This window comes from Miscanthus floridulus, chromosome 14 (genome assembly GCF_019320115.1).
Source record: "Miscanthus floridulus cultivar M001 chromosome 14, ASM1932011v1, whole genome shotgun sequence".
NCBI lineage: Eukaryota > Viridiplantae > Streptophyta > Magnoliopsida > Poales > Poaceae > Miscanthus > Miscanthus floridulus.
Window position 1 is genome coordinate 36342747 of NC_089593.1, and position 72089 is coordinate 36414835.

Sequence of the window (72089 nt, forward strand, 5' to 3'; positions counted from 1 at the left end):
GATTGTAAGCTCACCAATCATGGACATCTCGAACTCCTTCGGCATCAATTCACCAAATTCTTTGCAAGAGTCTTCATTTTATGATCCAAAGATGATATCATCAACATACACTTGACAAATGAAGATATGCCCATCAAGCTTCTTGGTGAATAATGTGGTGTCGACCTTCCCAATTATGAAGCCATTCTCAATGAGGAAGTCCCGAAGGCGCTCATACCAAGCTCTTGGGGCTTGCTTAAGCCCATATAGTGCCTTGGACAACCTATAAACATGATTAGGATATCTAGGGTCTTCAAACCTAGGAGGTTGATCAACATAGACTGGTTCATTAATAAAGCCATTTAAAAATACACTTTTCACATCCATTTGATATAATTTCATTTCATGATGTGATGCATATGCAAGGAGGATACGAATGGCTTCTAATATTGCAACCGGTGCAAAGGTCTCTCCAAAATCCAAACCTTCAACTTGAGAGAACCCCTTTGCAACTAGTCTTGCCTTGTTCCTCACAACAACACCTTGATCATCTTGCTTGTTTCAGAACACCCACTTTGTTCCAATGACTCTTGCTCCTTTTGGCCGCTCTTCAAGAGTCCACACTTCATTGCGAGTGAAGTTGTTCAACTCTTCATGCATGGCATTTATCCAATCAGGATCTTGAAGAGCTTCTTCAACCTTAGTAGGCTCAAAACAAGAGACAAAAGAGTGATGAGCAATAAATGAAGCAAGTTTTTGTGAGCGAGTCATTACACCCTTTGATGGACTCCCTATGATGAGATCTTGTGGATGATCTTATAGTAGAGGTGTATTTCTTCTATTGAACACTTGAGGAGGAGGTTGTGGAGCATCAACATCTTGTGCTTGTACCACCATTTGCTCATGGGAGACATGAGTATCTTCATTTTCTACTCTCCCATCTTTTTCATCATCTTGTGGCATATTTGATGAAGAATGTGGATCAATCACTTGTACATCATCTTCATCATCTTTAGGCTTGATGTCTCCAACCGGAATGTTCTTCATAGCCTCCCTCAATGATTCATCACCTACATCATCAAGATTCTCATGTGCTCCTTGGGAGCCGTTAGATTCATCAAATTCCACATCATATGTTTCTTCAACCAAGCCGGTGGCATGATTAAATACTCTATATGCTTTGGACTTTGATGAGTAACCAACAAGAAAACCAATATCACAACGTCTTTGAAACTTCCCTAGGTGTTGCCGCTTCTTGTAGATGTAGCATTTGCAACCAAACACCCTAAAGAAGGAGACGTACGGCTTCTTCCCATTGAGCAACTCATAAGGTGTCTTGCCAAGCAACTTTTGAAGGAATAGGCGGTTAGATGCATAGCATGCGGTGTTGATTACTTCCGCCCAAAGAGCTTCGGGGCTGTTGTACTCATCAAGCATTGTTCTTGCAAGAGTGATCATTGTCTGGTTCTTTCTCTCAACTACACCATTTTGTTGAGGAGTATAAGTTGCGGAGACTTCATGTTTGATTCCAACTTCATCACAATAAGCTTCTATGTTTGTGTTGTCAAATTCTTTCCCATTGTCACTTCTTATCTTCTTGAGCTTCACTTCAAATTCATTTTATGCTCTCTTGGCAAACTTCTTGAAGCAAGATGCAACTTTGGATCTGTCATGAAGGAAGAATACCCATGTATACCTTGAATACAAGACAATAAAGATTTCCTCCTAAGCTCTTGTATGTTGTTGATCCAAATAAATCCATGTGAAGGAGTTCTAGCACTCTTGCGGATGACATGAAAGCTTTTGTTGGATGGGTATTTGCAACTTGCTTGCCGGCTTGACATGCACTACAAAGCTTGTCCTTCTCAAACTTCACATCCTTCAACCCTCTTACCAAATCATTCTTCATTAGCTTCTTGAGTGAGCTCATCCCAACATGAGCAAGTCTTCTATGCCATAGCCATCCAAGTGTTGTTTTGGTGAATAGGCAAGTCTTCAAGTTTGCATCTTCAGAGGTGAAGTCCACTAGATATAGGTTCTTGTATCTAAACCCTTTGAATATCACTTGTTCATCATCCTTATTAGATACAACAACTTCCTTCTTGGTAAACAAGCTTTAGAAGCCAAGATCACACAATTGCCCAACGGATAGCAAGTTGAAGCTCAATGATGCAACATATAGCACATTGGAGATTGAATGATCATTTGATATTGCCACTTTGCCCAATCCTTTAACCTTGCCTTTTGAATTATCCCCAAATGTGATTCTTTCTTGTCCATCTACTTCTTCATCTAGTGAGGTGAACATACGAGGATCACTGGTCATATGTTGTGTGCAACCACTATCAATAACCCAATGACTTCCACCGGTCTTGTAGTTGACCTACACACAAGAGATCAAGCTTTAGGAACCCAAACTTGTTGAGGGCCCTTCACCTTCTCAACAAGTGACTTTGCAACCCAAATTTTCTTAGGCCTATTCTTATTTGGAGGTCCTAAGAACATCACTTTCATCTTTCCACTAGAATCCTTTCTAAGCATGTAGTGAGCATTGAAAGCAAAGGGTCTAGCATGCTTGGCCAAGGGTTGTGGTGGTGGAGTTTCGCACTCATGAGCAAAGTGACCTTCTTGTCCACACTCAAAGCATCTCTTTGGCTTTGGCTTGGCTTTGATTGTTGTTGTTGAACTTGAGCCTTCTTCTTCTCTATATTTGCCACATATCCAATGCCACTTCTATCCATCTTCATGATGGTGTTCATTAAGAGCTCACTTTGAAGGTGCTTGCCTCTTGTGAACTTGTTCAATCCAATCTTGAGATGCTCTTTTTCCAACTTGAGCTTTTTGTTCTCTTCCTTGAGTGCATCACTACTTTTATCTTCCTTGAGTGCAACCTTGTTCCTCTCTTCCTTGAGCTTCTTGTTTTCTTCTTTTAGCTTCTCATTCTCAAGGACCAAATCACCATCATGATCAAGGGTTTCTAGCACAATGGTGTTGTGGATTTTGAACTCTTCAAACTCTTTCTTGAGCTTTTCATTGTCATGCTTGAGCTTGACATACTCATCATAATCATTGCACTCAACCACTTGCTTGCCTTTTCCACTAGATCCTTGCTCAATGCTCTCATCAATTAAATCATCACATGATGTAGCTATATCAATCTTAACAACATTGTTAGTAGCATCATGTGGCTCATTGGGTAAAAATTCTTGAGCAATAACAAGATTGTCATGATTAATCTTGAGAGTAGTACATTCATCTTTTAGCTTGTTGTGGCTAGTGATGAGCTCTTTGTGAACCCACTCAAGTTTATCATATTTATCTTTAAGCTCTTTCTTAGAAGATTTGAGCTCCTTGAGTTTGGATGACATAGCATCATTTGCTTCTCTAAGCTCAACACTAGCCTTTTCGGCTATGTCACATTTATCTAAGAGAGAATCATTTTTAATCTCAAGCTTTTCATTTTTAGCTCTAGTCTTTATTATGATCTTAGTGTATTTCTTTAGCAATTTAGCAAGATCATCATAAGTAGGTGACTCATATTCATCATCATCGCTATCACTATCACTATCATCATTATGAGCATGATCATCACCACTACTATCATCATCATGTGATACCTTTTGTTCACCTTTGGCCATAAGGCATAGGTGTGTAGAGGATGATGGCGATGGTGGTGGTGAAGATGATGAAGAATCAATAGCAATAGCGGCCATCTTCTCGTTGTCACTATCATCATAAGATGATCCACTAGATGAATCAATGTCCGTGAGCCAATAACCGACAATGTAAGCCGTTCCACTCTTCTTCTTCTTGTGGAAGTCCTTCTTGCCATCTCTCTTCTTGTATGGCTTGTTCTTTTTCTTCTCATCTTCATCTTCATTGCTTGAGTCATCTTTCTTGCCCTTGTTCTTGTTCTTGAACTTGTCTTTCTTGGGCTTTGTACATTGGTGAGCTAGATGACCAAGTTCGCCACAATTGTAGCAATCCATCTCGGAGATTGGCTTTCTTCTTGAGCTTGTGAAGAACTTCTTCTTCTTGCCATCGAACTTGATGCTACTCTTGTTGAGCTTCTTTAGCATCTTGGTGGTTTTCTTCACCATGAGAGCAAGGCTTTCATCATCAACTTCATCATCACTTGAGCTCTCATACTCAAGCCTTGCTTTGCCCTTCTCTTGGCTAGCTTTGAATGCTAAGTCTTTTTCTTTCTTCTTTGTAGAGGATGAGCCATCTTGAGGTGTGATGTGCATATATATCTCATGAGCATTGATCTTTCCCAAGATTTGTGTTGGTGTAGTGGTGGAAAGATCACCTTGATGTAGCACAGTCATAATATGCCCATATTTGTCAATGGGGAGGACACTCAAGATCTTTCTTACAACATTGGATGGTTGCATTTGAGTGAGTCCAAGCCCATTAACTTCCTCTACAAGAACATTCAAACGTGAATACATCTCATTAGCACATTCTTTAGGAAGCATTTCAAAAGAGTTGAGCTTCTTCATGACCAGATGATAGCATTCCTCACGCTCACTCTTTGTTCCCTCATGGAGCGCACAAACATCCGACCATAGAGCATGGGCGTCTTTGTGGTTCCTCACTCGATTGAACACATCTTTGCAAAGGCCTCTAAAATGGTGTTTCGAGCCTTTGCATTCCACTTCTCATAATTCACCTCATCGCCTTGTAGGTGAGTAGCATCCTGAGGTTTTGGGAAGCTTTGTGAGGCGGCTCTAAGAATACCAACATCTAGAGCTTCCAAATACGCTTCCATGCGAATTTTCCAATAAGGAAAATCATCTCCCTCAAAGATAGGAGGAGGTCCATCCCCATGAGACATCTTGCTCTAGGCGATAAAGCCTAAAAATATGAGCACGAGGCTCCGATACCAATTGAAAGGCTCAAGATGCCCAAGAGGGGGGTGAATTGGGCTAATTCTAAATTTCTTTGCAACAATTAAATCCTACGGTTAGCCCAATTAACCCCTTGTGCCTAGAAAGTGTTTCTAAGTATTCTACCGCACAAAAGACTTGCAACCTAAATTCCAATCCTACTCTAGCATGGCAATTCTATGAATGTAAAGACAAGTATTGAATTGCTCAAAGTAAATGCTCAAAGTAAATGGAGAGGGAGTGGAACGCGGCGATGTTTTGCCAAGGTATCGGAGAGTCGCCACTCTCCACTAGTCCTCGTTGGAGCACCCACGCAAGGGTGTAGCTCCCCCTTGATCCACGCAAGGATCAAGTGCTCTCTACGGGTTGATTCTTCGACACTCCGTCGCGGTGAATTACCCACAACCGCTCACAATGTGAGTTGGGTCATGCACAAGCTCTCTTGATGATCACCAAGCTCTCAATCACCACCAAGCTGTCTAGGTGATGGTGATCACCAAGAGTAACAAGCACGAACTCTCACTTGACCACGACAAGCCTAATGAGAAAGTGGATGCATACTTTGCTACTCTTGATCTTCACTAATGAGGGCCCTCTTTGGGATTCTTGAATCTCAATCACCTCACTAGGACCTTGCTCTTCTTGGCACTCTCTAAGGTGTTTCTCAACTATTGGAATGAGCAAAAGTACCCCCACACACGAGTGGAGGTGGTATTTATAACACCGGCTGAAAAACGAACCGTTATGTGCCTCTACGCACTCCGGTCATGTTGACCGGACACTCCGGTCATGTTGACCGGACACTTCGGTCAGTATACCTTGAACTCTAGTGTTTACAGTGTGACCGGATGCTGGCCAGCGTCCGATCAGCACTGACTGGATGCGTCCGGTCATGATTTTCCCTCTCTAGAACCTTACTAGAGTCGACCGGACGCTGGCCCTCAGCGTCTGGTGATATGACCTCGCAGCGTCCGATCAAACCAGACGCAATCACCTTGGTCAAATGAGCTGATCGGACCCTGAGCTAGCGTCCAGTTAGTATTTGACCCTCCATTCACTTCCAACTCATGATCATATGTGAATGAAGTTTGCTCCATTGGATCATAGGGCTATTGAGGAGCTACCTAGTGCTAGTTTTAACAAGTGTGCACCACACCTAACTCACTAGACTCACCTAGGTCAAGCTACTTGTTCATGCCCCCCTTAATAGTATGGCCAAAGGAAAAACAAAGTCCTAAACTACTCTAAGTGTCTCTCCAACTCTAATCGACACTTAGAACTAGTCCATCCTTAACCTTGTCGTCCATCCTTTGAAAACCGAAACAATTTCCATCATAGGGGCATGACAACCATGATTGCCCAATCAATCTCCATTACCGTGACCTAACTCAATTGTTTCTGCAAAACACACGTTAGTCACAGTAATCATGTATTGTCATTAATCACCGAAACACAACTAGGTGCCTAGATGCTTTCAATTGTAACATTGACCTGTACGCAAATAGGTCTTTGTTATCGTATATGGAATTTTAGTGTAAGGTCTTTGTTATCGTATATGTAATTTATTTCTAATATTTTTTGTTATTTTTTGATGTATTTCATTACTATCTAAATAAATATATTATTGTTGTTAAAACTTTCCCACTGTACTATCTAAATAAATATATCCTTTACATATATGCACCTTCACTGTCGGTTCTACTTAAAAATCAGCAGTGATGTCTATGCCCCCCTATATAAAACAAACCACCGGCCACATACATCGATCTCACCCACCCACGAACTCTCACAGTCTCATTTCTCATGTTTCACTCTCATTTCTCAAGAAATCCACTCTCTCTACGTGATTTGGTCATGGCTCCTGCATTTTTCAATGGTATTGATATGTTGTCTTCTCCAATATTCTATCTATATTTATTTGATCTATATTTATATTTATGTTTCTTTGCATTCTACATTTATATATATTCTTATTCCTTGCATTCGATCTATATTTAATTATGTTGCCACATTTTACTTGGAAGAATTTTTTGTGCATATATTTTATGTTCATATTTTTTTGGCATTTTATCGATCAGGTGGTATGAACAAGGGACCTCCCCCACCACAAGAACCAGGTTTCCACCCTAGCGATGAGCCATTCGCTCCTAATGTGGCCATTCCACGGTTCCCTGTTCTAGCTATTGTATGAAATATTTTCCAACATCTTTTGTGTTTTGATGCTAAAAAATAAGTGTAATTAGTTTAATATCATTGTTGCATACATATATGTCGCAGACTATATCCCCAATAGATTGGCTGCGAACAGCACTTAGCTGGTTCTTTATCTCGGATATCGTCGAGAACATGACATCTAATGCAAGTGGTCGGCTATGGACGTGTGAACTCAGTTTTTCCATCCCTTTGAGGGGTGCAAATCATCGGAACCATATCCACGAGACGGGAAGACAGAGCCCGGACGTGATAAGCGCCCAATTCAGTGCCGTGCGCATCTGTTTAGAGGTACTTCGACGTGTTTGCTATGATGTGCCTGATTTCTCGCACTTCAAGGCACTTGCTTTGAATGCTGGTGATATCCCTGTCCCGCAAGCAAGCGAATGGTTTGCGAGCTACAACCGTGCGGATGTGGTAAAATGGTCACTTATACCTGAGTCGTGGTTATTTATTGTTTATTATTGTAATAACATTCTCTAATTTTTTTTGTTTTCTCCATATGCATATTGCGCTCCAGGACCTTACCTATGCTGCATGTGGCTTGTGGGCCGTTCTATACCAAGCTACGGAGCAACTCGGGTACGATTGGGACTTCTGCAATGGTAACCTCGGCCAGCTCACTATAGAAGGATGCTAGTACTGCATAAGGATTACTAACAGGGGCAGTGGTTATTCAGTAGGTTACATCTATGGCCGACCATTCTTTCGATATTGTGAGGCACGAGAGAGTGCACTCATATGGGCATTGGACTTCATCGATACAAGCGGATACATAATCCGTGACATCAATTACCATATATGGCTACAGAGGCATGTTAGTGTGCATGGCCCGATCGAACCCGGCGGTGATTCCGATAGTAATTAATGTTTATTAGGTTGTTTTCAAGGTCGTAGTTTAATTGGGTTCTAATTTTAATTTGTATGGCTTTGTGTGTTTAATTATTGTCATGCATGTAATTCGTGTAATATTTGTTGGGCAACTAGAAATATACATTCCAGTGTCGTATTCATCTCAAACTTTTTCTTAGGCTTCCATGTGCCACGTGTGAAGGAAACACCTAGTTTGGGATTTTCCAGAGATGGTTTGCTACTTTCTAAGGTTTAATTGAATTTTCGTGCGACGACATCGTTTAATTATAGGTTGAACTGAGTCTACCCACAAAAAGATCTTGAATGGTGCCAAACTTTTACATAGGCTCTAATGTGCCCTAGGAATAAGAATTTTGTGGAGGTGGATGACAAAATCTATTGGATCTAAGATGAAATTCACCCTCTTTTATCTCATTTGGCACAGAGAAAAATATAATAAATAAAAAAACTTATCAGAAAAACCTCAGATCCTGTGTGGGGTCTTAATTTAGGTGTACATGCTTGCCAAAAAAATTGCAAGCCATTTCGATATAGGCGGAGTATACATGCTTCACAGAGGTACATGTGCATTTTCATCGAACCATGACTATACACATAGGTTATCAAGGTTTCTATGGTTCATAGGCATTCCGGTGTCGTATTCATCTCAAACTTTTTCTTAGGCTTGCACATGCCACGTGTGAAGGAAACACCAAGTTTGGAATTTTTCGGAGATGGTTTGCTACTTTATGAGGTTTAATTGAATTTCCAAGCGACGACACCGATTAATTATAGATTGAACTGAGTCTACCCACGAAAAGATCTAGAATGGTGCCAAACTTTTACACAGGCTCTAATGTGCCCTAAGGATAAGAATTTTGTAGAGGTGGATGAAAAAATCTATTGGGTCCAAGATAAAATTCACCCTCTTTTGTCTCATTCAGCACACAGAAAAATATAATAAATAAAAAAACTGATCAGAAAAACCTAAGATCCTATGTGGGATCTTAATTTGGGTGTACAAGCTTGCCAAAAAAATTTCAAACCATTTCGACATAGGAATACATATGCTTCAATTTATTCAGCAGATAAAAGAAATTTTTTTAATATATATAAATATCATTGTCGGTTTAAAAAAAACCTACATTGATGAGAATAAACCGACAGTGATATTGTTTATCACTGTCGGTTTATTTTGAAAACAGGCAGTGATATATAAAAAATTAAAAAAATTGTGCCAGCCCTCGGGTTCGAGCGCAGGTCTCGGGCTATAGAGTTTAGAGACTTAACCGCTACGCTAGTATATGATGTGTGCCGAGGGTTATTTAATTTCTCTTTTTGACCTTTAGGTCGCCTAAAAATTTATAAAATAGAACAAAAAAATTTGGGCTGCCTGGGACTCGAACACGGGTCTTGGGGGCTAAGTTGAGGGGTCTTAACCGTTGCGCCAATAGAAGGAGTTCGGAAGAAAATGAAAAGTTATCCTACTTAACACCTAAGTTAACACCTAACGGCTACACCACATCACTGCCGGTTTGGGGAATGACCTAGCAGTGATATACCCTAGCACTGTCGGTTTACAATCAAAATCGGCAGTGATGAGCTATTTCTCATAATAAATTAATAATTTATAAAATAGAACAAAAAAATTTGGGCCGCCTGGGACTCGAACACGGGTCTCGAGGGCTAAGTTGAGGGGTCTTAACCATTGCGCCAGTAGAAGGAGTTCGAAAGAAAATGAAAAGTTATCCTACTTAACACCTAACTGTTATACCACATCACTGCCGGTTTGGGGAATGACCCGGCAGTGATGTACCCCATTACTGTCGGTTTACAAGCAGAACCGATAGTGATGAGCTACTAGTATAAAAATAGCGTGGGTTGAAATTATCTAAATTCATTTCAACCCCGCGATGCTGGAGCACCACCCCGTGCCGGAGCACCGCCCCACGCCGTCCACCGCCCCACGCCGGAGCACCGCCCCATGCCATCCACCGCCCCAAGCCAGAGCACCGCGCCATCCGTGCCAAGCTAGAGCACCGCGCCATCCGTCCCACCGCCGAGGCCTTCAGGAGCGCGTGGACAGCTGCTTTCCCACCCCACGGTGAGTGCGTGGCTCACTACACGCTACGTGTCTGATGAAATATCCCACAGCTACTTACGTGAATCAGTAGAGACTTTTTATTTATCAAGTACTACAACTTATTGTTTGATATAATAATTTACTTGCCATAATTTATGTTACTGCTACTTTATTGCAATGCTAGCATACAGTTTGATCATGAATGTCTAGTCTACAGTGCCACCGATGCTCAATGTTTTTGGATGTGAGGACGGAGTATATATATTTTAGACATATAGAACTAATATATGCACATCTTAGCATGGACCAGATAGGTACAAGTAGAACTACAACCAATTTCTAAAAGATTTGGGTCTTCTTACTTCTTAGCACTGTCCATTTAATCTGGAAATCGATGAGAATGAAATAAAGAAATCGAGTAGATCGGACTTCATAGTTCTCTAGCTGCTTGTGCAGTGAAAGCTCCGATCCATGGCATGCATCCGAGTGACAGTTCAATGCAAATCCTTTCACAATTCTCATTCCTAGAGCTGATTATGAGTCACTTCAAGTTTCAAGCTTGTGCAAAAGCCAAGATAAAGAAAAGTTAATTGGACTGAGGCTAACTACAAGCAAACGAGGGTTGTTCGATCAGTATTAGGTAGGAAGAAACAATCATTATCAAAAAAGATTGGAATTTGGAAAGATGCTTACTTGCACTGATACTTGTGAAAGAACCTCGCGCCGATGGTTGGGGGATTTATAGTGAGACTAAAGACTCTGAGACATCTCTAGAAGTATATCCAAAAGTCTTAAACTGGCTCTCTAAATCGTCATTTGGTTTTTAACAAATAAAAAAATATTATTTATATCTTTCCTACATCTAACAACTTTTCTTTATCTTGTATGCATTGTAGAGGGTTCAATGCACTTAGACTAAGGTTATGATGACTTAATATATTAATTGGACTAAGGTTATGGTCATGTGCAATGATGATATAATCATAAGTTGTAGTAACTATTACTGAGGCACGTGAATAGCTATTTTCCACACACTCCTATCTATGCAATGGTTGTGTGTTATTCATAAATATATTAAATTTTATAAGAATACATCATGTTTGAATGACAACCTAATTTACTTCAATGTATAGGCAACCATGGCATGGTATGTAGTGCATGTTGGTCATGTGCCTAGGATTTATCGAACCTGGGAAGATTGCTATGCTCAAGTCAATCGCTACCCTTGTAATTTGCACAAAAAATACAACACAGAAGCTGAAGCTTTGAGTGCCTACTATAGTCATCTGGCCTACCTTGCAAACCATGGGCAACCAGCCTACTATGGTCCAATGAATGCAAACCATGGCCATCCGCTGGCACTGGAGATTGAAGAGAAGCCACCCGCCGGAGATGTGAAGATTAGGAGAATTGCTCCTTGGTCTTGGAAAGATGTCATACTTTTATTTATGGCTATGGTCATTGCTTTTCTTATTTGGAAGTTGATGTAGGCTTAGTTTCATAGAACAGTAGGTGGACTTTGTTGTATGTGGTCAATCAAACAATGAATTTGTTCTAGGTGAACATATGCTATTATTTGACTTTGTTGTATGTAGACTTATTATTAGACTTTGCTTTAAACATATTAATATATATATATATGAACATATGCTATTAGTAGTTGTCCGCAGCCAAAACTAACCACGATCATGTCACAGCCATGACTCATCGTCGCCTATTACCCCATCGCCGAAGAATAGATCGGCAACAAGAAGCGGCTGATATCGCTGGGATGGGAGAGCCGCATAATCCAACAAACGGTGATGGTGTCAATCAGGATGGTGAGAACGAGCAGCCATGGACCCCGTCCGGCCTACTCAATCTAGGTCAAAATGACCAAGATGGCCAAGTAACTTCGGTATCATGTGACTATGTAGCCACACACGCTAATCAATTGAGGGGTCATAGCTTACTTGGTGTCTCTAGTAGGAGCCTCCGCCGGCTGAGGAGCCAGAGGGTTCAGGTAGCAGGAATGCCAGATCCAAGCGAGGCGTGTCAAAGATTCCTATTGGTAGGAATGCACACTGGCACATTACTGAGTTCGATGAATTCGGGGATCCACTCTCACCGCCTATAGCTTTAACCAAATACAAGACTATCCTCAGGTTACTTGTTAGGGACTTCATCCCAATTAGGTACAGGAAGTGGATTGGGAAAGATGATGACCTGTGGAGGGTTCCCAAAAGTGAGAAGGATTACATATGGGATGTCAAGATCCTAGAGTATTTCACTTTCCCAACCGAGTATGACAGGGAGTTAGTCAAGAAAAAAGCAAAAGAAATCATGGGGACATGCTTCAAGAATTTCAAGGGGACATTGTACAAGAATTTTGTCCTCCAAAATAAAGAGCCAGATTTCGATGATGGACAGTTTAGCAAGCAGAAGGACTTCTGGCAGGATTTTAAGGAAATAGGTTATCTGAGGAGTACTTAGCACTGAGCAGGAAGAATAAGGAGAACTCACAGAAAGCGACGAATCCTCATCATCTTGGCTCTCGTGGCTATGCCAAAAAGATGCTAGAATTTGAAGCAGAACTTCAAAAGATGGATCGCCTTGCTGAGGAAGGCATTCAGGTTGAGACCGCCGATTGGGAGGCTAGATCGGTATTATACTATATGGGGAGGAATGTACGGCATGCCGAGGATGGGAGCTTTAGCTCCACAAATCAACCCATGAGCGAACTCATCCAGAGGATCTCCTAGGTAACTGAGGAGGTGAGGCAAGGGACTCGCACTTCTAATAGGAAGAAAGACGTGCTCACCCAAGCACTCAGAACCAAGGAGCACCCTGGTCGCACTAGAGGAACCGGTGTTGTTCCTTGGAAACTAGCATTCCCCCAAGAATCTAACACTTACCGGAGCCGCTCGAGGGGTAGAGCGAAACATGAGGTAGAGTATTTGAGGCGACTAAAAGAGATGGAAGACAGAATGAAAGCATGGATTGAGGCAACAGTTAAAGCGCGAGTCGAGCAAATTTTGCTGTCCAAGGGGTCAGGAGTACCACAAAACCCTACTCCTACTGCCTTTAGCCCATAGTTTAGGAGTCGCAGCAGCTGTGGATCAACCCCGCTCGACGAAGAAGAGGTGAATGTGCCTCATTCGGTGGACGACATCACTAAACCTATCAATGTCAAGTTGTACATCCATCATGAATGGACAAAGGACAAGGTGGCACTCGGCCAGGCCTAGCCTACGGGAGACAGGACAATTAATGGCCACCCAATTCCATAGGGGTACGCTCGCGTCGCCATTGATAGAATACTTGATAAGAAGTATAACATGATACCCATTGAGTACCCCATAGCGGAAGACAGGCCGAAACTTGGTCAAAACAAGGGCTCTCAAGTGGCCTAGCGCAAGCGCTTCATTAAGCTTGACCATCAATTATCCTCTGATGATGAGGACGACTGCGAGTCTTCACCCACCCACGATGATCACTCACCATCTCCCAATAGAGATCACTCCCCTCCTCATCCGGAGCCATCACCCCCGAGAAGATAGAGGTCTCCTTCTATTCCTCCTCGTCCGACTCCATCTTCATCAGCCCCGAGAAAAGAGACTCCTCCTCCTCCTCCTCCTCCATCTTCATCAGCGCCAAGAAAACAGAATTCTTGTTGTCATCCTCCTCCTCCTCCTCCACCTCAGCCCAAAATAAGATCAAGGACATCCTCGCAGTCACAGAAAAGGTCTTTGGATTCGGTCGCTAATGCTCACAAAGTGGACCAATAGAAAAGAAAAAGGCCGTTCAGTGGCAGCGTTACCACCTTGATGAAAGAAAAATTTACAGCACACATCTCGAAGGAAGATTGTCTTAGTTTCTTCAATCTCTGTGCCTCACTACCTTCGTTTTTGTTGAAGTTCGAATTCGAAAGGCAAACACAGAATAAATACGCTACAACAAGAGACGAAGAAATATACAATAAAGATTTAAGAAACATACAGAAGTACGTCGAAGACAACCCAGGATTAACCATGAAAGAGGTCACGAACATCTATCATGATGTTCAAGGGATGGGAACACTGGCAATGAAGTATGAAACGGGCAATCTTTTGATTCCCGATCATGAGTATAAAAATCTGACAACATATATGCTCCAGTTACATGAATATTACATGGCTCAAGCAATAGAGACGGACGACTTTGGTTTTGAGGTTATTATCCATTCGCCACATGTTTTCCATAATCCTGAAGAAGAGAAGCTCGATGTCGAGTGAGAGTGCTTGTTCCAGCTATACTAGAAACGCTCTCACGATGTTCAAATGTTGATGTTGTGGACTATGTAAGTACCCTACACGCACGATATTACAATTAACTACTCTCTCGAGACACAAATTGTTAACTTTTGAGCACTTCCCATGTTTTTATGTAGGTGTATAGCAAAATTTTGCATTCTAAAAAGCAAATAGGATTACATATGCTTCTTGGACCCCTTGCGAGTCAATGAGAGGACATGTCTAGGCCTCCATGGATGTGACGTAGAAGACCTGAAATAGAGATTGATTGCTGTTTTCGATGAATTCACGATGAAGAAGAAAACCCACATACTTCTAGCCTACAACTGCGAGTATGTGTTCTCGGCTTTTAATTTTATGCTTCTTTTTCGTTAAGATTGTTCGATAATTAGGATTCTGTGATTGTAGCAACCATTTCGTCTTCATTTGTGTCAATCTTGCCAAAAATTTGATCGAGGTGTGGGACTCGAAGAAAAAATCATTTCATCATCTAGATGCACTGGTGGTAGTGCTGAATTAGTAAGCGATCCTAATAACATATTATTTTTTAATCACACATACCGCTTTCTAATGTTTCTCCCTTTAATGTTGCTCAGTGTCCGAAGAAGACATATCGGTGAGACGCCGGTCCCATTCAAGGTTATCGAAATAGAGGGGAAGTACCTATCACAGCCGGCGGGAAACAATGAATGCGGGTTTTATGTAATGTGGGCAATGCTTCGCTACATCGGCGGGAAATCGGAAGAAGCCGAAAAGTTGGTGTGTATAATCCCCATTTCATTTATGTCTGTTAATAATTCAACAAAATGATTTACTGTTCCTCTTTGGATATCATCTTTTTTGAACGACAGCGCAAGAAATATAACCACCAAAGGCTATTAGACATGGAGATCGTCGCACTGCAATCGGAGCTCACAAAATTCATCTTAGCCGAGGTATTGGAAAAAGATGGAGTATTTTCTATTGCACAATCCGTGAAGTACAAGGACCAATATGGCCTAGAGCGGCTCGCCAGATTATTGTAAGAAGTCCGAGAAGCATTGCACAATCTGTGAAGTCCGAGAACATTTCTTTTTTATTTTGAGGGATCGAGATCTAGATAATAACATTTGAACTGTAACCGTAACATTTGTAATGTTTAATATTGATGGACCTGTTGTCTACGTAGCGTATATAAAGCGAAACCCGATTCCACAAAAAAATATAAATTAAAATCAATTATAAAACAATAAAATGCGAATGGGCCATCACTGCCGGTTAGCAACGAACCGGCAGTGTTGTCGTAACCATCACTGCCGGTTATCAACAAACCGACAGTGTTGTCTTGCTCAACACTGCCGGCTTGAGCCATGAACCGACAGTGTTGGCTTGCTCAACACTGCTGGCTTGAGCCAAGAACCGACACTCTTGAAGCAACCATCACTGTCCGTTGGGACTACAAACCGGCAGTGTTGTTCAACTAGACACTGTCGGCTAGAGCTAGGAACCGACACTGTTGCCTGTAGATCGGTGTCGGTTTTTAAGAACCGACAGTGATGTTAACCCCCCGTCACTGCCGGTATGCCACTGTCGGTTCAAAATCCGGCAGTGAAGGGGGGTTTTGAACCGACAGTGATGTCCAGATCTGGGATAGTGATTATCGAGGTCCTTCGTGACACTCGACGGACTATCGGGTTTATATGGGTTGAAGTGTGAGCATGTTAACATTCTTAGTGATGGTCTTCGTACTTGAGTTCTTATAAATCGGACGGTTCTGCTACAATATCCCCCACCCACCAACAGAGCCGTTGGGCTCGGGGACAGTCCCGCGTCGAAAATTTGGTGAGGTGTCAGAATTTCGGGTTCCTTTGAAAAACAGTAGCCCAAACACATAGACTTCGGGTTAGTCCAGAATTATTAGTGGCACACCGGTATTCCCGGTTAAGAAGGTTTCCTCTAGACAAAGCAACCTGGTCCAAAATTTGGCCTCAGCTGAGCTCAAAATTTCCTGGTCTGCACACCAAAATTTTGTGTTAATTAGCACTTGCAGAACCAGAACCCCCTTGACCGGAAATAACGTGGCGAGAGGCCGCTAATTTTGAGGACCGAAATTTCCAGGCTCCTGACCACGATTTCCAGTAACAGTCAGTAAGCACTATATATGAATTATAATGCATGGGGTTTCTAAACTAAGGTGTTTTAGGGTATGTTCCTCTGCAAGTAATGAGATTTCGATCTCTCTTAATAGTATGACATTCTAAACTCAAATGGTTCAAATAAATTTGTAATAAAACCAAACATCTTTCACCCGAAGCAAGTTGTCGTAGCTTTCTTTCGAATAGAGATTGAGGGGTCCCATGTTTCCTTTTTTTCAATTCTCACATTAATATATAACTAAAGTGCTTGAAACATCTTTATCTTTTTATATACATTATCATTATATCATCAAAACCCACAAATAAGATTGATGCACCTACAAGATTTTTATCGTGCAGGTATGTATATGGTGAAATTTTGACCACAATAATTGTTTTTTGTTTTTTTTATCATAATTGTTTTTGTTTTTGTTTTGGAGTGGGTATGCTTGCACCCTCCGGTTTATCAAAGACTCCAACAAGGGTGGCATGCGGCACTCCAAAAAGCTACATGTACACCGACCATCCCTATTGTATAAACTGGGCGTGCCTTATGAATGATGTACGACGTCCGGGTCGTTTGACGGTCCGGGATGTGCCAACGATCCGTGTACCTTCCGGGGTGGGCGTAGAGAAAAACAGAAACGCCTTCGCGTTTAATCAGTTCATCCAACGCCGCCAATTACTCAGCCAACGTGCATCGGGCAGGCCTGCCTCCCGTACCACCGCGTGATCCTGCTTGTCCCACTAGCAGGTGGGTTCACTCCCTTGTAGGCTGCTACTTGTTGCGTCATTGGCCGCAGAGGTGGACGTGTGATTTGGCCCAGGTCCCCTCCCCTGCTATAGCTTCGTTCAATTTGCTGAATTTTGGTTAAAACTGACTAAAAATTACTGTTCTGGCTAATTTATTGTGAGAGAAAAATACTATTCTGGTTAAAAAAAGAAGCTGAACAAGTCGACTTCTGGGTAAGCCGAACGGGGCAATGCTCTGCCCTCATTTTTTTTTCTCCCTCCCCTCCTCTTCCTCACGAATATAACCAGCATACACTCATTAATAAATAATAACAATACTAATAGTAGTAGTGGTGGTGGTGATAATAGTAATAATAATAAAGGGTGGAAAAGTACGTGTGGGAAGGAATCATGTTCGGCTGCAGTTAACAGCGGTAGCAACAGCTGCAAATGGCTGCAGCAGCAGCTTTTTATAGCAGCCGAACAGGCCAAAGCTTCGTCATCACCCACACTTGCTCTCTTGCACATGTGTCGCTCATCGCTGCTCAGGTAGATCTTGGCCGTATTGCGCTTCTCCAGCAAATCAGCTACCGTTCTCGCTGTGGGTTCTCCTCCTCTTGGGCGAGAGGTTTGCCTGGGACCCTCGTCCCCTTGGGGATCGACCGAGTCATGCTGCTCGCTATGCGCTCTAGAGTGGTTCAGATGAGTGCAGGGTCCGGTGATAGCTCTTCTTGCCTATGCTTTAGTTTGATGTGTGCTCAGAGAGTGTGGTTCCCAAGCTTAGTCTTGTTCCAAGTGGTGGTATTCTTGAGGCATGACATACCTTGGGGAACATATTCCGTGAAAAAGGCCATCAGAATCTTGCACCAAAAAAGGGTACAACCACTAATTTTATGTCTTCCTTTTTACAGGGTTGATGCATTTTTTTTTGCCTGTTTGGTACAACTATGCCTCATTAGTGGATTACTTTTATTGGATTCAGCTCTTGGAACAACTCCAGAAAGCGGAATTGTCGTTGTTTTGGCTAAACGTTTGATAAGACAGCTTCTCCTAATATACATGGACAAGGAAGGTGAAAATACCCTTATTTCCCCCCTTTTTCTTTTCTATTTTCTTATTTTATTTATTTTTTCTCCCTCCCTTTGTCCTATCGCTCCCTCCCCACCTCAACAGCGACTCCAACCACACTTCTTTGCCGCCCCACCCCTCCCGCTTGACCTTCAACAACCACACTGCGCCTCCTCCTCTGCTGCCCCACCCCTCTGTCCACACCTCCTGCAACTATGCACATCCTCCTCCAATGCCCCACGCCTCCCGCTTCGCCCCACCCCACCTCTCATCGCTTGGGCCTCTTCTCTGCGGCTAGCTGCATGTGTGAGGAGGAGACGCAGCGGGACCAAGGCATCGGTGTCCACCCCGCGTGAAAAAGGGAGAAGGAGCCAATGAAAGCTACTTTTTCCAGCTCCTCCATCTCTTGTGGATCTCTCTCAGCACGTTTTGGGGAGTATCGGGTATCGATATTAGGGATACCCAAAGCAAGGAAGTTAGTGCCCACACTGACTTCCACGGATGGCTCGAGACGTATTAAAAGGTCTCGCCCGACCCCAATGTCGCGGGCTCCGTCTCGTTCGACCTCGAGGCCGCAGGCTCCGTCTCGCTCGACCCCTTGGGTGCGGGCTCCGTCTTGCCGGACCCCAAGGCCGCGGGTTCCGTCTCACCCAACCTCGAGGCCGCGGGCTCTGTCTTGCCCGACCTCGAGGCCATAGGCTCCATCTCGCCCAACCCCTTGGGTGCGGACTCCGTCTCGCCCGACCCCAAGGACGCAGTTTCCGTCTCGCCCAAGGTCGCGGACTCCATCTCGCCTGACCTCGAGGACGCGGGTTTCGTCTCGTTCGACGGGGACCCATACCACCGCCAACCACTCTAGGTCCAAGCATATGGGCTTGGGTCAAACCTCTAACGCCAGGGAAGACGCTGGCACGCCTTGATGTAACACGTGGCCATGATAGGCCATACATGGGGATTCACATCAAGAACAGTGTCGGGTGTGCCGGTGCTGTTCTACCTAATCCTCGTACGGACGCTGACAGGCGCGTTAGTTCACCACGACGTCCACCGGGATGGAGTGGAATGCCATACCGGTAGATGACGCCTACGCATGGCGCCAGTGACGATCAGGGTCGTGACATGGAGCCGTCCCTGTTGACATCTACAAGATCGGCGGGACCCGCATGAAGGAGAAAAAGGACCCGGCTACCCTGGAAGCCTTCTTCTCTCTCTCGTTCTTCTCATTTTCCTCCTCTATAACCCGCGCTTTTCTTTCGCCTATAAAAGGGGAAGCAGGGCACCTCATGAAAGGGGGGATTAAAAACACAATAGTACGACACGAGCACACGGCTGAGAGGCAAGCGAGCTCTTAGCACCCATTCACTCCTTCCATCAGAGACTTGGGATCATCTCCCTCTCTCGCCTGTTTGTAACCCCTATTGCAAACCAAGTGCCGATAACACGAGCAGCAATGAACTGGATGTAGGGACGTTCCACCGAACTAGTATAAACCCTTGTGTCCTTTGAGCACACCATCCGAGCCAGACGTGCAAATATAAATTTACTTGTTGGCGGTCCAAAAACACCGACAGTTGGCGCGTCAGGTAGGGGCTTTTTGCGTGTATCGACGTCCACATCAAGCCTCCGATGGCTAGTCACGGTGTTAGCTGGGTCCTAGGTGCGCACGTGTGGTTTGGGAACCTTGACTTCATCGTTATGACGGAGGGAGAGTTGGCGCAGGTTCCCGCCGCTGTCCAGCCTCTCCACTCCACTGGCCTTGATGCGATCGCCGAGACGCTTGAGGAGCTATAGTTGCACGCACTGGAGGCCCGCGCCCTCGAGAGCGACCAGCTCCTCGGCTTCGATTACGGGAGGCTAGAGCGCTAGCTCGGCGCCTTCCTAGGCCCTCGACTGTCCCGAGAGGACTTGCACCACCTCACCTTCTTGTTCGCCAACGCCATGACGCAGCTAGCTAGAGAAGAGCCGCTCTCCCTAGAATACATCATACGGAGCACCCCGACAGTGCTCCCATTCGGTCTGTGCAACGCCACAGAGACCGTTGGTCATCTTGTGGCGCTGCGCATGCCCCATCCCCTACGAACGATGACTTCGTGGGGATGATCGAATACATCATGGAATCTTTCCATGACCTTCTCATGGGAGAATCGGAGTCGCTCTCCGACTCTGACTCCAGCAGGGGGAGCCATCATCTCGTGCGAGAATGTTTTATGGTAGGTAACCCTGAGGGATACATCGAAAGCATCCACGAGGGAGGGGCTACCCCAATAGATGACCTCAATGATGAGGTCAAGGGGGATGCAGGGGCCCCACCTCGTCTGCGGGTAGAGCAGTTGAGGCTACGCACCAAGAGCTCGAAGAAGCACAACTCTAGCTTGAGCAGGAACACGTGGATCTCAAGCGAGAGATCGAGCACCATAGAGACGGAGGTCGTGCGTGTGTCATGGCCCACGACATGAACCGGAGGATCATCAAGGACGACGAAGCCCTCCCACACCTCACCCGGGCAAACCAAAACATCGCTACCGTGGTGGCATTACTCTAGGGGCTTCCGGGGCCTGCAGCACTCGAGGATCATTGGGCCCATTGCGAGATTCGCATGCTACTCGAGCGCACAGCGGCACAGCAGGCCAAGAGCTCACTGTTCCAATGATGCGAGCTCGACGCCAGCCAGCGCGCCCTCAGAGTGACCTGATAGGGATGTGTTAGTCCACCTGGCGCAGCGAGGTGGCAGATCGTGTGCCATGGCCCCGGTGCATGAGCATCTTAGCTTCCACCATGATGCGCGCAACACCCTAGATGCCTGTAGGCGTACCCGCGGTGATGAGAGGGAGGAGGCTAGCTACGGCTACCACACTTGTCGTGGCGAACGCTACGACAGTGGCGAGGACCGAAGCCCAAGCCCTGACTTGACGGGACCTCAGGCCTTTGGCCCACACATCCTCAACGCCATCTTCCCACCATGGTACCGACCGTTGACCAACATCCCAAAACACTCCAGGGAAACAAACCTTGGACTGTGGCTCGAGGATTATTGGCTTGGTTTCCAAGCCAGTGGAGCAGATAGTGACAATTTCATTATCCGCAACCTTCCATTGTTCCTGGCCGATTCGGTGTGAATGTGGTTGGAACACCCTCCGCCCAACCGAATCCAAAGTTGGGTGGACCTAAAAGAGATCTTCATGGGAAATGTCTAGGGCACATACGCGCATCTTAGGAACCCATGGGATCTCAAAAACTGCCGACAGAAGTATGGGGAAACTCTTTATGGGTACATCTAGCGCTTCTCCCTATAGTGCAATGAGCTGCCCAATGTCACCGATGTCGACGTCAAAGGAGCTTTCCTGTCCGGGACCTCCTATGAGTCTCTGGTTCACAAGCTAGGATGTAAGGGCCCGCGAACCACCAAGGAGCTCCTCAACATCGCCACCAGCCACACCTCAGGCAAGGAGGCAGTAGAGGCAATTTTCGATCGCCCTAAGGGCAAGGCAAAGCAGGACGAGGACGCCGGCGAAGGCGCCTCCAACCGCCCCAACAAGAAGAAGGACAAGAAGCGTCATGAGGGCTCACTCATGGCCACTGCCGACTGCAATGGGGGGCAGAAGCCCGCTGAGGGTACCCCGTACCACTTTGAGAAGCTGCTTGAAGGGCATGCCTGAACCATGCTTTCCCCATCAAGCACCTATACAAGGACTACGTCCTCATGAAGAGGTTCTTGTCTGGAGGCTACAACAAGGGGGGGCATAGGAAGGACCCAAGCCAGCCGCAGACGACGTCGAGGGGAAGGATGGTAGATTTTCAACGTTGGGTGGCTGCCTCATGATCTTTGAAGTGTTGATGGCCTATGACTCCATGCGCTGCCAGAAGCTTGCATGCCGCGATGGTCGGAGTCCGCCATAACCTTTGATCGAACCAACCACCCAGAAAGCGTCCCGTAGCCAGGAAGCTATCCGATCGTGGTTGACCTGATAATCGGCAGAAGCGGCTCACCAAGGTGCTGATGGATGGAGACAGTGGTCTCAACATCATGTACGCTAAAATGCTCGACGCCAAGGGCATCGACCGATCACGCATCTGGTCGACCGAGGCACCTTTCCATGACATCATGCCCGGAAAGCAGGCCATGCCACTTGGGCAGATCGACCTGCCCATCACCTTCAAGAATCCAACCAATTATAGGATGGAGACCCTTACCTTCGAGGTGGTCGGGTTCTATGGGACCTACCACGCCATCCTGGGACATCCATGCTACGCGAAGTTCATGGCCGTCCCCAACTACACTTATCTAAAGTTGAAGATGTCGAGTCCATATGGGGTCATCACCATTGGCACCTCCTTCCAGCATGCCTACGAGTGTGAGGTCGAGTGCTGTGAACATGTCGCGGCAATTATCGCCTCCAAAGAGCTTGCAGCCATCAGGGAGGAGGTCATCGAAGAAGCACCCGACCCTAAGCGGTCAGCCGGGTCTTTTGAGCCTATAGAGGGTGCCAAGGAGGTCCTCATAGACCCTAGTGGCTCCGAGGGCAAAGTGGTGCGCATCGGCACCATGCTTTCCTCCAAATTAGAAAGCGCACTCGCCGACTTCCTCCGTGCCAACAGAGACATCTTTGCGTGGAGACCCTCAAACATGCCAGGCATTTTGAGAGAAGTTACCGAGCACGCCTTGAAGATCAGGCCAGGCTCCAAGCCAGTGAAGCAGCGCCTGTGTTGCTTCAACGAGGAGAAACGTAGGGCCATCGACGAGGAGATTGCAAAGCTTTTGGCGGCCAGGTTCATCAAAGAGGTGTATCACAGTGGTTAGCCAATCCCATTCTTGTATGAAAAAAGAGTGGGAAATGGAGAATGTGTGTTGACTACACAGGTCTCAACAAAGCATGTCCAAAGGATCTATTTCCTTTGCCATGCATAGACCTGGTAGTCGACTCGACCTTAGGGTGTGAAACCATTTGCTTCCTTGATGCGTACTCCGGGTACCATCAAATCATGATGAAAGAGTCCAACCAGCTCATGACGTCTATCGTCACCTCGTTCGGATCGTTCTGCTACATCATAATGCCATTCATTCTGAAAAACACGGGGGCTACATATCAGCATTGTATGCTCAAGTGTTTTAGGGACCTCATCGGGAAAATCGTTGAGGCCTATGTGAACAACATTGTGGTCAAATCCAAATAGGCTGACTAGCTTGTAGCAGACCTAGAGCAGACCTTCACAAAACTTTGAGCCAACGACATCAAACTTAACCCCGAGAAATGTGTTTTTGGGGGTCCCGAGGGGTATGCTGCTAGGTTTTATTGTCTTCGAGCACGACATCGAAGCCAACCCAGAGAAGATCTCGGCCATCATGAGGATGGGCCCGATCCAGAACATAAAGGGGGTACAGTGAGTTATAGGGTGCCTTGCCATGCTTAGCCGCTTTATCTCACATCTCGATGAATGAGGTCTCCCCCTCTATCGGCTTCTGAAGAAGGCTGTCTGCTTTGAATGGACGCCTAAGGCCTAGGAGGCACTTGACAAGGTCAAGCAACTCCTAACGAAGGCCCCGATCCTGGTCCCCCCAACCAACGGGGAACCGCTTCTGCTCTACCCTATGGCCACCATGCAAGTGGTTAGTGTCGCCCTAGTGGTAGAGCAAGAAGAAGAGGGACACGCCCTCAAAGTGCAGCATCCCGTGTACTTCATTAGCGAGGTCTTGTCCGATTCTAAGACTCGCTACCCCCAAATCTAGAAACTCCTATATGCCATCCTTATCGCCAAGAAGAAGTTGGATCACTACTTAGATTCGCATCCGGTGATGGTCGTGACATCGTTCCCTCTTGGCGAGGTTGTCCAAAACCAGAATGCCACATGAAGAATCGCGAAGTGGGAACTTGAGCTAATGGGTCAAGGCATTTCATATGCCCCTTGAACGTCTATCAAATCCCAAGTGCTGGCTGATTTTATTGCAGAGTGGACCAAGATCCAAATGCCACCAGCAGTCGTCGACCAAAAGTTCTAGACGATGTAGTTTGATGGATCATTGATGAAGAAAGGCATCGGCGCAGGGCTAGACTTTGTTTTGCCCCTTGGGGTACGCATGAGGTACATGGTTCGCATCCATTTTCCCTCCTCCAATAATGTGGTCGAGTATGAGGCACTCATCAATAGCTTGTGCATCGCCATCAAGTTGGGTATCCGATGGCTTGACATCCGTGGTGACTCTCAGCTGGTCATCGACCAAGTCATGAAGGAATCAAGCTCCCACAACACCAAGATGGCTGCATATTGCAGAGAAGTCTGCCAGCTAGAGGACAAGTTTGATGGTCTCAAGCTCAATAACATCCTGAGACATCTCAACGAGGTGGCCGACACGCTAGTGAAAATGGCATCCGGCCGAGAGCCGGTGCCAATGGGCATCTTCACCAGCGATCAATACAATCCCTCAGTACACTACGAGGAGCCAGAATAGACTAGTGATGGGCCACCTACCCTAGGCTCAGGGGCTAACCAGCCGGTGACTCTATCTGACCCTGAAGTCATGGAGCTTCACAAGGATCCAGCAATAGAGCATGACACTCTGGCCAACTAGAGGACACCTTACCTCGACTACCTCCTCCATGAGGTGCTGTCGATGGACAAAATGGAGGCTCGGTGACTCATGCATCGTGCCAAGTCCTTTGTCATTATTGAGGGTGAGCTCTACAGGCGAAGCCACACCAGGATCCTACAGCGCTACATCCCCATTGAACAAAGGAAGTAGTTGCTGAGTGATATCCATGGTGGGGTCTGCGGGCACCATGCCGCACCTAGGACCCTGGTTGGAAACACATTCTGACAAGGCTTCTACTGGCCAACCGCATTAGCCAATGCTAACATATTGTATGCACCTGTGAAGGGTGTCAATACTATGCTCGGCAGACCCACCTGCCGGCCCAAACACTCCAAACGATCCCCATCATGTGGCCATTCATGGTCTAGGGGCTCGATCTGGTCGGACCTCTCAAGAGGGTGCCCGAGGGCAATACACACTTGCTTGCTGCCGTAGACAAGTTTACAAAGTGGATTGAGGCTCGACCAATCTCTACAATCAAGTAAGAGCATGCCGTGCTATTCTTCCTTGACATCGTCCATCGCTTAGGAGTCCCAAACTCCATTTTCACAGACAACGGCATGTAGTTCACTAGGAAAAATTTCCTTTGATTCTATGATGAATACTACATCTGCATCGATTGGGCCACCGTGGCACACCCCCACATGAATGGGCAGGTCGAGAGCGTGAATGGCATGGTCCTACAAGGCCTCAAGCCTAGGATATTCAACTGGTTGAATAAGTTTGGCAGACGATGGGTCATAGAGCTTCCCACGGTGCTCTAGAGCCTAAGGACGCCCCCTAGCCGGGCCACCGGCTACACGCCATTCTTCATGGTCTATGGTTTTGAGGCTATCTTCCCGACTAACCTCGATTATGGAGCATCGAGGGTTAGGGCATATGACAAATAGGAGCCAAGGTGTTCCTCAAGGATGCCATGGACCAGCTACATGAAGTGCGCGACGTTGCCCTTCTCCGCTCGGCCAAATACCAGCAAGCATTGCACCGGTACCATAGCTATCGAGTGTGGGGTCGGGCCTTCAACGTCGAGGACCTAGTGCTCCGCCTCATCCAGAGCAATAAGAACCGCCACAAGCTCTCTCTGCCGTGGGAGGGACCATACGTCATCACAAAGGTGCTCTGACCAGGCACCTATAAGCTTGAGACCATCGACGGCAAAGTCTTCATCAACGCATGGAGCATCGAACAGCTGTGTCGCTTTTACCCTTAATCTACGCACGCTTTCTCTTATCAGTTTCGCTATCAACTCCTCGATCTTTAGTGACACCCGACCTAGCAACGGCAAGGGGTCAGGCCTCACCCGGGGGCTGATAAGAGCATATCTATCTGGTAGACATTCTCTATGCTCGACCCTTTCTCACGTTAAGATCTAGACGCAAGGGTTGTGGAAACAAACATTGAGTAAAACTTGTCGGACCACAAGAAACCTACGCCCCAGCGGCTATGGCATTTTTGCTCACCAGCATGATCATAGTTTCTTGCCTACACCCTGAGCTTTTGAGCCTTAACTATGAAAAAAGTTGGAACACATTAAAGAGTATATCTACCCGGTAGACATTCTCTATGCCCAACCCTTTCTCACATTAAGATCTAGAAGCAAGGGTTGTGGAAACAAATGCTGAGTAAAACTTGTCAGACTGTAAGAAATTTACGCCCCAGCAGCTACGACATTTTTGCTCACCAGCGTGATCAGAGTTTTTTCACCCGCACCCTGAGCTTTATAGCCTTAACTAGAACACATTAACTTTTTTATGCAAAAAGGGGAGAAGAGCTAAAAATCTGTTTGGCCATAATGAAATTTAAGAGCTTGTCCACTTATTACAAGTTCACCGCCTGGCTTATCTATCTAACTAGTTTCTTGGGAGGATGATCTCATCTTCTATCTTGATAGGTAAGTCCTATGCTAGAGGGGCCACCTCCTTCTTGATGTCATCTAGCTCAAAGTTGGTGTAGACAGGCATGAGAACTATCACAGGTAAGGAGGGATACGAAGCTAAAAATACCCCTACGACCCATTTAGGCCTAGGAGTTTGAAGGCTGGCCCTTCGATGGGTTCACAGCCGCTCCGGGGAGCCCATAGAGTGAGTGGTGGAAAGGGATGTGCCACTAGCAGCCAATACTCGGGCGCACGAGCGCCGCGGGTATCTCGGCCCATGTTCGAGTCTTAGTTGGTTCCTAGGAAAGGCAACAAGCCCTTGGGACCGGTCGAACGGACCCGACAACTATATGGATTGGCCACTAAGAATCTAGAGTTGGTCACTAGCTGACCCATGTTGGACCCCCGCGAATGGGAAGCCAGGGTGAAAGGTCCTAATGGCTAGAGGGGGGGTGAATAGCCTAATAAAAATTTCTACAACAACACTTAACCAAATGGTTAGACAATTATGAGGCGAAGCGAGTGTTGCGCTAGCCTACTCAAAATGCAAGCCACCTACCACAATTCTAGTTTAGATAGTGTCAATTCACACAAGAGCAATGACACTACCCTATGTTAGTGTGCTCTCAAAGGCTAACTAAAGAGCCACACCAACCAAGCATGCAAGCTCTCACAACTAGCTACACTAAAGAGCTTGTCAACTAGTTTGCGGTAAAGTAAAGAGAGTGATCAAGAGGGTTATACCGCCATGTAGATGAATGAACCAATCAATCACAAAGATGAATAACAATGATGACCAATCACCTCGGAATCAATGATGAACACAATGATTTTTACCGAGGTTCACTTGCTTGCCGGCAAGCTAGTCCTCGTTGTGGCGATTCACTCACTTGGAGGTTCACGCGCTAATTGGCTTCACACGCCAAACCCTCAATAGGGTGCCGCACAACCAACACAAGATGAGGATCACACAAGCCACGAGCAATCCACTAGAGTACCTTTTGGTGCTCCACCGGGGAAAGGTCAAGAACCCCTCACAATTACCACGATCGAAGCCGGAGACAATCACCACCTCCGCTCGACAATCCTCGCTGCTCCAAGCCATCTAGGTGGCGGCAACCACCAAGAGTAACAAGCGAAATCCGCAGCGAACCACGATCACTAAGTGCCTCTAGATGCAATCACTCAAGCAATGCACTTGGATCACTCCCAATCTCACTATGATGATGAATCAATGATGTAGATGAGTGGGAGTCCTTTGGCTAGGCTCACAAGGTTGCTATGTCAATGAAAATGTGTAAAAGTTATCCCTTGAGCTGGCCATGGGGCTATAAATAGAGCCCCCAACAAATAGAGCTGTTGTACCCCTTCACTGGGCAAAACACGCTCTGATCGGACGCTCCGGTCATACTGACCGGACGCTGGCCCTCAGCGTCCGGTCGCCCGATGGACGCCACGTGTCATCCCCTTCAAATGCTGTTCGTCAGATTCCAACGGCTACGAAGCTGACCGGACGCTCCGGTCAAAACTGACCGGACGCTGAAGCCCCAGCGTCCGGTCGTTTCCAGTAAGCTCCCCGAGGCATGTTTTTTCGACCGGACGCGTCCGGTCCACCTTGACCGGACGCAGACCAGCGTCCGGTGCTCAACCCTACCCACTGTGCCGTTTGACAGCTCGACCGGACGCAGCCTTTCAGCGTCCGGTCACTGAGTGACCCAGCGTCCGATCAGTAGACCGACGCCAGCATCATTTCGACCAACTCCATTTCAACTCTAACTTCTTCACCCTTGCTCAAATGTGCCAACCACCAAGAATTTTGCATCCGGCGCAATAGAAAATAGACATTTCATTTTTCCAAAAGCGCCGAATCCCGCCGAGCAAGCTCGGCGGGAGGGAGAGAGAGGGACCCAAACCCATCTCAACCCTGCAAACACCTTGTGCACATGTGTTAGCATATTTTCACAAACGTTATCAAGGGTGTTAGCACTCCACTAGATCCTAAATGCATATGCAATGAGTTAGAGCATCTAGTGGCACTTTGATAACCGCATTCCGATACGAGTTTCACCCCTCTTAATAGTACAGCTATCAAACCTGAATGTGATCACACTCTCTAAGTGTCTTGATCACCAAAACAAAATAGCTCCTATGGTTTATATCTTTGCCTTGAGCTTTTTGTTTTTCTCTTTCTTCATTTCAAGTTCAAGCCCTTGATCATCGCCATGCCATCACCATTGTCATGCTATGATCTTCATTAGCTTCTTCTACTTGAAGTGTGCTACCTATGTCATGATCACTTGATAAACTAGGTTAGCACTTAGGGTTTCATCAATTCACCAAAACCAAACTAGAGCTTTCACGGGGCCCCACTCAAACTAGCCCATTAACAGCTCATCGAGCACCATATTTCGTGAATCAAGGAAAAACATGGCATGGCTCAGCCCCTCCATTTTATCAAAAAAAACATTTTAGGGATGACGATCACAAAGACAAGCTAACCCCTCGACTGGACCCCTGCAACGCATGGGGGCTCAAGGGAAGTTGGACTCGCAAGGAGACAAAATGCGCGATCATAGGATAATGGCTCAGATCCTAGGGAGGGGTACGTACAAAAACTAAGAATAATGTTTCTAAAATAAAAAATGCTTTCTCTTAACAGTTTCGCTATCGTCTCCTCGATCTTTAGTGAAACCTGACTCCAGCAATGGTAAGGGGTCTGGCCTCACTCTGGGGCTGATAAGGGTATATATATCCATTCTAAAACAATCACCGTGCTGAACCCTTTCTTACGTTAAAAACCTAGAGGCAAGGTTTATGGAAAGGAACGATGAGTAAAACTAGTCGGACTGCAAGAAACCTATGCCCCAGCGGCTATGGCACTCTTGCTTACCAGCATGATCAGAGTTTTTCACCCACACCTCGAGCTCTACAATCTTAACAACAAGAAGGGTCAGAACACATTAACCCTTTTTAAACATAAAAAGGGAGAAAGAACAAATTTGTTCAACCAAAACAAAAGAACAAGCTTGTTTAAACGAAACAAAAAGGTTGGAACTTGTCCGCATATTACAAATGCGCCGCCTGACCTATCTGACTAAACTAACCACTTGGGGGATGATTTCATCTTTTATCTTGGTAGAAAGGTCATGCGCTAGGGGGGCCACCTCCTTCTCGATGTCATCCATCTCAACGTTGGTATAGACAGGCATGAAGCCTTGGCTCATCATCACCAGATCGATGTTCTCATAATGGGAACAGGTGATCGTGAATGATCGGTGAACATCAAAGCAAAGTGCGCCCCTTGCCATATCATGCACCTGGTCCATGATTCGGGTGGTGCGAACCGCGAGTGAACTTGTCTCCTGCTCTAGGGCTAGCTCGAGCTTGTCGTAGACCAGCTGGACAGCGACGCATAGGTTGTCGCGTTCATTGCTCTCCTTCTAGAGGGTGTCCTTCACCTCACTGAGCTCCTTCTCTAGGCCATGGCTCTTCACCACCTCTGCCTCGAGCTTGTCGTCGACATCTACCCAAGTCACGTATCGACCATGTCAAAAGGCTTACCATGAATTCCAGGGAGAAAGACAACAAGGGAAGCCAGAGACTTACCATTCACGTCCGCTCAAAGCCTATGCACCTCATCGCACTGCTGGGTCACCTCGGCTCTAGGCGTCGGACCTCTTCTTGGTGCTGACCGACCTCCACAGTGAGCATAGTGGACATGCCCTTAGCTGCAACCTTTAGGTCCCTCTCCCCCTAAAGCTTATCCTCGAGGTGGTCGATCCACTGCTGAGCGTCGGCGCGCTCCTAGCAAGCTAGGTCAATACCTATGCAGAGCTCCTCTACAGCCCAGAGCAAATCATCTCGCTCCTTTCGTAGCCGCTTGGCCTCCACGACGTCTGTGCGCACCCTCTCGATCAAGACCGTGAGCTTCTCCTTGGCCTCACGGGCATCGCCGCGAGTGTCCTTCTCCTTGACTCAGAGGTCAGCCACCTCTCGGGTGGCAGGGGCAAGCTTAGCCACCTCCTGATGGGTGACAGCGAGCTATGCAGCTAGCCCCTCACTTCGCCGCATCTCCTCAGCAAGGAACTAGGACTTCTTCTTGCCATGGGCCATAAGGATCTACGAAGAAGACAAGACTTAGAGCGTGGAAAGAGAACATGAGGGTCAAAAGCACAGTCATATCATACATGGCCAACTAGGGTGACAATGTCGTGCATCGATCTTAGCATGGTGGTTAGGGCGCAAACCGCATCCCCGACCTTCGTGTGGACGCTCCCCCATTCCCTCTCATCTACTGCGTCATCGAGGGCAGCCATCCGGACTAGAGATCGGGACATCCCCACGCCAACCTCAAGTGGCGCCGACCTCTCTTGTGGCGGCAGCTCCTCTAGAGCAGCTCCTCTAGCCATAGAGGGGGTGGGTGATGTGGACACGGAGACCTGCCCTATCACCACATCCGTGAAGGATGCCTTGGGTGTGCCCCCTTCTATCCACCTAGCCACGGACATGGCCACCTACATGGACGATGGCTCTAGCCATGCCACCTCTGCCTGCAACATCGAGGACACGACCGGCTGTGCTACGCCCGCCACGGGTGCCCTAGACATGCCATCCTCTGACTGCTCTCCCATGGACGCAGCCATCAGTTGCGCCTCCTAGGTCAACACCGTGGCCACCCCAATGCCACTCACGCTCACCACCGGCACGGTGCCAGTCGACGCCTAGCGCGTTTCCTAGAGGAGGATCTTTTTTGGTGTGAGCCGTAGGAAAGTCCCATGTCCTTCGACGCTGCAAGGGACATGATGGTCAGTTTGTGGCAAAAAATCATTAAGACAAAAGGACAAAAAACTCTTGACTCACCCTGATGCCATCATACAAGGATGTTTTTGGGCCGACTTGCTTGACCCCGGCTGCTCCTCGTTGGCACATTGCCGCTTTGAGCCCTCCCTTGGCTTAGAGGGCTTGGACAAATCAGAACCGCCGCCTCCCACTGACTCTGGAGGTGCCGCTAAGGGCTCAGACAAAGCGGGGCGACCTATTTACACCAGCTTCAGGGCCACCATAGATGCCCTGAACAGAGCAAGACGGTCTAATTCTGCTGGCTCTGGGGCCACCGTCGAAGGCCTAGACAAGGCGAGGTGGCCAGATTCTGTCGGTTTTGAGGCCACTATCGAAGGTCCGGATGGGGCGGGGCTATTTGATTCCACTGGCTCCGGGGGCGCGTCCTTCCCCTCCTGCCCCATGGCAAGCTGCAAGAAGGGCCCTGCCTACGGCAAAGGTGGGTCATCATCCTCGGTGGCCAAATCATCCCACAGGATGGGCGACCCAGAGCCATCATCCTCCTCCTCCTCTTCTTCTTACTCCTCTTATCCCGACGAACCTTGACACCGCTTCCCTTGCTATAGCTTTGCTCACTGCTTCGACCACCGTTTCTTCTCCTTGTTGTCCTTCTTATTCTTCCTTTGTTCATCCGTGGCACAGTTTGCCGCCCTCACGGCCGCATGCTCTGGTAGCGGCGTGACAGAGTCTTGAAAGACTAACCCCATCGGTAGCTCGATGAAGCCTGTGTCCGGGCGCATCACGGGATGCCCTGGGATCAGGAACACGACATCGGCCTCTCCTATGGCCTCCTTGATGCATGGCGCCACCTCGCTGTTGCGGAGCAGCCCTTGGGCGAGCGTCGTCCCAATGATCTACGCGTCGAGTGCCATCTCGTATAGTAGGAGGATGCGCGCCATTAGTGGCACCACCCTCCTCGCGTGATACCCCCCGATCACGCTGGCCCCATGGAGGCCGTGGGCCTTCATGAACGTGATGGCCTTGAGGAGGTCACACATCCTCTTCTTCTCCTTGATGGGTGGCCTCCACGGCCATGACGGTGGTACCTCTTCGACCAGGCACCCGGAGAAGACTAGCAAGGGAGCGGCAGGGTCGTTCTTCAAGTAGAACCAATGCGAGTGCCACCCTTGTTGGATCTAGAGAGCTAGCAAGGCATGTACTCGGCCGCCCGCTGCCCCCGAAGGTGGATGCTCGCACATCCCATCGGCACTAGGGTCTCCTAGACTCTCTCCTTCTTCTTGATCAAGGAGATGGAGAAGAAATATCTCCACAGCTCGAAGTGGGGCTAGATCCCTAGGTACCCCTCGCACATCGCGATGAAGGCCGCGATGTGCTGGATCCCATTAGGGTTCAAGTGCTATAGCTTGATCTGATAGTGGTGCAGCAGACCCTAGAAGAACAGGTGGGGATGAACCATGACTCCACGCTCATGGAAGGGCGCGAAGGAGATGACATAGTCATTGGGCAGTGCCGGCGCATCCTCATAGCCAGGCACAAGCCACTCCACCATATCGGTCCTCTCATGGAGAAGACCATGCTTGATGAGGCCCTCCATATGCGCATGGGTAACATCGAAGTGGTACCATGAATCCATGGAGGATGGAGGCAGCTGCAAAGAAGAAAAGGCGGCGACGGAGAAGCGAATGCTACATATCTAGGGCTCCGCGTGGCAGATTAGTAAGCATGGCAGATCCAAACGGCGGCGGCGGAGAAACGAAGAAGGTAGGCTGTGGTTTTAGTGTGCAGAAATGTGAAGGAGGAGGCCGCTATTATAGGATGGAGCCAGGTGAGAAGGTGAACCGTCCACCTAGGTTCATGTGTCGACTATGCCACATCATGTCACCTCCCTCCAAAGATCATGCGCACGCTATCTCTGGCCGTGCCCTCGAAGGACACATTGGATGATGGGTCACTCGGTCGATGGGACAAGAACCATCACAGGTAACAGGGATATAGAGCTAAAATGCTCCTACGGCCCATTTAGGACCAAGAGTTCGAAGGCTGGCCCGTCGATGGGTTCATAGCCGCTTTGAGGCACCTTTAGAGCGAGGGGTGAAAAGGGATGGGCCCACTAGTGCCCAGTACCCGGGCACACTAGCGTTGTGGGCATCCTGGCCTACATTCGAGTCTTGGTCGGTTTCCAGTCCATGGGTTTTCCTCAAAGAGAGGCAATGAGCCGTTGGGACCGGCTGAATGGACCCAAGAACTATATAGATTGGCCACCAAGAGTCTAGAGTCATTCACCAGCTGACCCATGTGGACCCCTACGAATGGGAAGCTGGGGCCCCACTCGGACTAGCCCATTAACAGCTCACCGAACACCATGTTTCATCCATCGAGGAAAATGTGGCAAGGCTTAGCCCCTCCATTTTATCGAAAAAAACACTTGAGAGATGACGATCACAAAGACGAGCCGACCCTCAACCGGACCCCTACTACGCGTGGGGACTCGAGGGAAGTTTGATTCGCAAAAAGACCGAACACGCGGGGGTAGTATGACGGTGGACCGATCGGATCCTAGGGGACCGGAATCAAGAAAAATATTTCTGACCTCTCGAATACTACGGTTACGTACCCCCAAAAAGATTTTTTGCGACAAAAGGAAATCACCATCCTACCAGGACACGCCGCGGGCAAAAAAAGAAGGCCGAGGCCCTCAGAGTCCTCCTGTCCGAAAAAGCCTCCAAAGGAGTATTCTACTCCTCCACAGGCTCGGGGGCTACTATCGGGTATCGATATTAGGCATACCCAAAGCAAGGAAGTTAGCGCCAACGCTGACTTCCTCGGATGGCTCGAGATGTATTAAAAGATCTCGCCTGACCTCGAGGCCACGGGCTCTGTCTCACCCGACCCCAAGGAGGTGGGTTCTGTCTCGCCCAAGGTCGCGGGCTCCGTCTCACCCGACCTCGAGTCCGCAGGCTCCGTTTTGCCCGACCTCAAGGCCGTGGGCTCCATCTCGCCTGACCCCTTTGGTGTGGGCTCCATCTCGCTTGACCCCAAGGACATGATTTTCGTCTCGCCCAAGGTCGCAGGCTCTGTCTCGCCCGACCTCGAGGACGCGGGTTCTATCTCGTTCGACGAGGACCCATACCGCTACCAACCACTCTAGGTCCAAGTGTATGGGTCTAGGTCAAAACTCTGACGCTAGAGAAGAGGCTAGCATGCCTCAATGTAACCCATGGCTATGACGGGCTATACCTAGGGATTCACATCAAGAACAATGTCGGACGTGATGGTGCTGTTCTGCCTAATCCTCGTACGGATGCTGACAGACGCGTCAGTTCACCACGACGTCCACCGAGAGGAAGTGGAACGCCATGACCGACAGATGACGCCTGTGCATGGCGCCAATGACGAACAGGGCCACGACATGGAGCCATCCCTGTTGACATCTACAGGATCGGCGGGACCTACATGAAGGAGAAGGACTCAGCTACCCTGGAAGCCTTCTTCGCTCTCGTTCTTCTCCTTTTTCTCCTCTGTAACCCGCATTTTTCCTTCACCTATAAAAGGGGAAGCAGGGTGCCCCATGAAAGGAGGATAAAAAAATACAAGAGCATGACACGAGCACATGGCTGAGCGGCAAGCAAGCTCTCAACACCCGTTCACTCTTTTTAGTAGAGACTTGGGATCCTCTCCCTCTCTCGCCTGTTTGTGACCCCTACTGCAAACCAAGTGCCGGTAACACGAGCAATAACGAACTAGACGTAGGAACGTTCCGCCTAAACCAGTATAAACCCTTGTATCCTCCGAGCACACTATCCGAGCCAGACGCGCAAATACAAATTTACTCGTCGGCGGTCTGAACAAACCATCAGGGAGGTTCGCCCAAGGAGCTGGTTGTCGTGAGCTCGTTTGGTAGCCTCACGCCAAAAAACAACTTCTGAAGTTGCTCAAGAATCGCTACCAAACATGACCTTTCTTTCTACTTTTGGATAAGGTGGGTGTCAGGATATTCCAAGGCATACCCAACTATTTTCCAAAAAAAGCAGTACTGTACATATTATATACTCTTTTCAAATTATAAGTTATTCTAACTTTTTTGGAGAGTCAAAGCATCTCAAGTTTGATAAAATTTTATATAATAAAATAACAACATTTATGATACCAAATAAAGATCATTAGATTCTCCGCTAGTTATATTTTCATAATATATACCTATTTAATGTCATAAATCTTTGTAATTATCTTATAATTTTGATTAAACTTGAGATACTTGGACTCTCTGAAAAAGTTGAAATGAATTACAATTTGAAACGGAGAAAGTATGTATACAGTAGTGTGTGTGTATATATATATACTATTTTGCTATAATACACCTGGGTGCATCAATGCACCCAGGCCGGCGGGCGCATCAATTTAGAGCAACCAGCGCGCCCAAGCAAATACATGCATGCATGGAAGTTTTTGTTGATTCGAATCTTTGAAACAAATTTTCTCCTAAACCGTAACCCCGATCGACAAACCGTTTGTTGCATCCGACTCAAAAAAATATTCTGAGCAAAACTAGATCCAATATGGATATATTTTTTATCCTTTAAGCGAGTTGCATGTCAATGTACTACCGATTACAACTCAGTCTACCACCTAGTTGCAACTAGTTATAACTCTGTGTATTATATGCATCTGGTCACTATAATCATGCCAAGTTGCAATTCTGAGTTGCAATCAATGCTAAATACGCTACAGCCAAGTTGCAATTGTGCTATAGAAGTGCTTGCAACTCATAGTACAACATATTGCGATTACGTATTTGAAAAAAAAAACTTCATCAAATACAGCCTTCATTGCAACCAGTGCTAAATACGCTACAGCCAAGTTGCAATTGTGTTGTAAAAGTGCTTGCAACTCATAGTACAACATATTGCAATTACGTATTTAAAAAAAACTTCATCAGAATACAGCCTTCATTGCAACCGGTGCTAAATACGCTACAGCCAAGTTACAATTGTGTTGTAGAAGTGCTTGCAACTCATAGTACAACATATTGCAATTACGTATTTGAAAAAAAAAACTTCATCAAATATAGCCTTCATTGCAACCAGTGTTAAATACGCTACAGCCAAGTTGCAATTGTGTTGTAGAAGTATTTGCAACTCATAGTACAATATATTACAATTACGTATTTGAACAAAAAAAAACTTCATCAAATACCACCTTCATTGCAACCAGTGCTAAATACTACTACCAGCAGATGCATGTGGACCACAGCACTGGCCAGTACCACGAATGGTTCCGCCTACCTTACCGTGCATGTCAGTCCACTTCTCATCATCCTCTGTACATGCAAGTGCAGCTCCACTAGTTACCTTCCAAGTATTTACCTAGACAAGCCCGGCCTGCTCCTCCGACAGAACCCCACGCCACGTCACCTAAAAATCCCTCGGCCGTTCGATCTTCGATTCAACGGTTTAGATCGCTAGGAGTGGCTTCTTTTCACGAACCGCTTCTCTTGCTTTCGTTGGCTTCTCCAGCTTCTTAGGCTCCACGTCCGAATCTAGACAAGCAAATATATACTCAATCTTCCGCTTCTCATTCTCTAGATTCCTCCTCTCCACCGTTCCTCTCCTTCCTCTACGCTCGATCTCTCTCCCTCTCCCTACCGACGTGTACGAGGCGACGGCGCGGCGGCCCTCTGCGGCGGTGGCCTGGCACGGGCGCCCCCAGCGCGGCAGCCCCGCCCCCCCGCAGCGGCGGCCCGGACGGGCGCCCCCGCCCGCGGGCGCGCAAGCCACCTCCTCGACGACGCGAGCGGCCTCGGCCGCGGTGGTCGTCGGCGTCGGCACACAAGCCACCTCCTCGACGACGCGAGCGGCCTCGGCCGCGGTGGCCGTCGGCGTGCCCCTCCCCCCCGGCACGCTGCCTCCTTCCGTCGATCCGCGTGTGCTCCCGTGCTCGACGAAACCCTAGCTGCCTCTTCTCGCTGACCTCGCATGGCGTAACGCGCATCACGGCCGACTACGGGTGCCTGTGGCCTCTTCCTCGCTGGTGACAGCGGCGGCTCAGCTCGGTGGCTGGACCCGGTTCGTCAACCTCTTCTGCTCCTCATCTGTATCACAGCTCCTCCCCCAGTTCCCCTCTCCCTCTATCTTCCCCTTTGCGCAGGTTATTGGGCGCCATTGACAGGTCCACCAGTGTGGTGTCGTTCCTGTCCGTGATGCAATGGAGACGGACACGCGTGCATGCAGCTGACATAAGCCACTGGGATGCAGCTCCGCAGCAAGGTATGCTTCCTTTTTAATAATGTAGGTGCGAAATTAGAATTCTCCAATCGCGAGTGAAAAACATTCCATAATGTGATTGCCCAATCTATTCTCACCTATTGATTGAGTTGTTGGAGTAAACTTGGATACATTCATTTATGAAAATACATATAGCTTCAAAGTTACGGTATTTTACAAATAAATAATGTATCGCGGTCTCCTCGCATTGCACAGAGGAGGGTAAGGCTTGCCACTGACACCCTTCCTCAGATCCCGCACAGAGCAGGAGGGTACGCCCCTTTATTTGTTACAGATAAAAGATGTATAACCATAAATTTTTCTTATCAGCTCACCTTATGACTTCCAGTGATCTCATGGTGTCTGAGAGATTTTATAACTTTTCCACACCAGTTGAAATGGATCCTTAGTTAGGATATGTTATTAATGAAAAAATAGATTGCAGTCTATATATTTTAGTGCCATATTGCCATATGTCAATGAGCTCTTTTCTTAAATGATTTATCGATGAAAATAAAGAGCTATTGCATGCTACATTGTTCATGCACTATGCTATTTCTCTCAAATGATTTGAGCTTTCACAGCTCCGACTAAAGTAGAGACAAACAGTGCATGCCTACTGCTGCAGAGAGAAGGCAGGATTCCAACCACGGCACAACTCATTGATAGATGAGGTACTCATCCTTTTTTTTCTCCTCGGCTCATTGTTTACCTACATATCCTAAGCTCATTGTTCATCTTTTTTGGTTATTAAGATTGTGTGCTCAGAATATGCTTCTCTATGAAGAAAAAGAAATCTTCATGCTACAAATACTTGGAATTATATGCTTCTCCATTAGAACTTGGACAGCCCCTATTTCTGTACCTTGAATTATATGATAGCACAACGATTCTTCTATACTTTGAATTTTGTTCGGCTTGTTTGTCAATGCATGACATCGGGATACCTGTATGAGTTTTGTTCATGAAAAAACCATTTATCAAAGTAAATGATAGTTCAACCATGGTGTATACATTGAAACTTCATCTTCAAAGGATAGCTTTTCAAACAACGCTGAATTGTTTACTTGCTGTAGCCTGTAGGGTCCCTTTTTCAGAAAACTATTGCTTGTGCATGGTTTCTCTCAAAGGTGAGTGCTTCTATCAATCTATTACCTGAATATTGTTGCATACTCATACTTAAAGATCTCACATGTGTGTTCATACAAAGTTGCATGTTGATCATCTAGTGAACGCTCTTAGGCCATCCTCAAATTGAGAGTTCAAACCAGAAATATTAGTGCGTGATGCATAACATGCTGTCATTGCCCGCATCAGATTTATGTGCTTGGTACCTTATTAACCTTTGCATTTGCTGCAGTTTAGGGACTTGGCGCATAAACACTTCAGTATTTCCTAGGTCTGTTGTACCCATGATCTATCAGGCTGTCTTCATACCTTGCATTTGCATATATTACATTGCCGTACTTCTAATATATTGCATATACTTTCTTGGTTTTTTTGGACTGTAGTAACATCTTGAGATGAACAAGATTCCTGAAATAGACTATAAACTTTAGGGGGATCGGTTTGTCCAGCAGGGAAAACTCTTACCTATCAGACTCATTTTTAGTTCATGTGAAAAATTTATATGCACATGTACTTGCTGGATTGAGCTTCCTTGTGGTGTTTGTGGCTCCAATTCTACATCTATTGCCTTCATAAGTTTCCCTTCTTTATTGGCCTTCAACATTTCCAATCTACATAGCAATTTTCTCTCTCATATTGGTGTAGGCAATTTGGATGTCACTATGGTCAATTAGGCGCAGTCCTTAGTGTTTGATATAATGAAGAGTGTCGTGCCCTGTTCTCAACATCTTGCTATAAAGGTATTAGTCTCTTGAGGGATACTTTGATACTGAATTCATAAATCTTTAAATTGGCAATTGCTATTTTTGTAGTCCATTACTGAATAAAGGGGAAAACGAAATAAAACTTTTCCTAAAATGTCAGCTTATTTCATTAAAGTATCTGAACATGGTGATTTCTTAACCTCAGTATTTAGACAAGAACAATACATGAGTATCTTTCTTGCTGCCCATGTACTTTTAGTTTCTGTGCTTAACCCGTGTTTTCTCCTTCATGCACATTTTTTGTGCTCCTCGGAAAAATATTGATTGGAAGACTGCATTTTATAGCTTCTGTTATTTCAGGATGCTGTTATTTATTGACCTCTTAAATCCTTCTTTGCTTTGTAGCACACTTCGTAGTGCCCTTACAGCAACCCTAACATTGCAAATCTCTCCACACGCCACAGGTTAGTGCCTATTTTTATATTCATGTTGTTTACATTGGATGTCACTGAATGCTACTTCTAATTTTCTCCAAATACTTGAGAAGACTACCCTAGAGGCATGGAAGATTACAGAGGAAGAACATTTGGGAGCCTCAGCGGTGTCTTTCATGGTTCTGTTTACACAGGTTTGGTTTCCAATGAGTAGGTTATTATTATGACCATGCCCACTGCTTGTGCATGCTCCTTGCTTTATATTTCTGTTTACTTATGCGAGTATTCTTATAGCCATCGCTCTATAGGCATGTGGGTTTACAGTACTGTAACATAATGCAGACATGATAAATACGCTCCACCATGGCCATCACTTTATATTGCTATTGCCTTTCTAGAATGGCGCAGATCAGGTCTGTGCTGCCGCTGGGTGATGACTTGGACCAGGTGTGTACCGCTGTGCTCATCTCATTGGTTCTTCAATTTAATGCTATTGTTGATCGATTTAGTTGATTTATGGACCCATCTATGAATTTGCATTTTCCAAGCCATTGTGCCCGACCTGTGTACCTCTGACCATGCCGCGCATTATGGCCCCTTGTCGTTGTTTGGGGCAGAAGCATCCGCCGCTCACAGTGTGCTACCTATGCAGAGGAGATGTGCTCCTTCTGTTTACTGCAGGTACTGGTACAATCCCTGGTTGGGGATTTTTTAAAGTGTTCAGTTTTTAAAGCTTTTTCGATGTTCCCCAAATTAATTAAATCTGTAATAAAACCACTACTGATATCACGCTGTTGTGAATTAAAAACTGGATCATTAGGCAATCAGCTTACATCTTTGTTAGAACCATTCCAAATATATGTGCTTCACTGGTTTGGGTGGTTGCAGCTTGTGTAGCACACGAAGCACACACAAAAAAAAATTAATGTTTCTTCTCTGATATTTTTTCAGGTGTCACATTTTTTCTCTGGTTCATTGTGTGCTTATTCTATTCATAGACTTGTGTTCTTAAGTTCTTCAGTGAGACTAACGCAAATTTGCTGCTCCTAATAAAGATTTCTTGATTTATCTTCTCTGCTTCCTAGAAATAGAAATTCATAGCATGTGTGCGTGTGTTTTTTCATAGTCATAACTATTTCAACAATCATCGGTTCATTTCCGTAGTGGGACAGCTTAAGCTAGAGGATGCAACACTTTTACAGCTAACATACCCACTCCCATTCTTTTCCCTATGCAACTTATATTAGTCAAGTCCGTCATTCAATGGTTGATTTCAGTTGGGAACAAAGCCAGATTGGACCCACTGATAAAAAAAATGCTCCAGTTTACAAATGAGAACAATAGGTGTGTTTTGGTTTCATCATATTTGCAAATTCTTTTGACAAATGTTATTATCTTATTACCTGTATTTGTTTTTGTTATGATCAAATCTGAATGACTATTGGGTCCTTCTGTGGCTTCTCATTTTAGTTTCTACTATCTATTCCTTATTAACTTTAACACTTCAAGTTTTCAGGTCTGAAAGATTAAAGTTTGATGAGTTCCAAAAGTCGGACTTAGTTTTTGACACCGAACGAGTTGTTAGATCTCCAGGAAATTTATCATTTGTGAGTGTCTTTAACTTAGTATGCATGGCGTCTGAGCTCTGATTCAGAATACGTCGTCGTTTGGAGCAGCGTTGCCTTGCCCATTAAGCTTCAAATACAGTGCAGCATTTTTACACGCTTCAGCTTTTCATAGATGCAGTGCCGCTCATATGTACAAATTCTATTTGTAGTTCTTAAGATTGTACAGATTCTATTTTTAGTTCTTAGGATTGTTCCATCCAAATCTGAAGCTAATTATTTGCTCTATGCATTTTAGTTGGCAGTGATTTTCACCACTACAGATGGACATGATGGATCATCGTGCCATGCCAACAATGAAAAGCTCCTGCAAAGCCTTCTCTGACGACTTCCTCCTGTCTACAGGTTACCTTCCATTGGGGTAGTCATAATGGTGAGATTCCTCAGTGTTCCATTGAAATTATACATGCCATGCTTTGCCCTTATCACTCACACTAATTATTTTGCATTTGGGTTCCACACACTACGCTTCACTATTTAACATGGTGAAATTATGTGCTCCTACGATAACTATATCTACCATGGAGTGGCCTTAATTACTAAACAACCTGTACTTCTGATGTCTTTGTGTTGTATTTTCCTGAAGTGCTTAGAGGCGTGTCCTCATATTGTCACTTCATCCCTGCTATGTGTGATTCATCGTGCTGGTTACAGAACTAACTGTCATGACGGCTCTGCAGGAAGAAGAAGAATGTGCTGACCTTCCTCAGGACATACCTCAAGGATCGATGGCCGTTGCTGACACAGACAAAGAAAAAGGCAAACGCAACACTGATTCACAGGAATCGTCCGACTACCACCCAAAGAGGTAACTTGCGCTTCATCTGCCTCCATGATTTAGCCCTACGGCTATATCCCTACAATCGTTATGAGTTGTAGATGCAGTGCTAAAGAGGCTATCCCTCCTGGCAAAACATCTGGCCGTAGGAGTTCTTCCAGCCCCCTGGAAAAAAAAGAAAAAGGTACTCACAACCGCGTCGATTCTTTTTTTTCTTCGCCACATGCTGATCCTTTGTTACTTAATGAGACCACTGTTGATACTGCAGTCTCTGTCTTTCAGGCTCCCCGGTTTCCGGATACGGCTACTTTTGGGCATACAACACAGCCATCCCGGCTGCGCTTCCCTCCACGGGAACCTGTGCTTTTGTTTAATCCTGCCACTACCTTGCCTGCATAGGCAGCTTAGCATATGTACATATAGTAGACATTAGCTCCTGTTGTGTAATTACATCAGCACTATCGTCACTGCTTTGCCTGCACCCTGATGCATAAAGCTAGCAACTGTTGTGAATTGTTATGTAAGATCTGCAGACCGAACCTATGCGGTTAAGATGGACCATTACAGCACTTATCAGACCTATCAATGTAATATAAACATATGCAATGTGCTCATGCTACGAGCCTGAGTATTTGTCGTGTTCGTGCGCGTCAATGGGTTCATGTTGGGAAAGTTTATGTCAACGTTGAATCCTGCGCTGCATCTTAAGCTGCCTGTTGACGCGCGCAATGGCGCGCGCAACATACTAGTATATACCAAGCCTCCTCACCTTGGAAGCCTGGGGCTCTTATAACCAGATAAGCAGAAGGCAGGTGATGCAAATGACCCGGCTGGAAGACCTGACACCTGCTCCATCCATGATATTGCCCATTGAGGGTGTGTTTGGATTGAAAGAATAACATAGGAAATTTGTAGAAATAAAAAACGGAGGAAAGGAAACAGATTTGAGCGTTTGGATTGGAGGAATCGCGCCACCCCTTTCCTCTGGAATACTGTAGCTGGCAAGCCATTTCACGGGAAAGAAACAATCATGAGAAAGAAACAATCTAATCTGATCCATGGTTTTGGTTTCCTTCGCGAAGCCTGAGGCAGCGTGTGTGAGGACGAGGGAAAAAAGAGCAGTTAAGAGTAATTAGTACCCATATTTGCCTAACATGTTACAATTCCTATGTTTATAAATTCCTGTGTTCCAAATAGCGTAAATTTTCTGTTCCTGTGTTTTGAAATCCCATAGTTTTTCATTTTTCATCATACCTTATTGTAAGGAAAATGGACCCTTGGCACATTTACTTTGGATTTTGGTGTTTGATGACCAACACAACTAAATTGGACTAATGAATTTGCAAGTGTTTGTTTTGTAGCTCAATAGGGTGCAAGACGTAACTTGGACGAAGGCGATATGATGATCCGATGATCAACACCTCAAGCAAGACCTTAGGAGCATAAGAGAAAACCCAAGAGATCAAGCAAAGTCCAAGCATGAAGATTGGAACCAAGCCGTATGCAAGATCACAAAGAAATGAGCTCACTGTGGTGACCGGATGCAGGACCGGACGCTGGACAAGCAACCGAACGTGCGACCGGACGCTAGGTGAGTGGCTTGGCAGACAGGCGACCGAACATTGGACCGGACGCTGGCGGCAACCGACCGGACGCAGGACAGCAGTGTCCAATCGATTACAGTAAGGTTCCAGAGCGACAAATCTGCGACCGGACGCGTCCGGTGGCAGGCGACCGGATGCTGGCCAGCGTCCAATCAGTATATTGCTGGCTCAACGGTTGGAACGACCGGACGCGTCTGGTCAGGACAATTCAGCGACCGATCAGTAGCAGTTCTGCGGTAATTCGACCCCAATGGCTACTTTCTCAGTGGGGCTTATAAATACAACCCCCAACCGGCCATTTGAGAGTGTGGAGCTGAGGAAACATACCAAGGGTGTTGGTACACCATTTTAGTGATCTCCACATGCAAAGTGCTTAGTATTTTATTAGGTGATTAGCATAAGTGCTTTGCGAAGTACTTAGGTTGATTAGACCACTGCTTATGCACTTGCTCTAGGTGTTTGTCTAGTGTTTAGTGAGGTTTACACACCTCTTGCACCCCGTGCTTGCGAGCATAAGTGTTGTACATCGGAGGGGCTTCAAGTCTTGCGAGATCACACCAACCGCGTTTATGGTGTGGCCGCCACCGTGTACCGGAGGGAACAAGGCCCGTGGCGTTTTGGCTAGAAGCTTGATAGTGAAGACGGCGGGGAGCATCTGGGAGAGGCTTGCCGGAAGGCACGTCGGAGACCCACTTGCACGTGGGGAAGGCTCGAGGCTATCCACAGAGTTACCCCACCGGGAGCTTGGCCCTTGCGAGGGATTCCTTACGAGGGGCTCCAACGAGGACTAGGGGGAAGCTTGCGCGCTTCTCGATACCTCGATAAAAATACCGGAGTCGTCGATGGGAGTTTGCATATCTCTACCTTGCTCTTTAGCTTCCACATTTACATTGATTACTTTACTACATTTACGGTAGAGATAGCAACACACTAGCAAAACCGTAGTTGCACATTTAGATAGTTTATCTTTTGCATAGGTTTTGCTAAGGTTAGAAAAAGGTGGCCATAGTTTAGAGTTAGAATTTTTAAGTTGCCTAATTCACTCCCCCCTCTTAGGTGTCACAGTCCTTTCAATTGGTATCAGAGCCATGTTGGCTCAATTTGGACCTTTGGCTTAACCGCCGTTGAGCCGACGCTATTTAGAGTGGTTGGGATGGATACCGCTAGGCCTCCGCACTTTGATGGCACTAACTTCCCATACTATAAAGCTAGAATGGCTTGTCACCTTGAGGTGGTTGATTTGGGAGTATGGAGAGTCACTCGTGACAGGATGAAACCCATCAAGAATCCCAAAAATCCTACAAAGAGTGATGAAAAAGAAATGCACTTCAATGCTAGAGCTAAAAATTGCTTGTTTGAATCACTTAGTATGGATGTTTTTGACCAAGTATTCACTTTAAATATGGCACATGAAATTTGGTTAAAATTTCAAGAGCTCCATGACGGCACAAGCAATGTCTGTGAGCAAAAACATTGTCTAGCAAAGCAAAACTATGATTCCTTTGCTATGAATGATGATGAGCTTGTTCGTGATATGTATTCTCGATTGAATCTAATTATCAATGAGCTCCATTCAATAGGATTATTAAAGCTAGATGATGCGGACATCGTGAGGAAGATCATCTCCGTTCTACCACAAAAGAAATATGCAAGCATCATCATCATCCTTCACAACATGGAGAACTTGAGCACTATGACCCTCGGCATTGTCATTGGCAAGCTAGTGGCATTTGAAATGTCACGTAAGATGGGTCAAGGAGAAGCATCTTCATCAAGCAAAGGCAAAGCTCTTGCTTGTAGTGAGAAGAAAAAGTTGAAGGGCAAGAAAGTTGAGTCAAGCTCAAGCTCCTCAAGTGAAGAAGAAGATGATGATGATGATGATGATGATGAACAAGAATCAAGTGATGATGATCAATCTTCCTCCTCCACCTCCGACCTTGATGAAGAATCAATCAAACTTATCAAAAAGGTGGAGAAGATGATCGTAAGGCTCAATGTCAAGGGTGTGCCCATCCAAATTCAAGACCTCATTTTCACTAATCAAAGAAACGAGCAAAGAAAGAGAGGATGCTATGGATGCAGCGAGATGGGGCACTTTGTGGAAGTTTGTCCAAACAAGCCTAGACCCAAGACAAAGAAGAAGGCATGCAAGAACCAAGCCCTCACATCAATAAGATCATGGGATGATTCTTCAAGTGAAGAAGAACCCTATCACAAGAGGCGAGGCCGCAAGCACTCATCATCAAGCTCTTCTTATGTGTGCCTTATGGCACGAGGTAACAAAAGCTCTTCCTCTAGTGAGAGTGATAGGGATGATGATATGCCTTCTTATCATGAACTTGTGCAAGAAAATCTTAATTATGCTAAAGCTTGCACTAGTCAACACAAGAAGCTCAAAAGTTTAAAAGAAAAGCTAGATAGTTCACAAAAAGCATACAAAACCTTGCTTGAACAATATGAGAACTTTGCTAATCTCAATATTGAACTATCTACTAAAATTGAGAAACTTGAGACTAGTGCAACAACAAATGCATGCACAATCAATGATGAGCAACTTGTAAAGAAAAACGAAAAATTAAAAGAAAAGTTAGCTAGCTCACAAGAAGCATATAATAGTTTGCTTGCTAAAATGGAAACCATATGCAAATATTGTGATGAGCTAACTAATAAAGTAGCTAATCTTGAAGCCGTTAGCACAACCCCCACCAAGGCATCTAAAAAGAAAAGCTCTATCTTCAACATGTCTAAAAAGGATGCCTCTACTTCTTGCAATGATTTATGTTTAGACTCACCTTTGTGCAACCAAGTTTGTGTTGAGAAAGTTATTGTAGATACATGCACACAAGAGGTTGCAAAGGATAATGAGCAACTCAAGCAAGAAGTAGCTCGCCTCACCAAGGACTTAACTCAAGTGAAAGGCAAGACGAAGCAAACCCAACTTCATCAAGATAACACCGTTAAGGGAGTGAAGAAGCTTGATGAAGGATAAACCGTGGTTTGTTACGTGTGCCACAAGGGAGGTCATAAGTCCTATGAGTGCAAGGTGAAGAATGGGGGAGGAGCAAAGAAGAAGGAGAATAAGCAAACAAGCAAGCTCACCAACACCTACACCAACAAGGTGGACAAGAAGGCCTCCACACCTTATCTCTTGAAGAAGAATAAAAATGACAAGGTGGTGGCTATCAAGGTGAACAAGCAAGCCAATAATGGGGTCAAACGCTTTTGGGTGCCAAAGAAAATCATTTCCAACATGAAGAGCACCAAGAATGTTTGGATCCTGAAAGGGAAGTGAGAAGTCCGTAGGACAAACGGGGAATTTGGAGACTTGGCAAAGTTTAGGTGCATTTCATAGGGTGCATCATGATGGAGAAAGTCATTGCTAAGTGGGTTAGTAAATACTATGGACCCAAATTCCTCTTTCCATGTTAGGTAACTAGATGTCATTACTTTCAATTAGTATTCATCTCAATTGGTATTGTTTTTCAATTGATATACTCTTAAAGCATCTAGTTATCTTTCTTGCCTTTGTTTGCATTTACATGCTTAAATCTTTTGTCATGCATTCAATAGGTATATCATATGGTAGGCTTGCTCGGTTTCATTATCAACCCTTGGAGAAAACCTACATGGTTTAAAATTGCTTAGAAGCACGGCACATAGCTTGTCTTACTTTTGTTTATCTAATATGTGCCAAAGTCCAAATTGTAGATAATCTCTCCCGAATATCATTTTTGAAAATGATCCTCACATTCATGAGATGTCATGTTTCAAGTGGTATTTTGTTTCTAAAATCAATGTGCATAATTCCTACAAAGTGTTCCACATTTGTGTGCACATATTTAGGGGGAGTAATTCTACAACTTGGATGCTTTGAGACTAACACTTTTTCAAATGGTGTCAACTTTTCAAACCTATCACATGTGTAGTAGTCTCATTATAAGGAAATTGGAGTCCTTGGAGTTAAGCATTATTCTTCATTTGACATCATCATGTTGATTTCATTTCATATTTATATGCTTTCTCCATGCATTATATAGATTAAACTCTCTTGTACAATAAATTGCTAATTATGCATATACTTTGCTTTCTACCATATGCATGCATATATTTAGGAGGAGCTTAGTCTATATAATGTGAGAGTCAAATTTTGTGATCCATCTCACTCTATACACAAAGGATCATGAAATTTGACCCTCCCTTGTGCTACTAATGTCTTCCTTTTCGGTGTTTGATGCCAAAGGGGGAGAATTTGAAGGACCAAAGGCAAGCATCAAGTTGATGTCTACAAGTGGTAATGGTCCGAGAAAGGGAGGAAAGTGAATTATGGATTAGTCTAAGTAATGGGAGAATTTTTTTTAGAAAGCTAGGCTTTAATCCACAATATCATGGGGACATTTGCAAGGGCAAGACAAGCTTTTAAGTAAAGTTTTAATTGGTATCTGTCAATTAGTATCATATAACCTTTCCCTTTGCATTGCATCCTAGCAAGTAGGTAGTTTTTAACTTCTAATTTCTTATTATTTGCTTGCTTTGATCGTGTTGGCATCAATCACCAAAAATGGGGAGATTGTAAGGAAAATGGACCCTTGGCCCATTTACTTTGGATTTTGGTGTTTGATGACCAACACAACCAAATTGGACTAATGAATTTGCAAGTGTTTGTTGTGTAGCTCAACAGGGTGCAAGACGTAACTTGGACGAAGGCGATGTGATGATTCGATGATCAACACCTTAAGCAAGACCTTAGGAGCACAAGAGAAAACCCAAGAGATCAAGCAAAGTCCAAGCATGAAGATTAGAACCAAGCCATATGCAAGATCGCGAAGAAATGAGCTCACTGTGGTGACCGGATGCAGGACCGGACGCTGGACAAGCAACCGAACGCTACGACCGGACATTGGGCGAGTGGCTCGGTAGACAGGCGACCGGACACTGGACCGGACGCTGGCGGCAACCGACCGGACATAGGACAGCAGCGTCCGATCGATTACAGTAAGGTTCTAGAGCGGCAAATCTGCGACCGGACGCGTCTGGTGGCAGGCGACCGGACGCTGGCCAGCGTTCGATCAGTATATTGCCGGCTCAATGGTCGGGACGACTGGACGCGTCCGGTCAGGACGATTCAGCGTCCGGTCAGTAGCAGTTCTGCGGGAATTCGACCCCAACGGCTACTTTCTCAGTGGGGCTTATAAATACAACCCCCAACCGCCCATTTGAGAGTGTGGAGCTGAGGAAACATACCAAGAGTGTTGGTACACTATTTTAGTGATCTTCACATGCAAAGTGCTTAGTGTTTTATTAGGTGATTAGCATAAGTGCTTTGCGAAGTGCTTAGGTTGATTAGACCACCGCTTATGCGCTTGCTCTAGGTGTTTGCCTAGTGTTTAGTGAGGTTTACACACCTCTTGCCACCCCATGCTTTGTGAGCACAAGTGTTGTACATTGGAGGGGCTTCAAGTCTTGCGAGATCACACTAACCGCGTTTGTGGTGTGGCCCCCACCGTGTACCGAAGGGAACAAGGCCCGCGGCGTTTCGGCCGGAAGCTTGATAGTGAAGACGGCGGGGAGCATCCGGGAGAGGCTTGCTAGAAGGCACGTCGGAGACCCACTTGCGCGTGGGGAAGGCCCGAGGCTATCCACGGAGTTACCCGACCGGGAGCTTGGCCGAGGATTAGGGGGAAGCTTGCGCGCTTCTCGATACCTCGGTAAAAATACCGAAGTCGTCGATGGGAGTTTGCATATCTCTACCTTGCTCTTTAGCTTCCGTATTTACATTGATTATTTTACTACATTTGCGGTAGAGATAGCAACACACTAGCAAAACCGTAGTTACACATTTAGATAGTTTATCTTTTGCATAGGTTTTGCTAAGGTTAGAAAAAGGTGGCCATAGTTTAGAGTTAAAAATTTTAAGTTGCCTAATTCACCCTCCCCTCTTAGGCGTCACGGTCCCTTCACTTATTCCTGCATTTTTTCCTATTCCTATGTTTTGGATTCCTTCGTTCCAAACAGACCCTGAGCATCCCTTAAGGCCGACCCTGGGGTTTCCCCTGGGGACTGCTCTCCTGCTCTTTGTGATCTTTGCCCTGAGTGGCATGTTCTCATGATGCTACCACTGGGACAAGCTCCGCTCCCTCCTCTGGTCTCGGCATCCTGCCTTGTTCGAGGAGAGCGAGCATATGGCCATCTCCATCGCGTCATCACTGAGCAAGACGTCTTCTGATCGCAAGGTAAACTTTCGACCGATGCACACCTCATCCTAACATGTTTCATCAGTGTTGCAAACCTAAGCTGAGAATCATATTGCATCCTGTTTGTAGCTGGAGAAAGTGGGGAATACGCTACAGCCAAGTTGCAATTGTGTTGTAGAAGTGCTTGCAACTCATAGTACAACATATTGCAATTACGTATTTGAAAAAAAAACTTCATCAAATACAGCCTTCATTGCAACCAGTGCTAAATACGCTACAACCAAGTTACAATTGTATCGTAGAAGTGCTTACAACTCATAGTACAACATATTACAATTACATATTTGAAAAAGAAAACTTTATCAAATAAAGTCTTCATTGCAACCAGTGCTAAATACGCTACAACCAAGTTGCAATTATGTTGTAAAAGTGCTTGCAACTCATAGTACACCATATTGCAATTATGTATTTGAAAAAGAAAACTTCATCAAATACAATCTTCATTGCAACCGGTGCTAAATACGCTACAACCAAGTTGCAATTGTGTTATAGAAGTGCTTGCAACTCATAGTACAACATATTGCAATTACGTATTTGAAAAAAAAACTTGATCAAATATAACCTTTATGGATCTCGTTTTGTTAAGCATATTTTTTTTCAACAACCTACTTCAAACAGAACTAAAATTTGATATATGGTTTAGAAGATATCACATTTTTTCGTTTGGAATCAACAAAAGATTCCCTGCATGCAGGAGCGTGTTAGATGGTATCACGTAAGAACGGCTGACTTGTTGTTTGCATGCAGGAGCGTGGACTCACCTCATGCTCGCCGTTTGCCGCGCATCGCGCGGCTCGCCGCTCGCGCTTGCGGGTCGGGTGCACTGCACCCAGGTGCATTTTAGTCTGTCCAATATATATATATATATGGAGAGAGAGTATGGTTAAGCGTTAATCTTCATCTCAGCAGGTCATACGGGCTTTCCAATGGCTGGCCAAATGGCCCATCTCCCAGACGCTGAGCATTGGCCCTATTCTCTCCTCTCCCTGACGCGCGACTGCAACCACCCTGACTCCGTCTGGACCGTCTCCCGTCCGCCCGTCGCAGAGACGCAGACCCCGCGCCGCAGCCCGCCGCCCCGCCGAGGCACCGACGGTGGCCGCCTGCCCCAGCACGGCTGCGCCCCCACCGGATCCGGCTTTGCTCGTGCCTCGTGCTGGCTTGGCCGTCGGTCGTCGCCCTCCCCTCCACCCTCGGTGCTCGGCCGTCCAGCGGGAACGGCGCAGCCGCGCAGGCGCAACGGGCGCTTGCCGCTCAGTAAGGGCCGCCTCCGGGGCAGCGCCAGCGTGGCCGGGGGGCAGCACAGGAGCCCGCCGCCGGCCGGCCGCTCAAACCCCAGTGGCGGATCTACAGTCGGCGCCGAGAGAGGTAAAGATCTCAAATTCCCCCCATTTCCCCTTTGTAATTTCCCTTTGTTATGGAACATCTGTAGTCTGAACCATATGTACCTTTTATTTGTGCTATTGTAAACTCTTCGTATCTTTCAACTAAGTACTTCCTTTGCCTTGAGAATGCCAACATTGAAATCCTGGATCCGCCACTGCGGTGATGCCCCTATCGTGTGCTTCGTGGACTTAATGTTGTTGTCAACTTGGCATCAGTTTAATTTCTTCCAGTGCGGGTATTAGATTGGTCAAATTATCCTGGACCAGAAACTGTGTACCATCTTAAGATCTACCGGCCTCTATTGACTATTGCTCATAATGCTTGGTTTCCTAGCTAGCCATCCATTCAGTAAAAGCGTTTTGCTCGAGGGAGGAGCTGTTGGGGTGGAGTTGTTGAGCATGATGACCTTGCCACCATTCTCAGGTCATCTCGACCTAGATATGAAGTCAAATGGTTAGGGAGGACAAAGAGGATGTATTGATTTGTTTCGGTGGTATGTGGGATTGGGATATTTTGTTTTTCTGGTGAAGCACTTGGGGGATAAAGATTTTTTTTCTCTGAAAATATCGAAGCCTATCATTGCCCTTATGCATCAAATTAACAATGCTCTGCCATGACAAGCAAATTTGAACTAGATGGCTGTGGATTTGCTCGTGCTTCTTACTATTAATGGCACAATTGTGCTGCTTGTGACCTCCTGTGTTCTTCTTTTTGGGGTCTGACCACTGTAACAAGCTATGAGATTGTTCCATGGATCTTTTCTGAAGCATGAACCAAATAATAGCAGCAGGACTAGTGTATGAGTTTTAATCGCAGTTTAATAACCAACCTTTATAATTAAGTCATGTTGTAGCAAAAATGACATATATTAAGTCCTCTGTGTTAAGTCTGCTGCTCCATCTTGCGTGTATTCTTTATATATTTTCATCATCATATAGTTTCAAGACATCACAGTTTTTTTCCATTAATATATGCAGGCGCCAAGCCCTTCCTCCACCTGATGTAGCAATATTTACTCACATTTGATCCTCACTATACTGATACTTCAAGATGGAACAAATTTCAGTGAGTTGCTTGATGTTGTTAATTAATAATTACAATCACACTAGTTTCAATATCGGTATTTTGTCAGAACTGAAGCTCTGAAAAATCCATGCTTGTCAATAATTTTCTCAAATTTATGTAGCTTGGCAACAGATACAAGGAGTGCAGGCCACGAAGAACTAGCAGCTGTCAAACAAAAATACTTGTTGGAAAGGATGTATTGCACGAACTAGAGCAAAGGCGTTCGTCACCAAGTGTAATTGCAAAACTGATGGGAATTGATGTGTTGCCACCTTCTAATGTGGTCAATAGTCGGCATCAAGAATTTAAGGATGTTTTTGAAGTGTCAGAGGAGCCACCAGAGGCTGTCACAAAAGAGAGGTCCCATCATTTTCCAAAAGGCTTGCCAAGCTTGAAACAAAGAGCTCTAAGATTAAAAAAGCTTATGCCATCAAAAACACTCTACAGAGATGATACACATGATTGTCATGTAGATTGCACAGATGGCTTGGGTCGCTTGAACTCAGTGGAAATAAATAATCCTTTATTTGAGAAGCGCCCTCATGACATGAACTATTCTGCAAATTATCAGTATGGGAAAGATACATCAAGTGTTTGCATGACTTACCCTGTGGGTTTAGCCAATTCTTCACTCAGCAATTTCAGCCTTTTATCAAGAGGAAAAAACAAAGATTTCAACAGCATTGTAGTTCTGGAACCACCATGCTTGGAAAAAGGGCATGATCCAGAAAACGTTTTTTCCATTCCATACCTTTCTCCTCTCAATAAGAACTGCAGGAGAGGCATGAAACATAAGCAATCTGAGTTTCCTGTAATGGAGAATGGAAGAGATTGGCAACATATATTAAGTACTGAAGATAATAATGTGCCCCGAATTAGAAAAGAAAGATTCTTGACTAGTGACCCCATTGATCCACTGCAAATTGGACAGGAAGCATCAGTTCATCAGTTTGGCAATACTGATGCGAGTTATCCTGGATCATCTCAGAGGTATTCTTGTGGTAATGATAACTTTAGGCAAACTAACAGGTCATCATCAAACAGCACGCTGTTGAAAATGCGCTGGCATGCAGAATCTGCTGTTGGTTCGAAAACTCTTGCAGAAATGTTTGCTCTATCTGATTCTGAAAAACTGAAGCTAAATTCAGACTCACGTGCTCCAATTCGACGTAATATGATTGACCGTGATAATGGTCATAGCAAGGATGGATGCTTTATAGTTTTACCAAAGCATGCACCTCTGCAGTCTATCCGAAGCTCAATGGACAGGAATTCTTGCTCGGAAGGCTCCTCTCAGGGTAAAAATAATTCAAATATATCCAATATTTACAACAATGGGAAGTGTCAGTTTGATTCTTTCCGGGATAAACCAAGACTGCTGAAGCAAATTGGCAGTGGCAGTGAAGCTCACTTGAGCAATGCTTGCTGTTTCCAAAATCTGACAGCAGACAACTTTTCAACTCCTGATTGCTTAAATGAGAAAGTATTGTTCACAACAGATGTAGACTTAGTGCAACAACAAGCTGAATCTGAAGCTTCTGGGTTCAACTTGCAGGTTTCTAGGAAACAACGGGTATGTGTCTTTGCATCCATCAATTTAGAGAACCAAAAAGGAAGGGAGTGTACCTGAGGTCTGAGGATAATTTACTTGTATGCTCACTTAATTATAGTTACCATTAGAAGTTGAAATCATCTACTATAAACTCACATACAAACCTTGCATTTTCAATCTGTAGATATGCTTCATGTTCTGATAATTTTTAATGGTAGTAAGTTAATGCTTTGCTCTTTTATTAATTCTGAAGCTGATGTGTTGCCTTTTTTGTTTTTGTTTTTTTATGTTGGAGAGTAGTTGGTAATGTTTATTTTTTGAGGATATGCGGTTCTTATCTATTAACTAGATGAATACCTGTGCGTTGCCATGGGACAATAATCATATATGCACTTTGATGATGCTATTATGAATTAACTTGATCAAAAATACTTTATTTAAATTTTCAGTAGTCAAGCGTTGCCGCGGGACAATAATCATATATGCACTTTGATGATGCTATTATGAATTAACTTGTCAAAAACACTACAAATTTTCAGTAGTCATTTTGGTGCAATGCATGCATTCGTTCAATAATCCCCTTCCTCAAAGTTTTATCTTTTTAACATCAAACAAATCAATTCGTTCGTAATAAAGACACAAAAGGTAATACCATTGGTTGAGTTCAGAGCATAATTAAGCATGCACAAAAATAGAATGACTGCACGTGTAAACAAATAAGTTTTTGCATGTAGATATGGTCATGCTGACCATATACAAAGATAATACGAGTTTCTACAATATTCAATGCATGGCTTCATCATGTAATCCTGCAACCAATGGCCCATAGTAGCGCTTGCCCTTTTGAACTCACCCATATTCAAAATCATCATACCAATAATCTATGTGAGAACAAGTGCTGTTGCTGGAAGCCTGAAATGGTGGAATATGTTAATGTCCCTCACAAGAATATATTTAGATTTCCATTCTAGTTAGTAATCAGCACAATCTTGACTTTTGTTATGACTGGCGTCCAGTACGTCATGCGCTGGCACACAGGTGGCTAGGAGGCCCGTGCACAGGGACTATAAGGCGCCTGGATTAGATGGGCTAATGGCCCAGTTATCTTTATTTGCTATTTCCCTCAATAGGATATTTATTTCTTAAAATAGGATTTTATAGAGAGGCTATATATATATCTTGTAAACAATGATTGGAGAATTAAGCAAGGCAAATATCTTGCCTGGCCTCAAGGGCCATCTACATGACTTTCCTGCCTCCCTTCTCTCTCTCACGTGAGCCCCTAGGGCAGCCGCAGCAAGCAGCCGCCGCCGCTCCTTCTCGCTGCCATGGCTCCACGCCGCCGTCGTGAGATCAAGCCCCGACCTCCCGTCTTCCATCCCTACGCACTACGCAGCCGGGGTAGGATCAAGGATCCTATCAACTTTATTCTGGGATAGCAGATCACAAAGTATTATGGTTATATGTATTAATTAGCGAACAAAAACAGGGTCTTAAAGACTGAAGAGACATGCATTAATGTCAATTACCTTGATTCCTCCCCATACACCAGCTGAAACTCGCATTAGAGGGAGGGAGGGAGGGAGGGTTACCTTGATTCCTTTCCCATCCACCAGCTGAAACTCGGGAGGGAGGGGCGGCTCTGCCCGCCTCGGATGAATTGCTGCCTCCTAGATCATGCATCAGTGCCCTTTTAAACAGTTTTGTTTTTCGTTTTTTTTTTTATCGTAGCCGACAGAATATGACAGGTTAAGTAAAACTTTATGCTGAAATTTCAGAAACTGCATGTGTGTGAAGTAAGGTCAAGATCTGCATTTACAGATGTTACTTAGGCCTGTCTCAATAGGGTTTCAAAGGAGTTTCATTCTCATTTAATGTTGTGACACATCAACAAATTTGCTGAGTTGGCAGATTAATTATGAAGAGAGAGATAGAGTTTCATCTAGATGAAACCTGTTGTCACAGTTACTAACACAAAAGCTGATGTGGTACGCGGTAGTCTTGGTAACTATGTCATGAAACTCCTCATTGAGACTGGCCTTAGCCCTCAGCAAACTGCCGATGCTAGCCTCACTCAACAAATATCTGTGCGGAGGGAATCTGGATCCCAAAATCGAAACCACCATTTAAAGAGAGCATGTTCTGAGGGCTAAACAACAGCTGTAGCTCTTCGACCATTGGCAAGGCTCTGGCCTAAAAAATCAGTCCAATCCCACACAGTTACAAGCCAAACACAGCACTCTAAGGCACTGGAATTTTGTCAGAGATTCTGTCCAGTGCATTCCAGCCAAAGCAACACCAAGGAACTCAAAAGGTATTCATGTGCAATCCTATTAAAGTATTAATCAGACAAAGCAACACGAATGGGGAAATGCATTTATTCAAGTGCCCAGCCAACCTCTTGATGCCTCGTCAACCAGGCCTCGATGAGCTTGCTGCCATGTCTCCTTCGTCACCACCGGCCCTTGATGAGTCCACCCGAGCGATGGATCCGGATGCAGAGCTCACCGCCAACATCGATGGTGCGGTGCTCCAAGATGAACCCGTACCCGAAAGGTTGGTTTGTGCCTGCAACTGCAATCACGGAGGGGAGAGGTTGATTTCACCCTTAGATGGAGAGATCCGGCAGCCGGCGAAGGATCCGACGAAGACCTATCGAAGGGACTGACGAAGACCTCAGCACCTGGCGTTCGATGGTGGCGGCGGCGTGAAGTAGCGGCTGCGGGATGAGGGGTTGCTTAGGGCAGCGGCGTTAGCCTGGAGGACAGGGAGGGAGTGAGGCAAGTCTGGGAGGAGGCGTGGCGGTCTGGTGGCGTCGACAGTAGAGGGGTGTGGAGGCGGCGGGGGCAGGGCGGGTCATCGGATGGGGCTGGGCTCGGCGGGAGTTCCGGTAGCTTGAGGATGGGTGAGGCCCACATGTCGACGCAAAAAAGAGCGGCGAGATGCAGAGTGACGTGCTCAGCTTCACCACGTTTAGTGGATGGGTCCAGTTCCGTCTTTTTAGTAGTAGAGATATGTTTGGAACCTTAAAAATAAAAGATAACCTATTTTAGGTCTTATTAGTTCATTGTTTATTGTACTCATGTTAAATTTCAAAGTATCCGCTGTATACTCAATTACTCATCCAGTTGTTTCCCAATGTCTTTTAGGTGACAATATCGCCTTTCCGTTGTCATGAGGATGAATCAATATCAATATCTGTTTCGGATCATACTGATGGTACAAAATCTTGTAAAGGCTCAAAAGAGGTTGAGCAACCGAGCCCAGTGTCCATTCTTGAGCCTCCAATTGATGATGATATTTGTTTTCCAGGATGTTTGAACTATGATGACTTGCAAGGGATGGCTAGTAAGTGAGGCAAACTTAACCTTTCCCAGTAAAACCTGCACTGCAGTCATATGTACTTTTAAGGTTAAATAATTTCTGAATCAAGGTTATAATTTTTGCACCTTACCCAATCATTGTAGGTAACAAGAATATATAGTGTTTTTTCAATCCTAATCTGTAACTAACGGTAAAATAAAACATTCTAAACAAATTTAGGATATGCCAAAACTGGAGAGTACATAGTGCGTGAAAAAAGTCCTAAAACAGATCTTTCATAAGTTTTCAGCTTCATGATTTTCTTAACGGAAGCTTCTCTCTTTTCCTTTGATGTAGAGAAACAAAGAGATGGCCATCAATATCACAATGAATCTGAAATTACCATGTCAAGTGATGATGAAGACCATTCTTTTTACCAATCTTTGGAAGCATTTCAGGTCGAAGAAAACTGGGACTTCTCATATCTCCTTGACATACTTATATGCTCTGGTATCATAGTTGCTGACTGGCAGCTCATCTGCAAGTCATGGTACTTGCCTGGTTGCCCTGTTGGCCCTCATGTCTTTGATAGGCTTGAGAGGAAGTACAACAAAATCACCACATGGGCAAAACCTGAGAGGAGGCTTCTGTTCGACCTCGTGAATTCAATCCTTTCCGAGGTCCTTGCACCATGTGTTGATGTGCACCCGTGGGTGCAGCCTAGTAGACACCGTGTTGCTCTTTGGTGCCCTGAAGGACCTGTTGAGAAGATTTGGCAGACAATTGTTAGGCAGCGGGAAGATTGTGTCACAGGGAATCCTGATGAGATGGTTCTTGATACAAACTGGCTGGAAGTAGGCAACGACATCAATATGGTGGGGAAGCAGATATCTAGGATGTTACATGGCGACCTCTTGGAAGAAGTCATAGTGGACTTCCTGGGATGAGTTGGTAGTTTCATGAGGACCTAACTAAGAACTTAGCAATGGTAGCAGAATACTATGGCAACATGGGGTTCGCCCAAACTTCAAGCAAATTATGCTGAAGTATGTAACGGCTTTTCAAGTGCACATATGCTGCATTTTTCTTCTGGTTATAATAGGAGCTATGTATCATGTCATTACACTGGAGTGCATAATATACAGGCGAAAAAACACTACTGCAGGTATTTCTTGATTCTGTACTGATAAGATGTACTATCTGATACTTTGATGTGTGTAGTAATGTAAGCTAGAAAAATACCTATCTGTCATCCAGGTTTGAGGATATTAGTAAATATTTAGGATTCAATATTTGCTAACGTGTTTGGGACTTAAAGGCTTTGTTGTTGTTGTTGTTGAATATTTGCTAACGTGCAGCACATATTAGAGGGTGTTAACATCGTAAGCCTATAGGCATTCGACTTGTAATCGACAGTTGCGGAATATACATATTTAGGATCTGAGTTAATTGTCCTGCTTCTGTCTCTCACTAGTCAAATGCCCTATGGCCCACAAAACATACCCGCATGCATATATGTACAGTTCACGTGTATGATTATGATAGAGGAAAGTCAAATATTACAAATACAAATGTAGATAACTATTGTCATGTGTGGAGGATGGGTTTATGTTCAGTGGCAGAGATGCACATATAAAGCAATATGAAGAGGTACAATGGTGATGGTGGCAGGCACACCATCATCAGTTCATCACCCATTCGATCGAACAACCTATACCATGGCTTTGGCGGTACTACTCTACGATCTGTAACCGCTAGTACCTACTGCTAGGTAACATTCTGTGGGCCCATCCACGGATGTATCAGGGGTCCAAACAGTTGCCCCACCATCATCACCAAAATTATGCTGGAACTGCTCTTCAGCATTGCTATTGAGAGACAGAACACCCGTTGCCCACCTTGGCCCTTTGGGGTGGATTACTAGGTTCAACTAGCGGGGTGTGAATCAAGACCTCACATAATGGATATTCCCAAAGGTTATACCATTTTGGTTCGTATGGTTGTATGAGTGAAAGGTCCTAGATGTAGCTTAGAAGAGGGTGAATATGCAAATCCTGCACATTACAACTAAATCACAGCTGTCAGCTGAAACCGGTCATACCGTTTTTTCACAGAGAACCACAACAAATGTGAAACTTCCTTCTACGAGTTCTAGCACAAACCGAACTTGTAAAGTTGCTTCTGGAGATGTTTATGAGAGTTCATATAGCCCTAGCACACAATACAAGACCAATCAAATAGATCGAAGCGGAAAACAGAAATAAATGTGAGAAAAGAAAGAGTGAGGCAAACCAAATCAAAGGCGCAAGGGTTTGTTTCACCAAAGTTTAGGTTCACCATCGTGAACACGTCTCTGTTGAGGAAGCTTATGGCGACCCCTGTGGTCAAGCTATCTCCCTGATCCACTAGATGACCTCTTTCCCTTCCGAAGGCGAGATTGCTGTCCGCACAACCTTGCCGCTGCTCACTGCACCTTGGGAGCTAGCTGGTGACGCCTAACCATCTTGGAGACTTTACCTTCAAGAGTAATAAATGCTTCAAGAGTTTCTTAACTTACTCAACAAGTGGTCAATGCTTGGGATTGCTCACACCTTCAACCTCTTTCTCTCTTGTGCTCACACACAATCTCTTCTCTCAACCCAAACTCAAAGATTTCACTCAACACACCACACTCACAAAGAGAGGGCTGGAGAGAGGCAGAATGGCTTTTGAATGTGTCAAGGATGTGCTCAACTTGCAGCCCTCAAAGGAGAAGGCCAAGGTGTATAATTACCCCTCTCTCACAAAACTAGCTGTTATTGTGTCAGCAAAACCGTTCAAACCAGTTTGCCAAACTGGTCAGAGTAGTTATTCAAACTAACTTCCCATTGTGCCTAAACCGTTTATAGACTGGCTAGACCAGTTTCCAACTAATCAGACTGGTTTTGGCAAGTCAACACACTCGAGTTTTTTTTTTCATGGTTACCTTGTATGTTAGCTACTGAGTACTTGAGCTTGTCATTGAACCAATGTAGCATCCCTCTTGATAGTACGATATACCTATTATTACTCAAGATTAAATAAGAACCACTTTCATTCACTTGAGCTTGTATGTCTTCAACAATGTTGAACTTGATCAATCACAATTTGAGGGCTTTCAACATTGCATTGCTATGAGCAGATCCACCTTGAGCTAGTCACTTAGACCAATTTATTTTATATGAATGAAAACCACTTCTAGTCTCAAGTCACCATATTAACAAGATAACCCAAGAATGATTAATGTCACTCCTACTTGAGACACTTTCAACGCAATAGATACCTTGGCTTGATCAAATATTAATTTTTTCACCCTAGCAAATTTTTTCGACCCAAATTCATCCACTTGCTTTTTCCTAGCTTAGTACCTCGATACACTATTTAGATCAACACCTTCATCCTTATGCCACTCTATCTCCCACATAGGCTTAGCATCACAATGAATCAAACCAGTGAGCTAGCGTGCTTAAGGTACCCTCTCCCCGTAGCGGCCTGCTGCCCTCTCCCCGTAGCCCGTTCCCATGCGCAGGCCCAAGCAAGTAGCCTAGCTGGCTGGCCCAGCACCCTTCCTCTCCGTGTCACCGTGCGCACCGGCCCAGCACGCCTTCCGACCCAGTCGTGCCCATGCTTCTCCTTTCTCCGTGCTCTGGCTCGCTGACAGCCTGGCCCCGCTCCGTCTCCTACCTCCCGTACCCAGAGCAGACTCTGCCCGATGTAGTCCCACCGTCGCACGCGTGCCCCGGTCTTGGCGTGCGCGCCACGCCTCGGCCCTATAAAACTGAGCCCCAGGTGCGCTGCTCCCCTCTGCCAACCCTAGCACAGCCGCCATAGCCCTAGCTTCGCGCCGCCGCTCGATTTGGATCTCGCCAAGGTGCTGAGCTCACTGCTGAAGCCGCCGCGGCCGCCTGTTGCTTCTCCGTCGTCCCTGAGCATCTACCGAGCTCCGCGTCGTGGTAAGGAAGCCGTAGGTATCGGCTTTGCTCTCCTCGCTCCCTATCCCTTTATTCACACTCGTCAAAGCTGCGCCGAACTTCCAGAGCTGCTCGAGCAAGTTCCAAGCCGCCGTGGTGCCCTCGCGTCCTTCCCCGACCCCCTAGCTGAGTTCGTCGTTCTTCCATATACCTCCCCATGCTCTTCCCGTGACCGATGAAGGCCGGAGTCGCCGATTCGACGAACTTCGATGCGGTCAAACCCCGCTGGCCATGGCATCGCCGTGCTGGCCTCTGTTCCGGCCGACCACTCTCTCTCTCTCTCTCTCGCTTCTGTTTTCGGCCGTCCAAAGTAGATCCAACGGTCAGGATTAACCGGTACCCCTTCGGTGGTAATTTTGTTAAAGAGCCCATTCGTTTATGCTAAATAGAACCCGCCGTCCATGGTTTCTTTCAAAAGAGCCCCTGCCTTTCTTCAAAATAGTGCCCGCAGACCTCGGCCAGATTTAAAAATTAGATTTTATTCGAAAATCAAGTTCCACTTATTTACAGTTTTGCCACTACCTTCTTTAGGTCATATCTTCTACGTTTTAGTTCCGATTTGACCCATTCAAGTTGCGTTAGATTCGTAACGACATAATCTACGCATTACTATCAATGTTTTCCATGTCAAGAGCTCTGGAATTTCAAGGTTTAAACTCTAACTTGAATAATAATTATGCAACTGGATTCTATAAATAAAATATGATTTGTTTTACTTTAGTTTTATAATTCAAATCTAAATTTGACTTAATTTAATTTATATTATTTATAAAATATCTTATATATATGAATTTATATAGTTAAAATAAATGAAGCCTATAGTTTTCTTTTTAAAGCAAATCTATCGGTAGATGTATCTTTTTCACTGTAGCTTCGATTAGCGTGCTCTTCGTGTCTGTGTGATCGTAGCAACGCGCAGATTTGATTTCAAATTCTTTTTCATTGATTGGTGTACTGTTCTAATATAGCTATGTTTTGTATGATGTGCATGTCTATTTGGATGCTTGTGTGGTGCTATATGATCTTATCCAGTTAGTGAGTTATACGTGGTGAATCAAAAAGCAGATCTTTGAAGTTTTGGACTTGAAGAAGGATCTAATTTTAAGGCAAGTATAGCATGGGATCATCCTTGTTGTCCTATACACCTTTAATAATTTAATTCACGCTGCATGTGTCTACCTTGATTACCACTAAGGATTTTCTAGTACTTTGTACCTTGGGTCTTGATACCTATGGGGTATTATATTGGGTAGAATGATGCTAGTGCTCAACTACAACCATGATCTTGTAACTTGACTAATGGAATATTCAATAAACACTAAAAGATGTTTTTAGCAACATGGAACAAGGGGGCTAAAGCATTGGGCTATTTTATGGTGCTCTAGATTTCTCTCCCTAAGGATTTATCTGTAAGCGGACATCTAGAACTTATAGTACAGCTGTGAGGGCTACATGGCTCTGGCTTTAGCTCAGTATGAGAACCTTTTCTAGCTTGTTAGTGGTTACCATTATGTCGCAAGAGGGGCTCCAATAGGTATGATCTCGGCCTACCAAGAGGGTGCACTTTGGTTTCTTGGTATTTTGTTAGTCACTCCTTGGAGGGGGATTCATTCTTATTGATGGGGAAACCTTAGCGGCCCTAACTTGTTAGACGAACCTTTGAAAGGCTTCATAGTGAACCCTGTCGACCTTCCTAGGTAGTGGGTCAAGAGGCTGATCACCTTGGGTGAAAGGGTAAATCACGACTCACAGTGAAAGTGTACAACCTCTGCAGAGTGTAAAACTGGTATATCAGCCGTGCTCACGGTCACGAGTGGCCTTGGACCCTTACGGAATAGATGATGACCACTGATGATACTAATGATAAATATGCTGATTAATGGTTAATTGTTTATGCTATTCATTAGTCATGTTTACCTGATGATGTGTTTATATGGGCTTGTGAATAAACTTGTTGCCACCCAATTGCTAAAAGATGACTCATTAAAAGCTAATCGCAATTAAACCAGTGTCTGCCTTTTGAGCCTTATGAACCCCATGATATATTTGTTGAGTATGACATGTACTTACGCTTGCTTTATTTTTTAAAATTATTTAGATAAAAATCCCGGATGGGTACCAGATTGCTAGAGTTTTGAGGAATTAGGCTTGTGATCAACCAATCAGTTATCCCTGTGGAATTAGTCTTCACTCGAAGATCGGAGTTGTCTTTTTGCTGCTTGCTCTCTAAGGTTATATCATTTATACTAAGTATGTTATATTTGGAGCATTGTCTTTCGATATTACCCTTTTTGTAGCTATATGTGAGATTTGACTTCTTAGGCTCACATATGGTGCGTATCTAATTTTGTTCTTAAAACCGGGTGCTACAAAGTGGTATCAGAGCAATACTGACTGTATGATGCAAGCCTAGTAGAAACTGGTCGTTTTAAGGTTTAGAAGTTGCTACAAAAACCCTTGCTCTATGAATCTTGATATTTTTTTCTCTACTATATCTCTACCCTTGCTACTCATCTCTACCTTGGTGCCTATTTTGAAGTCTTTGTTCTCATCTTCACTCCTTGATTTGATATGTTTTTAGAACTATCCCTCACCATCTTCTTGCATAATCTGAAGATAAGTCTTAGGATTGTTACCCCTAGTACAATGAGGACGATAGTATCGTAAGTTGAGTCAATGAGTTATGCACCTTTATCGCTTTGTTGAATTGTCATTATGCTTCTGCTTGTTTTGAATCTTTGTAATGATTGCAATGATCTTGTTGGGTGTTTCCACAATTTCATTTAGTTTATAGGCCTAAGATATAAGGATCAATGCAATAAATAGTTGGGTTTTGGTTTCTCCTATTTCCTCTATCTTGTCTTTCGGAGCAACCTATCTTTATTGGCTTATATATCTATTCTTGGATGACCAAAAATCATGAGAAATTCTAGACAATATTAGACTTTGATATCTTTCTCTGACCACAAGAATCACCCTGATAGCTATGTTGGTTATGGAGTTATAAAAATCACAAGATGATGCAACCACGCTGTCTAAAATCTGGAGTAGTTTCTGTTGTGCACTGATTTTTACTACATGAGCTGTGGAATTTGGAAAAGTGTTCTATAAGGAAGTTTTGGAGGATTTGATAAGCTTTCCAACGATATAAGCTACAACTTTATTGGATTAACAGAATGAGAGCTATGGCTATTTTACTGCACTACCATTTTCCTATCCTGTGAGTGAAATTGAGTTGTCTGTTCACACCTTTGCACATGAGTTTCTTTGGGATGTTAGGATGTCCTTATGCTAGTTAATCCATCTAGAAGAAGGTGCAAGCTACCCTGTTGGATCTTTTCTTAAGGGGGGTGGCCAAGTTTAAGAATTAGCAAGATGAAGTTTCATATGTTCTAGTTATTCATTTGGAAGCATCGATTATCTCTGTGGTGGGGTCTTGTCTTGTCTCTCATACTATCAATCCTATTTTGCCATCTCTTGAAGCTACATTTAAGAATGCTACAAATGACTGAGTCCTAATTCATATATGTTGATAACAGATGGTTGCTACCAAGAGAAGTGCTTTACAAGGTGTTGGAAGGAATCCTGCCAATTCTAGTCCACCGCCACCTAATCCCCCATCTATAGAGTAAGCTTTGATGATGCAGACTTAGTTATTACAGACTATTGCTCAAAGTGTGTTGAACAACCCACATCAAGTGCCACCTATTGACAAGCGTGGTGAATTTATGAAGGGACACCCACCAACATTCTCTCATACAAGCAAATCACTAGAAGCTGATGACTGGCTTAGAGCTGTGGAGCGACAATTGGACATAGCTAAGTGTGACAACCATGAAAAGGTGCTTTATGCTTCCGGATAACTACAAGGAACTACCCAAGATTGGTGGGAGTCATTTGAGTATGGGTGTCCCAACAATGCTCCTGCTATCACCTGGCAGGAATTCAAGGAGAATTTCAGGTCCTACCATGTCCCGTTAGGTGAGGAAGAACTTAACCTAGAAGAGTTCCTCAACTTGAAGCAAGGATCTATGTTAGTGTGTGAGTATCATAACCAGTTCACTCAATTGTCATGCTATGCTCCAAAAGAGGTGGATAGTGATGCTAAAAAGCAAAAATGCTTTTTGAAAGGACTGAATGATGGTTTGCAACTACAGCTGATGACCGTGGTGTATGCCGACTATCAAACATTGGTGGACAGAGCAATTGTAATTGAGAACAAGCGTCGAGAAATGGAAGAGAAGAAGAGAAAGCATGATCTTCAATGTCAGGTAAGAAGTACTCATCTCTATTTTGCTACACAACCAGAATGTCAATCACACCCTATGAATCTGCTTGGAAGTAATAATCAAGTCAGTATCATCAACCTAATGATGAAGTGCAACATTTTAGTTCTCAAGAGCCATGTCTATCATCTCCCACTATCACCTTGAAAATGATAAATAATTCTACTAGTGAGGAAGGTTATGATTGTGGTGAGATTGAACCCTATAAGAACGATTATCTTGAGAAGTTTGCTGAGAGTAATCAAAGCCAGAATCAATAACAGTGGGAGCCAGAATAGAACATTCATAATGAGCAGGTACAAGGCAATAGGTTAAAGCAAAACTACATTCAACACAGGTTGAACAATGTGGATCTGATTACCACTCATGGAGATAAGCAGGTCATTTATGGTTTGATTGCAGTAAGCTCAGACACTGCTATGGTGTTGTTTGACCCCAGTGCGTCACATTCATTCATCTCTGAGGAATATGTGGAAGAACATAAGATAACTATGATTCCGATGAGGAAACCTCTAAAAGTTAACTCTCTAGGAGGAGAAAAGAAGGCAAACCACATATGCCTAGAAGTTAGTCTTAACGTAAAAGGGAAGAACTTTGAGGCAAACCTCGTAGTTTTGGAGTTAATGGACATTGATGTTATCCTTGGAAAGGGATGGTTATTTGCTTGTAAAGGAGTAATTAAGTATGCTCAACATTCGGTGCTACTAACAACACCGTCAGGAGAAAGAATTGAGTATGAGGGTATTCGACCTGCACCTGAGGAATATGAGAATGACCTACTGGAAAGGGTGTCCTGTGAGGATAGTAAAGTGGATTGTGAGTTTTTAGATGTTAATGTAGAGGAACAAATACCTTTGGAGGAGATCAATAAGATAGACGATCACTCCTATGCAAACTATTCAACTAAGAAGGGTCAGAATGCTCAAGGTGCCATATGAAGTTTCATTATGCTCTCTAGCTCTCACTTGGAAGAATTGGTTAATCTAATGAGAGAGGTGGTACTCAAGGATGTGAGAGAGAAACTCAAAGTTTTCAGTGATCAGATTTGTTTAGAGGTTTAAGCAAGAAAACGTGAGATGGAACCTCTGACGTATGAATTGGAGTTATCCATTGTGGAGCATGGAGGTACTATGTACTTGGGCATGACAAGTGACATCTATAAGGATAATAAGAATCTAAGGAACATCTTCATAAAGTTGGTTTTGAGCATATGACATCATCACTGGTTTGGTATTGATGAAGATTATGACTTGGAAAAGTGCTATCACCTGGGGAAGAAAAAGTCATGGCCAATGCCCTTAGCAAAGGAGAGACTAGCTAAGAAGATTTAGATGATACCGTGGACTTAGAATTGTGTTTGAGAGTTGAGCAATTGGATTTGAGCATATAAAGTCATTAATGTTTTAAAGTTGGTAATGGAATCTACTTTGGATCAAGAAAGTAAGAAGGCTCCATTATGAGGTGAACATATGAAGAAAGAGGTTTAATAAGTATGGACTAAAAAGGAAAGGTGGCATAGTGATTGAAGTTACCTGAGTATTATTTGGAGTATCTGTCAGGATCATGGAATCAGTTTGGCAAGGTACTTGGAGTAAGATTAACCGGTATGCAAAGTAAAGCGGGATCCTTATCAAGAAGATGGAATTACACGATGAAACTACACAAGGAAGTAAAGAAGAATCCAAAGATGAAGTATCCCTATCTCCTAGTCGACGTCTTCCGAATCTCGGGGACGAGATTCATCTTAAGGGGGGGGTAGAATTGTAACACCCTAAATTTTGCCATTTCTAAAATAAAGTTAAATTGATTTAAATACTTGTTTTTGTGCTCATGAAAACATAGGAAAATAAAATTTTCATTAATTTAAAATTCATCATAAGGGGTAGCAACATGTTTGAGCATACATGCTTCTGCATTTGTATTGTCGTACTGAGTGGTTGAATCCAAAATTCAAAATGAATTCAAGTTCTTTGGGAATAAATTTGAAAGTGGCTTTGAAGTAAAAGAAAAGAAAAGAAATTGGGAAATAAAAGAATTTGAAAAGTTGTAAAATTTATTTTTGGAAAACTTACCAAAATTGCTCATTTTTATTTTGATTGAAAAGTGTATTTGAAACCATATTCAAATTCTATTTGTATTTGAATTGGGTTTTGAAATATGAAAAGAAAATAGAGAAGGGAAAAAGAAAAAATTCTCTCCTCTCTCTCGGTCTGGCCCACTCCGGCTCTCTATTACCACTCTCACGCGGCCTGCTGCCCTCTCCCCGCAGCCCGTTCCCACGCGCAGGCCCAAGCAAGTAGCCTAGCTGGCCGACCCAACACCGCTCCCTCTCCTCCATGTCACCGCGAGCATCGGCCCAGCACGCCTTCCGACCCAGTCACGCCTGCGCTTCTCCTCTCTCCGCGCTCTGGCTCGCTGACAGCCCAGCCTCGCTCTCTCAATCGCTACCACCCTAGACCCACTTGTTGGTGCTGTCTCCTACCTCCCGTGCCTAGAGTAGACTCTGCCCAATATAGTCCCGCTGCCGCACGCGCGCCCCGGTCTTGGCTTGCGCGCCATGCCTAGGCCTATAAAACTGAGCCCCAGGCGGCTGCTCCCCTCTGCCAACCCTAGCGTAGCCGCCATAGCCCTAGCTTCATGCCACCGCTCGATTTGGATCTCGCCGAGGTGTCGAGCTCGCCGCCAAAGCCACCGTGGTCGCCTGTTGCTTCTCCATTGTCCCTGAGCATCTACCGAGCTCCGCGTCATGGTAAGGAAGCCGTAGGTACTAGCTTTGCTCTCCTTCTCGCTCCCTATTCCTTTATTCATGCTCACTAAAGCTGCGCCGGACTTCTTGAGCCACTCGAGCAAGTCCTGAGCCACCCTGGTGCCGTCGTGTCCTTCCCCGACACCCTAGCTGAGTTCGTCGTGCTTCCATATACCTCCCCATGCTCTTCCCATGACCGATGAAGGCCGGAGTCACTGATTCAATGAACTCTGGTGTGGTCCAACCCTGTCGGCCATGGCGTCGCCGTGTTGGCCTTTGTTCCGGCCGGCCGCGCACTCTCTCTCAACCTTGTTTCTATTTTCGGCCGTCCAAAGTAGATCCAACGGTCAAGATTAACCGGTACCCCTTCGGTGGTAATTTTGTTAAAGAGCCCATTCGTTTATGCTAAATAGAACCCAACGTCCATGGTTTCTTTCAAAAGAGCCCCTGTCTTTCTTCAAAATAGTGTCCACAAACCTCGGCCAGATTTAAAAATCAGATTTTATTCGAAAATCAAGTTCCACTTATTTACAGTTTTGCCACTTCCTTCTTTAGGTCATATCTTCTACGTTTTAGTTCTGATTTGACCCATTCAAGTTGCGTTAGATTTGTAACGACATAATCTACGCATTAGTATCAATGTTTTCCATGTCAAGAGCTCTAGAATTTCATGGTTTCAACTCTAACTTGAATAATAATTATGCAACTAGATTTTATAAATAAAATATGATTTGTTTTACTTTAGTTTTATAATTCAAATCTAAATTTGACTTAATTCATTTTTTATTAGTTATAAAATATCTTATGTATATGAATTTATATAGTTAAAATAAATAAAGCCTATAGTTTTCTTTTTAAAGCAAATCTATCGGTAGATGTATCTTTTTCATTGTAGCTTCGATTAGCGTGCTCTTCGCGCCTGTGTGATCGTTGCAACGTGTAGATTTGATTTCAAATTCTTTTTCATTGATTGGTGTACTATTCTAATATAGCTATGTTTTGTATGATATGCATGTCTGTTTGGATGCTTGTGTGGTGCTATATGATCTTGTCTAGTCAGTAAGTTATACGTAGTGAATCAAGAAGCAGATCTTTGAAGTTTTGGACTTCAAGAAGGATCTAATTTTAAGGCAAGTATAGCATGGGATCATCCTTGTTGTCCTATACACCTTTAATCATTTAATTCATGCTGCATGTGTCTACCTTGATTACCACTAAGTATTTCCTACTACTTTATACCTTGTGTCTTGATACCTATGGGGTATTGCATTGGGTAGCATGATGCTAGTGCTCAACTACAACCATGATCTTGTAACTTGACTAATGGAATATGCAATAAACACTAAAAGATGCTTTTTAGCAACATGGAACAACCGGACAAGAGCATTGGGCTATTTTATGGTGCTCTAGATTCCTGTCCGTAAGGACTTATGTAACACCCCAAAATTTGAATTTTTGGAAATAGAGCTAAAATGATTTAATTTGGAATTTTGTGCTGATGAAAACATAGGAAAATAAAAATTTTCATTAATTTAAAATTCACTATAGGTAGTAGCAACATGGATGTGCATACATGCTGATGCATTTGATTTATTTGGTGGAGTGGTTTTGATTTAAAACTTCAAAAATGATTTGAATTGCTTTTGGAAAGAAATTAAAAATGGCTTTGAAGTAAAAGAAAAGAAAGAAAAGAGAATTAGAAAATAAAAGAATTTAAAAAGTTGTAAAATTTATTTTTGAAAACTTATCAAAATTTCTCATTTATGTTTGAATTGAAAAGTGTATTTGAAATCCTATTCAAATTTGATTTGGTTTACATTTGAATTGGTTTTGAAAATAAAATAGAAAAGGAAAATTCTCTTTCTCTTATTAGGCCCGAAGGCCTACTTCTCTTTTTCTTCCCGCAGCCCAGACGCGCGCGTAGGCCTACTCCCTTCTCCCTTCTGTCCGCTGGCGCTTCGGCCCACACCAGCACGCAGGGCCAACTTCTCCCCACGCGGCCCAGTAGTGAGCAGCAGCACAACCGAGCTGCATCCGCGTGCTTCTCTCTCTCTCTTACGCTGACGGGTGGGGCCTCCCTATCAGGTCCGTCTCCTACCTCGTCATGACGTCCGACTCCACCACTACCATGGAGGCCGTGTCCTTGTTGCCCCCGTCCTCTGCCGATGTCGTGTGCCCCAAGCTGCACCAGCCTCTTAAATAGCGAGCCCCGCGCCAAGCCGCCTACCTCGTGCCCTATCTCGCACTACCCTCTCCCAAGCCAGCCTAGCGCCGTCGCTCAGATCCCGCCGATGGAGCTTGTCACCACCGAGTTGCCTCCGTGTTTTCTCCGCCGTCGGGAGCCCTCTAGGTAAGCTCGCCTCAACCTCCTCATTCACCCCGTGCCTTTCCCATTGAAAATCATGCACCGTAGGCCGTGTTTCGAGCCTCGCTGACATGTTACGTCGCTGGCCAGGATGCGCCACCGCGCTAGCTTTACTATTCTAGACAGTCGCGCCCCTTCTTCCCTCCCTCCTCTAATCCCCGCTGTCCAATCTAGATCCCATGGCCTCCATCAACCGATACCCCTTCGCTAGCTGATTTTGCTAAAGAGTCCCTACGCTTTTCAATAATAGAACCTGTGGTCCAAAGCGCAATCACAGATTACATTTTCTTCTTTAGAAAGCGTAGTTTCATCGGTTTAGATCCAAAATATGTTTTCGCATATTTACAGTTTTGCCACTAGTTTTCTTTAGGCCATAACTTCTCCGTTTTAACCCCGATTTGACCCGTTCAACTTGCGTTAGGTTTGTAATTTCATAATCTACATGTTCATACTACTGTTAGATATGTTTTCAACTTTTAAAATTCAAGGTTAGATTTAATCTATTATTTTATTAAAGGAAATCTTGTTTATCTCATACCTTCTACGTTTTAGCTCCAAATTGACCCATCCAAGTTGTGCTAGATTCATTACAACGAGATCTACGTGTCAGTGACAATGTTTATCATGTCACTAATACTGGAATTTCATGGTTTAATGTCACACCAAGTTCTAAGAACAAAAGAGGATGTATAAAGTCTTATGTGCACCCTAGGAACGGTCGCACACATAAGTGGATAAATTGTGAATTGTACCAACACAATGTTTATTACATAGCGAATAAATATTCAACACATAGTCTCAAACATAAATATAATAACTACTAAGATAACTCTCTTGCGGAAGCTCTAGCAAGGACGTCAACTGGTGAACACCAAGCCTAATACTCATCACGATAATCTTCAATCCAATCTTGATCGGTTAACCATCTGGGATTTTCGAAATATATAGGATAAAGCAAGGCATAAGTACATGTCGTACTTAACAAGATAACTAAGGGTTCATGAGGCTCAAATAGCTAACACTGGTTGAACTGCAAATAGCTTTTATGTGTATGATCAAGTTTAGCATTTATTAGCAACAAGGTAGTACCATAATTCCCATAACACATGATCATTATACTAAGACAACAATTAGCTTAAGGACAACTTAGTT

General features: G+C 44.8%; 1 protein-coding gene across 1 annotated transcript; it reads left to right on the top strand.

Moving 5' to 3' along the window:
• The first annotated feature begins 51167 nt into the window (after nt 1-51167).
• LOC136505060 (uncharacterized) lies at nt 51168-58727 on the top strand. The gene is made up of 5 exons (XM_066500149.1): nt 51168-51613; nt 52609-52696; nt 52818-54269; nt 57398-57596; nt 57909-58727. The coding sequence occupies exons 2-5, from the start codon at nt 52682-52684 to the stop codon at nt 58496-58498; spliced, it is 2256 nt and encodes a 751-aa protein (XP_066356246.1). The 5' UTR covers nt 51168-51613; nt 52609-52681; the 3' UTR covers nt 58499-58727.
• Nucleotides 58728-72089: the final 13362 nt, after the last annotated feature.

Bases quoted from the DNA above. Each gene is read 5' to 3' on its own strand.
- LOC136505060 (XM_066500149.1), top strand. The intron at 54,270-57,397 runs GTATGTGTCTTT...AATGTCTTTTAG, and splicing joins AGGTTTCTAGGAAACAACGG to GTGACAATATCGCCTTTCCG. The intron at 57,597-57,908 runs GTAAGTGAGGCA...CCTTTGATGTAG, and splicing joins TGACTTGCAAGGGATGGCTA to AGAAACAAAGAGATGGCCAT.